Source organism: Coregonus lavaretus, assembly GCF_964263955.1.
Source record: "Coregonus lavaretus genome assembly, contig: HAP1_SCAFFOLD_405, whole genome shotgun sequence".
NCBI classification, from domain to species: domain Eukaryota; kingdom Metazoa; phylum Chordata; class Actinopteri; order Salmoniformes; family Salmonidae; genus Coregonus; species Coregonus lavaretus.
The window spans coordinates 288878-360966 of record NW_028160816.1 but is presented as its reverse complement, the minus strand read 5'-3'; the positions used below and the strand labels follow the sequence as shown (position 1 = coordinate 360966).

At 43.1% G+C, this 72089-nt stretch overlaps 1 pseudogene across 1 annotated transcript; it reads right to left on the bottom strand.

The window, feature by feature from the left end:
- Window positions 1-34544: 34544 nt before the first annotated feature.
- On the bottom strand, window positions 34545-57023 carry LOC311121420 (superoxide dismutase [Cu-Zn]-like; annotated as a pseudogene). The gene is made up of 4 exons: window positions 56952-57023; window positions 42036-42189; window positions 34835-34951; window positions 34545-34652 (listed from the first exon to the last, which is right to left on the bottom strand). The product of its transcript is annotated as a superoxide dismutase [Cu-Zn]-like (transcript).
- Between the last annotated feature and the right edge of the window lie 15066 nt (window positions 57024-72089).

The following is a 72089-nucleotide window of genomic DNA, read 5'->3' as shown; positions in this document are numbered from 1 at the left end:
TTGGCTGTGAAGAGACAGAATCATTAGATCATTTGTTTTGGTACTGTCCATTTGTAGCTTATTTCTGGACACAGGTCCAGGAATGGCTGAAGGATTGCAATATTTGCATGGAGCTGACCCTGCAGATAGCACTACTGGGTGATCTGAAAAATCATAGTCAATCGATCAATAATATAATAATACTTTTTAGCAAAAAAATATATTTTCAATTTACGATCTGTAGAAACAATGAGAATAGAAAGGTTCAGAACTTTTGTAAAACATCACAGTACAGTTGAAAAATATATGGCAAATAGAAATCCAATTTTTTTTTTTCTTTCACCTTTATTTAACCAGGTAAACCAGTTGAGAACAAGTTCTCATTTACAACTGCGACCTGGCCAAGATAAAGCAAAGCAGTGCGATAAAAACAACAACACAGAGTTACATATGGGGTAAAACAAAACAAAGTCAAAAATACAACAGAAATACATATAATATACAGTGTGCAAATTTAGCAAGTTATGGAGGTAAGGCAATAAAATAGGCTATAGTGCAAAATAATTACAATTAGTATTAACACTGGAATGATAGATGTGCAAGAGATGATGTGCAAATAGAGATACTGGGGTACAAATGAGCAAAATAAATAACAATATAGGGATGAGGTAGTTGGGCGGGCTAATTTCAGATGGGCTGTGTACAGGTGCAGTGATCGGTAAGGTGCTCTGACAACTGATGCTTAAAGTTAGTGAGGGAGATAAGTGTCTCCAGCTTCAGAGATTTTAGCAATTTGTTCCAGTCATTGGCAGCAGAGAACTGGAAGGAATTGCGGCCAAAGGAGGTGTTGGCTTTGGGGATGACCAGTGAGATATACCCGCTGGAGCGCAGACTACGGGTGGGTGTTGCTATGGTGACCAATGAGCTAAGATAAGGCGGGGATTTGCCTAGCAGTGATTTATAGATGGCCTGGAGCCAGTGGGTTTGGCGACGAATATGTAGTGAGGACCAGCCAACAAGAGCGTACAGGTCACAGTGGTGGGTATTATATGGGGCTTTGGAGACAAAACGGATGGCACTATGATAGACAACATCCAATTTGCTGAGTAGAGTGTTGGAGGCTATTTTGTAAATGACATCGCAGAAGTCAAGGATCGGTAGGATAGTCCGTTTTACGAGGGCATGTTTGGCAGCATGAGTGAAGGAGGCTTTGTTGCGAAATAGGAAACCGATTCTAGATTTAACTTTGGATTGGAGATTCTTAATGTGAGTCTGGAAGGAGAGTTTACAGTCTAACCAGACACCTAGATGTTTGTAGTTGTCCACATACTCTAGGTCAGACCCGTCGAGAGTAGTGATTCTAGTCGGGTGGGCGGGTGCAAGCAGCGTTCGGTTGAAGAGCATGCATTTAGTTTTACTAGTGTTTAAGAGCAGTTGGAGGCTACTGAAGGAATGTTGTATGGAATTGAAGCTCCTTTGGAGGTTTGTTAACACAGTGTCCAATGAAGGGCCAGATGTATACAAAATGGTGTCGTCTGCGTAGAGGTGGATCTGAGAGTCACCAGCAGCAAGAGCGACGTCATTGATATACACAGAGAAAAGAGTCGGCCCAAGAATTGAACCCTGTGGGACCCCCATAGAGACTGCCATAGGTCCAGACAACAGGCCCTCCGATTTGACACATTGAACTCTATCTGAGAAGTAGTTGGTGAACCAGGCGAGGCAGTCATTTGAGAAACCAAGGCTATTTAGTCTGCCAATAAGAATGCGGTGGTTGACAGAGTCAAAAGCCTTGGCCAGGTCAATGAAAACGGCTGCACAGTACTGTCTATTATCGATCGCGGTTATAATATCGTTTAGGACCTTGAGCGTGGCTGAAGTGCACCCATGACCAGCTCGGAAACCGGATTGCATAGCGGAGAAGGTACGGTGGGGATCTCAGACGTTACAAAAGAGAGGTTGAACAGGCTAGTAATAGGGGTTGCGACAATTTTGGCGGCTAGTTTTAGAAAGAAAGGGTCCAGATTGTCTAGCCCAGATGATTTGTAGGGGTCCAGATTTTGCAGCTCTTTTAGAACATCAGCTGTCTGGATTTGTGTGAAGGAGAAGCAGGGGGGGCATGGGCAAGTTGCAGCGGAGGGTGCAGAGCTGGTGGCCGGGGTAGTGGTAGCCAGGTGGAAAGCATGGCCAGCCGTAGCAAATGCTTGTTGAAATTCTCGATTATTGTAGATTTATCGGTGGTGATAGTGTTTCCTAGCCTCAGTGCAGTGGGCAGCTGGGAGGAAGTGCTCTTATTTTCCATGGACTTTACAGTGTCCCAAAACTTTTTGGAGTTAGTGCTACAGGATGCAAATTTCTGTTTGAAAAAGTTAGCCTTTGCTTTCCTAACTGCTTGTGTATATTGGTTCCTAACTTCTCTGAAAAGTTGCATATCGCGGGGGCTATTTGATGCTAATGCAGTACGCCACAGGATGTTTTGTGCTGGTCAAGGGCAGTCAAGTCTGAGGAGAACCAGGGGCTATATCTGTTCTTAGTTCTGTATTTTTTGAATGGGGCATGTCTATTTAAGATTGAGAGGAAATTACTTTTAAAGAACAACCAGGCATCCTCTACTGACGGAATGAGATCTATATCCATCAAGGATACCTGGGCCAGGTCAATTAGGAAGGCCTGCTCGCTGAAGTGTTTTTGGGAGCGTTTGACAGTGATGAGGGGTGGTCGTTTGACCGCGGACCCGTTACGGACGCAGGCAATAAGGCAGTGATCGCTGAGATCCTGGTTGAAGACAGCTGAGGTGTATTTAGAGGGTAAGTTAGTCAGGATGATATCTATGAGGGTACCCATGTTTACGGATTTAGGGTTGTACCTGGTAGGTTCGTTGATAATTTGTGTGAGATTGAGGGCATCTAGTTTAGATTGTAGGATGGCCGGGGTGTTAAGCATATCCCAATTTAGGTCACCAAGCAGTACGAACTCTGAGGATAGATGGGGGGCAATCAATTCACATATGGTGTCCAGGGCACAGCTGGGGGCTGAGGGGGGTCTGTAGCAAGCGGCAACAGTGAGAGATTTATTTCTGGAAAGGTGGATTTTTAGAAGTAGAAGCTCAAACTGTTTGGGCACAGACCTGGATAGTATGATGGAGCTCTGCAGGCTATCTCTACAGTAGATTGCAACTCCACCCCCTTTGGCAGTTCTATCTAGACGGAAAATGTTATAGTTGGGGATGGAAATTTCAGAATTTTTGGTGGCCTTCCTAAGCCAGGATTCAGACACTGCTAGAACATCAGGGTTGGCGGAGTGTGCTAACGCAGTGAATAACTCAAACTTAGGAAGGAGGCTTCTGATATTTATGTGCAGAAAACCAAGACTTTTACGGTTACAGAAGTCAACAAATGATAGCTCCTGGGGAGTAGGAGTGATACTGGGGGCTGCAGGGCCTGGGTTAACCTCTACATCACCAGAGGAACAGAGGAGGACTAGAATAAGGATACGACTAAAGGCTTTAAGAACTGGTCTTCTAGTGCGTTGGGTACATAGAATAAAGGGGGCAGTTCTCCGGGCGTTGTAGAAAAGATTCAGGGCATTATGTACAGAAAAGGATATGGAAGGATATGAGTACAGTTCAGGTAACCCTAAGCGTTGGGTAACAATGAAAGAGATAGCGTCATTGGAGGCATCGATTGAGCCGGTCTCGGCGTGTATGGGGGGAGGAACAAAGGAACTATAGGAGGCAGTTTGAGAGGGACTAGGGGTTCTACAGTGAAATTGTATAATAAGAACTAACCCAAACAGCAATAGGCAAGGCATAATTGACATGGGAGAGAGGCATAAAGCAGTAACAGGTGTTATTAGAGAGAGCTAAGACACAACTGGAAATAGCGATAACGTTTGGGCTAAGACTAAACAGAATAAACAGGACAGGGTACCGTGTAAAGGAACAGTCCAGCAGGCATATGGATGGTGTTTTGAGATAGATGGGAGGTGTTGAATGGAGCTGATAAGATAACTAGTCTAAGACATGCTGTGTCCATAATAAGTATATAGGTAACATATTGTGAGCTTTTGTGAAAGAGCACAGTTAGAAAGATATGGCATAAAGAAAATGATCTGCGTATATATGCGAGAAAAAAAACAAAAAATAACATGGGGGATTGGAAGTGATGCAGACAATTACATTGATGGAAGTTACAATCTATCTGCAATATTAAAGCTGATCTACCCCCTAAACATTAAAATAAAATAAACATTATAAAGGTGTCAATTCGGCTACTAGAAACATTAATTGCATACTCCAAAAAGCAGCATCAAAAGCAAATCGTACAAAACCAAACAAATGCAACAAACAAAAAACAAAACATTACTGAAAAATTGTTTGATAACGAATGTAAAACAATTAGAAAATGGTGGTGGTAGTAGTAGTACTGATGTAATACTGATGATGAGGTAGAAATGCTACTAGTGGTGATGGTAGTAGGATAGATATTACAGGTAGAAATGCTACTAGTGGTAATGGTAGTAGTATAGATATTACAGGTAGAAATGCTACTAGTGGTAATGGTAGTAGTATAGATATTACAGGTAGAAATGCTACTAGTAGTAATGGTAGTAGTAGAGATATTAGAGGTAGAAATGCTACTAGTGGTAATGGTAGTAGTAGAGATATTACAGGTAGAAATGCTACTAGTGGTAATGGTAGTAGGATAGATATTACAGGTAGAAATGCTACTAGTGGTAATGGTAGTAGTAGAGATATTACAGGTAGAAATGCTACTGGTGGTAATGGTAGTAGTAGAGATATTACAGGTAGAAATGCTACTAGTGGTAATGGTAGTAGGATAGATATTACAGGTAGAAATGCTACTAGTGGTAATGGTAGTAGTAGAGATATTATAGGTAGAAATGCTACTAGTGGTAATGGTAGTAGTAGAGATATTACAGGTAGAAATGCTACTAGTGGTAATGGTAGTAGTAGAGATATTACAGGTAGAAATGCTACTAGTGGTAATGGTAGTAGGATAGATATTACAGGTAGAAATGCTACTAGTGGTAATGGTAGTAGTAGAGATATTACAGGTAGAAATGCTACTGGTGGTAATGGTAGTAGGATAGATATTAGAGGTAGAAATGCTACTAGTGGTAATGGTAGTAGTAGAGATATTACAGGTAGAAATGCTACTAGTGGTAATGGTAGTAGTAGAGATATTACAGGTAGAAATGCTACTAGTGGTAATGGTAGTAGTAGAGATATTACAGGTAGAAATGCTACTAGTGGTAATTGTAGTAGTAGAGATATTACAGGTAGAAATGCTACTAGTGGTAATGGTAGTAGTAGAGATATTACAGGTGGAAATGCTACTAGTGGTAATGGTAGTAGGATAGATATTACAGGTAGAAATGCTACTGGTGGTAATGGTAGTAGGATAGATATTACAGGTAGAAATGCTACTAGTGGTAATGGTAGTAGTATAGATATTACAGGTAGAAATGCTACTAGTGGTAATGGTAGTAGGATAGATATTAGAGGTAGAAATGCTACTAGTGGTAATGGTAGTAGTAGAGATATTACAGGTAGAAATGCTACTAGTGGTAATGGTAGTAGGATAGATATTACAGGTAGAAATGCTACTAGTGGTAATGGTAGTAGAGATATTACAGGTAGAAATGCTACTAGTGGTAATGGTAGTAGAGATATTACAGGTAGAAATGCTACTGGTGGTAATGGTAGTAGGATAGATATTACAGGTAGAAATGCTACTAGTGGTAATGGTAGTAGTATAGATATTACAGGTAGAAATGCTACTAGTGGTAATGGTAGTAGTATAGATATTACAGGTAGAAATGCTACTAGTAGTAATGGTAGTAGTAGAGATATTAGAGGTAGAAATGCTACTAGTGGTAATGGTAGTAGTAGAGATATTACAGGTAGAAATGCTACTAGTGGTAATGGTAGTAGGATAGATATTACAGGTAGAAATGCTACTAGTGGTAATGGTAGTAGTAGAGATATTACAGGTAGAAATGCTACTGGTGGTAATGGTAGTAGTAGAGATATTACAGGTAGAAATGCTACTAGTGGTAATGGTAGTAGGATAGATATTACAGGTAGAAATGCTACTAGTGGTAATGGTAGTAGTAGAGATATTATAGGTAGAAATGCTACTAGTGGTAATGGTAGTAGTAGAGATATTACAGGTAGAAATGCTACTAGTGGTAATGGTAGTAGTAGAGATATTACAGGTAGAAATGCTACTAGTGGTAATGGTAGTAGGATAGATATTACAGGTAGAAATGCTACTAGTGGTAATGGTAGTAGTAGAGATATTACAGGTAGAAATGCTACTGGTGGTAATGGTAGTAGGATAGATATTAGAGGTAGAAATGCTACTAGTGGTAATGGTAGTAGTAGAGATATTACAGGTAGAAATGCTACTAGTGGTAATGGTAGTAGTAGAGATATTACAGGTAGAAATGCTACTAGTGGTAATGGTAGTAGTAGAGATATTACAGGTAGAAATGCTACTAGTGGTAATTGTAGTAGTAGAGATATTACAGGTAGAAATGCTACTAGTGGTAATGGTAGTAGTAGAGATATTACAGGTGGAAATGCTACTAGTGGTAATGGTAGTAGGATAGATATTACAGGTAGAAATGCTACTGGTGGTAATGGTAGTAGGATAGATATTACAGGTAGAAATGCTACTAGTGGTAATGGTAGTAGTATAGATATTACAGGTAGAAATGCTACTAGTGGTAATGGTAGTAGGATAGATATTAGAGGTAGAAATGCTACTAGTGGTAATGGTAGTAGTAGAGATATTACAGGTAGAAATGCTACTAGTGGTAATGGTAGTAGGATAGATATTACAGGTAGAAATGCTACTAGTGGTAATGGTAGTAGAGATATTACAGGTAGAAATGCTACTAGTGGTAATGGTAGTAGAGATATTACAGGTAGAAATGCTACTGGTGGTAATGGTAGTAGGATAGATATTACAGGTAGAAATGCTACTAGTGGTAATGGTAGTAGTAGAGATATTACAGGTAGAAATGCTACTAGTGGTAATGGTAGTAGGATAGATATTACAGGTAGAAATGCTACTAGTGGTAATGGTAGTAGTAGAGATATTACAGGTAGAAATGCTACTAGTGGTAATGGTAGTAGGATAGATATTACAGGTAGAAATGCTACTGGTGGTAATGGTAGTAGTAGAGATATTAGAGGTAGAGATGCTACTAGTGGTAATGGTAGTAGTAGAGATATTACAGGTAGAAATGCTACTAGTGGTAATGGTAGTAGTAGAGATATTACAGGTAGAAATGCTACTAGTGGTAATGGTAGTAGGATAGATATTACAGGTAGAAATGCTACTAGTGGTAATGGTAGTAGTAGAGATATTAGAGGTAGAAATGCTACTAGTGGTAATGGTAGTAGTATAGATATTACAGGTAGAAATGCTACTAGTGGTAATGGTAGTAGGATAGATATTACAGGTAGAAATGCTACTAGTGGTAATGGTAGTAGTATAGATATTACAGGTAGAAATGCTACTAGTGGTAATGGTAGTAGTAGAGATATTACAGGTAGAAATGCTACTAGTGGTAATGGTAGTAGTATAGATATTACAGGTAGAAATGCTACTAGTGGTAATGGTAGTAGTAGAGATATTACAGGTAGAAATGCTACTAGTGGTAATGGTAGTAGTAGAGATATTAGAGGTAGAAATGCTACTAGTGGTAATGGTAGTAGTAGAGATATTACAGGTAGAAATGCTACTAGTGGTAATGGTAGTAGTAGAGATATTAGAGGTAGAAATGCTACTAGTGGTGATGGTAGTAGGATAGATATTACAGGTAGAAATGCTACTAGTGGTAATGGTAGTAGGATAGATATTACAGGTAGAAATGCTACTGGTGGTAATGGTAGTAGGATAGATATTACAGGTAGAAATGCTACTAGTGGTAATGGTAGTAGTAGAGATAGTACAGGTAGAAATGCTACTAGTGGTAATGGTAGTAGGATAGATATTACAGGTAGAAATGCTACTAGTGGTAATGGTAGTAGTAGAGATATTACAGGTAGAAATGCTACTAGTGGTAATGGTAGTAGTAGAGATATTAGAGGTAGAAATGCTACTAGTGGTAATGGTAGTAGTAGAGATATTAGAGGTAGAAATGCTACTAGTGGTGATGGTAGTAGTAGAGATATTACAGGTAGAAATGCTACTAGTGGTAATGGTAGTAGTAGAGATATTAGAGGTAGAAATGCTACTAGTGGTAATGGTAGTAGTATAGATATTACAGGTAGAAATGCTACTAGTGGTAATGGTAGTAGTATAGATATTACAGGTAGAAATGCTACTGGTGGTAATGGTAGTAGTAGAGATATTATAGGTAGAAATGCTACTAGTGGTAATGGTAGTAGTATAGATATTAGAGGTAGAAATGTTACTAGTGGTAATGGTAGTAGTATAGATATTACAGGTAGAAATGCTACTAGTGGTAATGGTAGTAGTAGAGATATTACAGGTAGAAATGCTACTGGTGGTAATGGTAGTAGTAGAGATATTATAGGTAGAAATGCTACTAGTGGTAATGGTAGTAGTAGAGATATTAGAGGTAGAAATGCTACTAGTGGTAATGGTAGTAGTAGAGATATTAGAGGTAGAAATGCTACTAGTGGTGATGGTAGTAGGATAGATATTACAGGTAGAAATGCTACTAGTGGTAATGGTAGTAGGATAGATATTACAGGTAGAAATGCTACTGGTGGTAATGGTAGTAGGATAGATATTACAGGTAGAAATGCTATTAGTGGTAATGGTAGTAGTAGAGATATTACAGGTAGAAATGCTACTAGTGGTAATGGTAGTAGGATAGATATTACAGGTAGAAATGCTACTAGTGGTAATGGTAGTAGTAGAGATATTACAGGTAGAAATGCTACTGGTGGTAATGGTAGTAGGATAGATATTACAGGTAGAAATGCTACTAGTGGTAATGGTAGTAGTAGAGATATTACAGGTAGAAATGCTACTAGTGGTAATGGTAGTAGGATAGATATTACAGGTAGAAATGCTACTGGTGGTAATGGTAGTAGGATAGATATTACAGGTAGAAATGCTATTAGTGGTAATGGTAGTAGTAGAGATATTACAGGTAGAAATGCTACTAGTGGTAATGGTAGTAGGATAGATATTACAGGTAGAAATGCTACTAGTGGTAATGGTAGTAGGATAGATATTACAGGTAGAAATGCTACTAGTGGTAATGGTAGTAGTAGAGATATTACAGGTAGAAATGCTACTAGTGGTAATGGTAGTAGTAGAGATATTAGAGGTAGAAATGCTACTAGTGGTAATGGTAGTAGTAGAGATATTAGAGGTAGAAATGCTACTAGTGGTGATGGTAGTAGGATAGATATTACAGGTAGAAATGCTACTAGTGGTAATGGTAGTAGGATAGATATTACAGGTAGAAATGCTACTAGTGGTAATGGTAGTAGTAGAGATATTACAGGTGGAAATGCTACTAGTGGTAATGGTAGTAGGATAGATATTACAGGTAGAAATGCTACTGGTGGTAATGGTAGTAGGATAGATATTAGAGGTAGAAATGCTACTAGTGGTAATGGTAGTAGGATAGATATTACAGGTAGAAATGCTACTAGTGGTAATGGTAGTAGGATATATATTACAGGTAGAAATGCTACTAGTGGTAATGGTAGTAGTAGAGATATTACAGGTAGAAATGCTACTGGTGGTAATGGTAGTAGGATAGATATTACAGGTAGAAATGCTACTAGTGGTAATGGTAGTAGGATAGATATTACAGGTAGAAATGCTACTGGTGGTGATGGTAGTAGTAGAGATATTACAGGTAGAAATGCTACTAGTGGTAATTGTAGTAGTAGAGATATTACAGGTGGAAATGCTACTAGTGGTAATGGTAGTAGGATAGATATTACAGGTAGAAATGCTACTAGTGGTAATGGTAGTAGTAGAGATATTACAGGTAGAAATGCTACTAGTGGTAATGGTAGTAGTAGAGATATTACAGGTAGAAATGCTACTAGTGGTAATGGTAGTAGTAGAGATATTACAGGTAGAAATGCTACTAGTGGTAATGGTAGTAGTAGAGATATTACAGGTAGAAATGCTACTAGTGGTAATGGTAGTAGTAGAAATATTACAGGTGGAAATGCTACTAGTGGTAATGGTAGTAGGATATATATTAGAGGTAGAAATGCTACTAGTGGTAATGGTAGTAGTAGAGATATTACAGGTGGAAATGCTACTAGTGGTAATGGTAGTAGGATAGATATTACAGGTAGAAATGCTACTGGTGGTAATGGTAGTAGTAGAGATATTACAGGTAGAAATGCTACTAGTGGTAATGGTAGTAGGATAGATATTACAGGTAGAAATGCTACTAGTGGTAATGGTAGTAGTAGAGATATTACAGGTAGAAATGCTACTAGTGGTAATGGTAGTAGTAGAGATATTAGAGGTAAAAATGCTACTAGTGGTAATGGTAGTAGGATAGATATTACAGGTAGAAATGCTACTAGTGGTAATGGTAGTAGGATAGATATTACAGGTAGAAATGCTACTAGTGGTAATGGTAGTAGTAGAGATATTACAGGTAGAAATGCTACTGGTGGTAATGGTAGTAGGATAGATATTACAGGTAGAAATGCTACTAGTGGTAATGGTAGTAGGATAGATATTACAGGTAGAAATGCTACTAGTGGTAATGGTAGTAGGATAGATATTAGAGGTAGAAATGCTACTAGTGGTGATGGTAGTAGTAGAGATATTACAGGTAGAAAATGCTACTAGTGGTAATGTTAGCAGTAGGGATAGTTGTAATATTAGTCTTAATAATAGTGGTGGTAGCATTCATTTTAGTAGTAATAACAGTATGTTTATTTTCCATGTTTAGCCTTTTATTGACCATATTATTCATTCTAGTTTTCTATTTCTACTATTGACTGTTACCATTGTATTGATGTTATTTTTGATACACTACCATTTTATATTATTATTCTTAATTAAAATATATATTGTATACAGTGTTGCTTTGGCAATATTGATGCAATGTTTTTCATGCCAATAAAGCAGCTAGATAGATAAAACTATTAGGCAACAACAAAACGTTCCACTGTAATAGTGAAGGTGTAAACTTGGCAGTAGAAAACCTAAACAGTATATTTGACCTCTCAGCTTCCCTATCAAAGCTAAAAATGTCAAGCAGACAACCTAAGAAAATTAACAACAATGACAAATGCTTTGATGAAGAATGCAAAAACCTAAGAAAGAAATTGAGAAACCTATCCAACCAAAAACATAGAGACCCAGAAAACCTGAGCCTACGCCTTCACTATGGTGAATCACTAAAACAATACAGAAACACACTACGGAAAAAGAAGGAACAGCACGTCAGAAATCAGCTCAATGTAATTGAATAATCCATAGACTCTAACCACAACACAGTTTTGCAATGAATGTCTACATTAGCCTCAAAAGCACTCTGTAGGGTAGCACCATGGTGTAGCCGGAGGACAGCTAGTTTCCATCCTCCTCTGGGTACATTGACTTCAATACAAAACCTAGGAGGCTCTTGGTTCTCACCCCCTTCCGTAGACTTCCATAGTAATAATAACAACTTCCACAGGATGTCCTCCAGCCTATCAGAGGTCTTGCAGGACGTCCTCCAGCCTATCAGAGCTCTTGCAGGACGTCCTCCAACCTATCAGAGCTCTTGCAGCATGAACTGACATGTTGTCCACCCAATAAAAGGATCAGAGAATGAATCTGGTACTGAAAGCATGAGCTACAGCTAGCTAGCACTGCAGTGTATAACATGTGGTGAGTAGTTGACTCAGAGAAAGAAAATAGTTGAACAGGTAACAAATTCATTTATTTAAAAATGAAGACGCAAGAGAGCGCTAGCTATATTTAGTTTTGCTTTTCACTTTAACTTAGCTAGCGAATGCAGCTAGCTAGTTTAGCCTACTCAAACACCCGGCTCAAACAGAGAGGGATGCTATATTAGCTAGCTGGCTATGGCTATCCAGCACTGGAACTCTTCCAAGTCAAGGTAAAACTTTAGGTTTTACTGATAATAATAACTAAGGAGTGGGATAGCCAAAATCCAAATAATAACAAATAAATAATAATAATACCTAAGGAATGGGACTGCTCCACTACAAATAATAATAATAATAATAATAAAAATCAGCCGTTTCCAGCTACAATAGCCATTTACCACATTAACAATGTCTACAATGTATTTCTGATCAATTTGATGTTATTTTAATGCACAAAAAACACCTTTGGGATGAATTGGAACGCCGACTGCGAGCCAGGCCCAATCGCCCAACATCAGTGCCCGACCTCACTAATGCTCTTGTGGCTGAATGGAAGCAAGTCCCTGCAGCAATGTTCCAGCATCTAGTGGAAAGCCTTCCCAGAAGAGTGGAGGCTGTTATAGCCGCAAAGGGGGACCAACTCCATATTAATGCCCATGATTTCGGAATAAGATGTTCGACCAGCAGGTGTCCACATACTTTTGATCAAGTAGTGTATACTGCTCCCCACTGGAGACTTCAAGGGATGCTATAAGGTTTTACAGTAAGGAAAATAGTACTGTGAAATGTATTACAGCATCTCTGCTGTAAAGCAAAATTACAGTAGGGGAGAGTGGGGTATGTTGAGCCAAAGGGGTTAGTTCAGCCACCCTTGTTTCTAGGAAACCATAAACAACATTTATCATTTGACCAAATATTTCATGGAGTCTGTGAAGGAATAAACCACATGGGAAAAGTGGTAAGCAAATTAGATCCAAAAAACAGATTTTCACCAAGTCAAATGAATTTATTGTGTTAGAGGTTTTCGTGATGCTTGTATCTAAACAAAATTAGATAATTTAAAGATTGTTCTATACATCAGTTGGGGTCTCTATAAGCGTCAATATGAGGTCCTAAACCTAGCGATCTGCCAACCCTGTCCCATAGCTCAACTTACCCTGTCCCGTGGCTCAACTTACCCTGTCCCGTGGCTCAACCTAACCTGTCCCGTGGCTCAACTTAACCTGTCCCGTGGCTCAACTTAACCTGTCCCGTGGCTCAACTTAATCTGTCCCGTGGCTCAACCTAATCTGTCCCGTGGCTCAACTTAACCTGTCCCGTGGCTCAACTTAACCTGTCCCGTGGCTCAACTTAACCTGTCCCGTGGCTCAACTTAACCTGTCCCGTGGCTCAACTTACCCTGTCCCGTGGCTCAACCTAACCTGTCCCGTGGCTCAACCTAACCTGTCCCGTGGCTCAACTTACCCTGTCCCGTGGCTCAACTTAACCTGTCCCGTGGCTCAACTTAATCTGTCCCGTGGCTCAACCTAACCTGTCCCGTGGCTCAACTTAACCTGTCCCGTGGCTCAACTTAACCTGTCCCGTGGCTCAACTTAACCTGTCCCGTGGCTCAACTTACCCTGTCCCGTGGCTCAACTTAACCTGTCCCGTGGCTCAACCTAACCTGTCCCGTGGCTCAACTTAACGTGTCCCGTGGCTCAACTTAACCTGTCCCGTGGCTCAACTTAACCTGTCCCGTGGCTCAACCTAACCTGTCCCGTGGCTCAACCTAACCTGTCCCGTGGCTCAACTTACCCTGTCCCGTGGCTCAACTTACCCTGTCCCGTGGCTCAACTTAACCTGTCCCGTGGCTCAACTTACCCTGTCCCGTGGCTCAACTTAACCTGTCCCGTGGCTCAACCTAACCTGTCCCGTGGCTCAACTTAACCTGTCCCGTGGCTCAACTTAACCTGTCCCGTGGCTCAACTTAACCTGTCCCGTGGCTCAACCTAACCTGTCCCGTGGTTCAACCTAACCTGTCCCGTGGCTCAACTTAACCTGTCCCGTGGCTCAACTTAACCTGTCCCGTGGCTCAACTTAATCTGTCCCGTGGCTCAACCTAACCTGTCCCGTGGCTCAACTTACCCTGTCCCGTGGCTCAACTTAACCTGTCCCGTGGCTCAACTTAACCTGTCCCGTGGCTCAACTTACCCTGTCCCGTGGTTCAACTTAACCTGTCCCATGGCTCAACTTACCCTGTCCCGTGGCTCAACTTAACCTGTCCCGTGGCTCAACTTAACCTGTCCCATGGCTCAACTTAACCTGTCCCGTGGCTCAACCTAACCTGTCCCGTGGCTCAACTTACCCTGTCCCGTGGCTCAACTTAACCTGTCCCGTGGCTCAACTTAACCTGTCCCGTGGCTCAACTTACCCTGTCCCGTGGTTCAACTTAACCTGTCCCGTGGCTCAACTTAACCTGTCCCATGGCTCAACTTACCCTGTCCCGTGGCTCAACTTACCCTGTCCCGTGGTTCAACTTAACCTGTCCCGTGGCTCAACTTAACCTGTCCCGTGGCTCAACTTAACCTGTCCCGTGGCTCAACCTTACCCTGTCCCGTGGCTCAACTTACCCGATTCGTTGTTCTAAGAGGTCACTTTGTTTGGGAAAAGCTATGTTTTCAAAACTGTAATGTTTACATGGATTCTGATTATTTCCGGGGATACACAACATGCTGAAATATATGTAGATATCTTTGTTAGAAAGAATACTATATTTCCCTTGACCGAGTAATGCTGAATGTAAAACATGGCTCAATTTACCGTACTCTCCCCCATTAAACTGGATAATGCTGTAAATGTAGAGTGAAATTCTCCCTGAAATCTAAATTGGTAACAACATTAACCACAAATGAAATGAATGAACAGAATCGACAATATAAGAAAACAACAGTTAACATCCCGCTGGGCACAGACGTCAGATCAACGTCTAGTTTTGATTTGTCAAATAACGTGAAATCAAAAAATAAAATGTCACCATGTCATTGGATTTAGGCTAAAAGTTGGGTGAAAAAAAATATGAAATGCTCTTAAATTGACTCTTAAGACTCTTAAGTTGACGACTTTGTGCAAATCCAATCAGTTTTCCATGTTGATTCAACGTCTTGACATTGAAGATTTTGGTTGAAATGACGTGGAAACAAAGTTGATTCAACCAGTTTTTGCCCAGTAAGAGCATCATTACAACACTAATTTAAAAAATGACAGTATATTGTGTGCCTGTGTGTGGAGGGTGTGACAAAGAGAGAGCGAGGGAGATGGAGTTAAAATTGGGATTGGGGCAACTCTATTCTGGGTAAGGGGGTTCAAAGGAGTTGGAACATACGACGGGACAGTTTGGGCAGGAGAGCATCCAGGAGAGAGAAGTCAACAGAGAGCATCCAGGAGAGAGAAGTCAGCAGAGAGCATCCAGGAGAGAGAAGTCAGCAGAGAGCATCCAGGAGAGAGAAGTCAGCAGAGAGCATCTAGGAGAGAGAAGTCAGCAGAGAGCATCTAGGAGAGAGAAGTCAACAGAGAGCATCCAGGAGAGAGAGAAGTCAGCAGAGAGCATCTAGGAGAGAGAAGTCAGCAGAGAGCATCTAGGAGAGAGAAGTCAGCAGAGAGCATCTAGGAGAGAGAAGTCAGCAGAGAGCATCTAGAAGAGAGAAGTCAGCAGAGAGCATCTAGGAGAGAGAAGTCAGCAGAGAGCATCCAGGAGAGAGAGAAGTCAGCAGAGAGCATCTAGGAGAGAGAAGTCAGCAGAGAGCATCTAGGAGAGAGAAGTCAACAGAGAGCATCCAGGAGAGAGAAGTCAGCAGAGAGCATCTAGGAGAGAGAAGTCAACAGAGAGCATCCAGGAGAGAGAAGTCAGCAGAGAGCATCCAGGAGAGAGAAGTCAGCAGAGAGCATCTAGGAGAGAGAAGTCAGCGCAGCATCAGGTGTTCCTCACGTCACAGTCACCTGTCTGACGCTCATATCCAGTCACCTGTCTGCCGCTCATATCCAGTCACCTGTCTGCCGCTCATATCCAGTCACCTGTCTGCCGCTCATATCCAGTCACCTGTCTGCCGCTCATATCCAGTCACCTGTCTGACACGCATAGCTAGTCACAATTGCTCAGAGAAAGAGATTTTGTTTTTAAAAAATCCAAAAAAGGTAGGAGTCAAGATTATTGACACCCCTAAAAAATCTTATTAATAAAGTAGTCAAAAGTTTAGGATTTAGTCCCATATTCCTAGAACGCAATGGCTACATCAAACATTTGACTCTACAAACTTTTTGGATGCATTTATCGTTCATTTTCGTTGTGTTTCATATTATTTTGTTCCATATAGAAATTCATGTTAAATAATGTATTGTGTCATTTTGGAGTCACTTTTATTATAAATAAGAATAGAATATGTTTCTAAACACTTCCACATTAATGTCATGTTTCCAAGGTTACGGATAATCCTGAATGAATCATGAATAATGATGAGTGAGAAAATTACAGAGGGTCAAAGATCATAGCATGGTATTAGCCCCAAGACATGCTAACCTCTCACCATTACCAGCAACAGGGGAGATTAGCATGTCTTGGGGGTATGATCTTTGACCCTCTGTCAATAATTCTGAGCCTACCTTTTTGAGAGAAAAAAAGTATTGTTAAACAAAATCTCTTTCTTTGAGCAATTGTGTTAGTATAAAATAATATAATTTCCCAATTTTGTGGAGCATACAATATAGCTCAGTATTTCAATCAATCAAATGTATTTATAAAGCCCTTTTTACATCAGCAGATTGCAAAGTGCTATATCACAAAGTGCTATACAGAAACCCAGCCTAAACCCCCAAACAGCAAGCAATGCAGCAAGCACGGTGGCTAGGAACAACTCCTTAGAGAGGCAGGAACCTAGGAAGAAACCTAGAGAGAGGGAAGAGGGAGAGAGGAGAGAGGGAGAGAGGGAAGAGGGAGAGAGGGAAGAGGGAGAGAGGGAAGCGGGAGAGAGGGAAGCGGGAGAGAGGAGAGAGGGAGAGAGGGAGAGAGGGAGAGAGGGAAGCGGGAGAGAGGGAAGCGGGAGAGAGGGAGAGAGGAGAGAGGAGAGAGGGAAGAGGGAGAGAGAGAGGGGGAAGAGGGAGAGAGGGAAGAGGGAGAGAGGGAAGCGGGAGAGAGGAGAGAGGGAAGAGGGAGAGAGGGAGAGAGGGAGAGAGGGAAGAGGGAGAGAGGAGAGAGGAGAGAGGGAAGAGGGAGAGAGGGAGAGAGGGAGAGAGGGAAGAGGGAAGAGGGAAGAGGGAAGAGGGAGAGAGGGAAGAGGGAGAGAGGGAGAGGTAAATGGATACTACCGCATTACACCACCTGTTGTTCTTCACAAGCCGTGAGATTCACAAACCCAAACATTTGTTTGACTTCCGATGACCGAAAAGAGCTGCTGGACATCAGAACAGCTCTCACTAACCTCGATTTGGATGAGGACTTCTACTTCAATGAGTCGGAGGAGAAAGACATATTGATTGTCCTAGACCAGGCCCAAATCCTCGACACTCGAAGAAGGAGGAGACAGCGCTATAGAGGTCCTGCGAGTGGATAAATCACCTCTATCCTCCGTTCTATTGGCGAACGTGCAATCACTGGAGAATAAACTGGATGAGCCCCGTTCAAGACTATCCTATCAACGTGATCTGAAGTACTGTAATATCCTATGTTTCTCAGAGTCGTGGCTGACAAAGGACATGGTAAATATAAATCTAGCTGGTTTTTATATATAGTACCAGTCAAACGTTTGGACACATCTACTCATTCAAGGGTTTTTCTTAATTTTTACTATTTTCTACATTGTAGAATAATAGTGAAGACATCAAAACAATGAAATAACACATATGAATCATTTAGTAACCCAAGAAAAGTGTTAAACAAATCAAAATATATTTTATATTTGAGATTCTTCAAGTAGCCACCCTTTGCCTTGATGACAGCTTTGATAAGAGCGTCTGCTAAATGACTAAAATGTAAATGTAAATGTAGTATGAATCGACAGAACGGCCGCGTAGAGGAAGCTCAAGGTTCTGCTCGCCTGAGTTGGAATACATCATGATAAGCTGTAGACCACACTATTTACCAAGAGAGTTTTCATCTATATTTTTCGTAGCTGTCTATTTACCACCACAAACCAATGCTCACACTTAGACTGCGCTCAACCAGCTGTATAGGGCCAAAAGCAAACAAGAAAATGCTCATCCAGAAGTGGTGCTCCTAGTGGCCGGGGACTTTAATGCAGGAAAAATGAAATCCGTTTTACCCAAATTTCTACCAGCATGTCACCACAGGTGAAACAACTCTAGATCACCTTTACCCCACACACATAGACTCTCCCTCGCCCTCCATTTGGCAAATCTGACCATAACTCTATCCTCCTGATTCCTGGTTACAAGCAAAAACTCAAACAGGAAATACCAGTGCTCAATACGGAAGTGGTCCGATGAAGTGGATGCTAAGCTACAGGTCTGTTTCTCTAGCACAGACTGGAATATGTTCCGGGATTCATCCAATGGTACAGTTGAAGTCGGAAGTTTACATACACCTTAGCCAAATATATTTAAACTCAGTTTTTCACAATTCCTGACATTTAATCCTGGTAAAAATTCCCTGTCTTAGATCAGTTAGGATCACCACTTTTATTTAAGAATGTGAAATGTCAGAATAACAGTAGAGAGGATTATTTATTTAAGCTTTCATTTCTTTCATCACATTCCCAGTGGGTCAGAAGTTTACATACACTCAATTAGAATTTGGTAGCATTGCCTTTAAATTGTTTAACTTGAGTCAAACGTTTCGGGTAGCCTTCCACAAGCTTCCCACAATAAGTTGGGTAAATTTTGGCCCATTCCTCCTGACAGAGCTGGTGTAACTGAGTCAGGTTTGTAGGCCTCCTTGCTCGCACACACTTTTTCAGTTCTGCCCACACATTTTCTATAGGATTGAGGTCAGGGCTTTTTGATGGCCACTCCAATACCTTGACTTTGTTGTCCTTAAGCCATTTTGCCACAACTTTGGAAGTATGCTTGGGGTCATTGTCCATTTGGAAGACCCATTTGCGACCAAGCTTTAACTTCCTGACTGATGTCTTGAGATGTTGCTTAAATATATCCACATACTTTTCCTTCCTCATGATGCAATCTATTTTGTGAAGTGCACCAGTCCCTCCTGCAGCAAAGCACCCCCACAGCATGATGCTGCCACCCCCGTGCTTCACGGTTGGGATGGTGTTCTTCGGCTTTCAAGTCCCCCATTTTTCCTCCAAACATAACGATGGTCATTATGGCCAAACTGTTCTATTTTTGTTTCATCAGACCAGAGGAAATTTCTCCAAAAAGTACGATCTTTGTCCCCATGTGCAGTTGCAAACCGTAGTCTGTCTTTTTTATGGCGGTTTTGGAGCTGTGGCTTCTTCCTTGCTGAGCGGCCTTTCAGGTTATGTCGATATAGGACTCGTTTTACTGTGGATATAGATACTTTTGTACCTGTATCCTCCAGCATCTTCACAAGGTCCTTTGCTGTTGTTCTGGGATTGATTTGCACTTTTCGCACCAAAGTACGTTCATCTCTAGGAGACAGAACGTATCTCCTTCCTGAGCGGTATGACAACTGCGTGGTCCCATGGTGTTTATACTTGCGTACTATTGTTTGTACAGATGAACGTGGTACCTTCAGGCGTTTGGAAATTGCTCCCAAGGATGAACCAGACAGATTTTCTGAGGTCTGAGGCTGATTTATTTTGATTTCCCCATGATGTCAAGCAAAGAGGCACTGAGTTTGAAGGTAGGCCTTGAAATACATCCACAGGTACACCTCCAAATGACTCGAATTATGTCAATTAGCCTATCAGAAGCTTCTAAAGCCTTGACATCATTTTCTGGAATTTTCCAAGCTGTTTAATGGCAAAGTCAACTTAGTGTATGTAAACTTCTGACCCACTGGAATTGTGATACAGCGAATTATAAGTGAAATAATCTGTCTGTAAACAATTGTTGGAAAAATTACTTGTGTCATGTAGAAAGTAGATGTCCTAACCGACTTGCCAAAACTATAGTTTGTTAACAAGAAATGTGTGGAGTGGTTGAAAAACTAGTTTTAATGACTCCAACCTAAGTGTATGTAAACTTCCGACTTCAACTGTTTGTCCCTCTTACTGCCCTGAATGCCTCTGCAGATCCTACAGCTATTGTATGCAGTAATCATATGCCTATGAACCAGAGTAATACTGGTAGCACTGAAGTGGTGTGCCCTAGTAGGAAGTCCACTGTGTGCAGCTCACCCTGCACTAAGAAAAATAACCTGAGCATGTCTACCTCTGCACCGCTTCTTAGTAAAGCAAGAAAAACAATCAAGTAACCCAGAAAACTGTTAAAAAATAGCCCACATTAACATATGTAGCTTAAGAAACAAGGTTCATGAAATCGAGAATTTACTAGTAACAGATGACATTCATATTCTCACTATCCAGGGAAGGACATTCAACAAGCACAGCACTTACACAAATGACTGATGATTGGCTGAGAGAAATTGATGATAAAATGATTGTGGGGGCTGTCTTGTTAGACTTCAGTGCGGTATTTGACATTATCGATCATAGTCTGTTGCTGGAAAAACGTATGTGGTATGGCTTTACACCCCCTGCTATATTATGGATAAAGAGTTACCTGTCTAACAGAACACAGAGGGTGCTCTTTAAAAAATCCAGGTAGAATCAGGAATTCCCCAGGGCAGCTGTCTAGGCCCCTTACTTTTTTCAATGTTTACTAACGACATGCCACTGACTTTGAGTAAAGCCAGTGTGTCTGTGTATGCAGATAACTCAACACTATATACATCAGCTACCACTGCGACTGAAATGACAGCAACACTTAACAAAGAACTTCAGTTAGTTTCAGAATGGGTGGCAAGGAATAAGTTAGTCCTAAATATTTCAAAAACTGAAAGCATTGTATTTGGGACAAATCATTCACTAAACCTTAAACCTCAACTAAATCTTGTAATGAATAATGTGGAAATTGAGCAAGTTGAAGAGACTAAGCTGCTTGGAATAACCTTGGATTGTGAACTGTCATTGTCAAAACATATTGATACAACAGTAGCTAGGATGGGGAGAAGTCTATAAAAAAAGTTCTGCTCTGCATTCTTAACAGCACTATCTCTCTGCTACCGCACGGCAAGCGGTACCGGAGTGCCAAGTCTATGTCCAAAAGCCTTCTCAACAGCTTCTACCCCCAAGCTTCTACCCCCTGAACAGCTAATCATGGCTACCCGGACAATTTCAAATCAAATCAAATCAAATTGTATTGGCCACATGCGCCGAATACAACAGGTGCACACATTACAGTGAAATGCTTACTTACAAGCCCTTAACCAACAGTGCATTTTTTTAAAATAAAAAAGTAGAATAAAACAACAAAAAAGTTTTAAGAAAAAAAGAGCAGAAGTCAAATAAAATGACAGTAGGGAGGCTATATATACAGGGGGGTACCGGTGCAGAGTCAATGTGCAGGGGCACCGGCTAGTTGAGGTAGTTGAAGTAATATGTACATGTGGGTAGAGTTAAAGTGACTATGCATAAATAATTAACAGAGTAGCAGCAGCGTAAAAAGATGGGGTGGGGGGGGGGGGCAGTGCAAATAGTCCGGGTAGCCACGATTAGCTGTTCAGGAGTCTTATGGCTTGGGGGTAGAAGCTGTTGAGAAGTCTTTTGGACCTAGACTTGGCACTCCGGTACCGCGTGCCATGCAGTAGCAGTGAGAACAGTCTATGACAAGGGTGGCTGGAGTTTTTGACAATTTTGAGGGCCTTCCTCTGACACCGCCTGGTATAGAGGTCCTGGATGGCAGGAAGCTTGGCCCCAGTGATGTACTGGGCCGTACGCACTACCCTCTGTAGTGCCTTGCGGTCGGAGGCCAAGCAGTTGCCATACCAGGTGGTGATGCAACCAGTCAGGATGCTCTCGATGGTGCAGCTGTAGAATTTTTTGAGGATCTGAGGACCCATGCCAAATCTTTTCAGTCTCCTGAGGTGGAATAGGCTTTGTCGTGCCCTCTTCAAGACTGTCTTGGTGTGTTTGGACAATGATAGTTCGTTGGTGATGTGGACACCAAGGAACTTGAAGCTCTCAACCTGTTCCACTACAGCTCCGTCGATGAGAATGGGGGCGTGCTCAGTCCTCTTTTTTTCCTGTAGTCCACAATCATCTCCTTTGTCTTGGTCACGTTGAGGGAGAGGTTGTTATCCTGGCACCACACGGCCAGGTCTCTGACCTCCTTCCTATAGGCTGTCTCATCGTTGTCGGTAATCAGGCCTACCACTGTTGTGTCGTCGGCAAACTTAATGATGGTGTTGGAGTCATGCCTGGCCATGCAGTCATGGGTGAACAGGGAGTACAGGAGGGGACTGAGCACGCACCCCTGAGGGACCCCCGTGTTGAGGATCAGTGTGGCAGATGTGTTGTTACCTACCCTTACCACCTGGGGGCGGCCTGTAAGGAAGTCTAGGATCCAGTTGCAGAGGGAGGTGTTTAGTCCCAGGATCCTTAGCTTAGTGATGAGCTTTGAGGGCACTATGGTGTTGAATGCTGAGCTGTAGTCAATGAATAGCATTCTCACGTAGGTGTTCCTCTTGTCCAGGTGGGAAAGGGCAGTGTGGAGTGCAATAGAGATTGCATCATCTGTTGATCTGTTGGGGCGGTATGCAAATTGGAGTGGGTCTAGGGTTTCTGGGATAATGGTGTTGATGTGAGCCATGACCAGCCTTTCAAAGCACTTCATGGCTACAGACGTCAGTGCTACGGGTCGGTAGTCATTTAGGCAGGTTATCTTAGTGTCCTTGGGCACGGGGACTATGGTGGTCTGCTTGAAACATGGTATTACCGACTCAGTCAGGGACATGTTGAAAATGTCATTGAAGACACTTGCCAGTTGGTCAGCACATGCTCGGAGTACACGTCCTGGTAATCCGTCTGGCCCTGCGGCCTTGTGAATGTTGACCTGCTTAAAAGTCTTACTCACATCGGCTACGGAGAGCGTGATCACATAGTCATCCGGAACAGCTGGTGCTCTCATGCATGCTTCAGTGTTGCTTGCCTCGAAGCGAGCATAGAAGTGGTTTAGCTCGTCTGGAAGTCTTGTGTCACTGGGCAGCTCGTGGCTGTGCTTCCCTTTGTAGTCTGTAATAGTTTTCAAGTCCTGCCACATCCGACGAGCGTCAGATCCGGTGTAGTACGATTCAATCTTAGTCCTGTATTGACTCTTTGCCTGTTTGATAGTTCGTCGGAGGGCATAGCGGGATTTCTTATAAGCGTCCGGGTTAGAGTCCCGCTCCTTGAAAGCGGCAGCTCTACCCTTTAGCTCAGTGCGGATGTTGCCTGTAATCCATGGCTTCTGGTTGGGGTATGTACGTACGGTCACTGTGGGGACGACATCATCGATGCACTTATTGATGAAGCCAGTGACTGATGTGGTGTACTCCTCAATGCCATCAGAAGAATCCCGGAACATGTTCCAGTCTGTGCTAGCAAAACAGTCCTGTAGCTTAGCATCTGTGTCATCTGACCACTTTTTTATTAACCGAGTAACTGGTGCTTCCTGCTTTAGTTTTTGCTTATAAGCAGGAATCAGGAGGATAGAGTTATGGTCAGATTTGCCAAATGGAGGGCGAGGGAGAGCTTTGTATGCGTCTCTGTGTGTGGAGCAAAGGTGGTCTTGAGTTTTATTTTCCTCTGGTTACACATTTAACATGCTGGTAGAAATTAGGTAGAACAGATTTAAGTTTCCCTGCATTAAAGTCACCGGCCACTAGGAGTGCTGCCCCTGGATGAGCGTTTTCCTGTTGATGTATGGCCTTGTACAACTCATTCAGTGCAATCTTAATGCCAGCATTGGTTTGTGGTGGTAAATAGACAGCTATGAAAAATATAGATGAAAACTCTCTTGGTAAATAGTGTGGTCTACAGCTTATCATAAGATACTCTAACTCAGGCGAGCAAAACCTAGAGACTTCCTTAGTATTTGATTTTGTGCACCAGCTGTTGTTTACAAATATACACAGACCACCACCCCTTGTCTTACCGGAGTCAGCCGTTCTATCCTGCCGATGTAGCGTATAGCCCGCTAGCTGTATGTTGTCCATGTCGTCGTTCAGCCACGACTCGGTGAAACATAATATATTACAGTTTTTAATGTCCCGTTGGTAGGATAACCGTAATCTTAGGTCATCCAATTTAATCTCAAATGATTGAAGATTGGCTAATAGGATTGATGGGAGAGGCAGTTTACTCGCTCGCCGTTGGATCCTTACAAGGCACCCCGACCTACGTCCACGATATCTCTGTCTCTTTCTCATGCGAATGACGGGGATTTGGGCCTTGTAGGGTGTCTGTTGGATATCCCGACACTGTATCTAGTTTAGAATCAATAATGGCATTCACGTCAGTTCCAATAATTAGCGTATAATCCGATAAATTGAGCAGCTTCTGGTTACGGAAGGGAGAAAATCTTTGTCATATGAGTTAGGAGCATAAATAGATACAAATGCTGTTTTCCATTCCATACAGAGTGAATCAATCTGCCCTGTTGATCATTTCCACTTTTTTTCAGTTGTAAGAGGTAGATTGTGTTCATGTAGAATAAGCACCCCTTTAGATTTAGCTGTAAAGCAGGAAGCAGCTCCCAGTTTGTAGTATTTGTTTTGAGGTCTACGGGCATCATCCTCTATAAGATGTGTCTCTTGCAATAGAGCAATGTCAACCGTATTCCTATGTAATAGAACCCCTCAGATTCCAGGAAATGACCACTAAATTAGCCAGGGTCCATCTGTGGTGATGTGAACACCAGTTTGATGGATATAAGGGGAGAAGAGTAACTTATGATAGCTATAAAATGACTATTCAGTTGCCAACTAAATCATTGTAAACCAGATATTCCAGAAATAGCAATAATAAACAATTTTTGTTTATAGAAGCTAGATAAACTTTCAACAACATGTCGGTTATACTGAACACTACTGAAGAGATAATCAGTTAGCTAGCTAACAGTTATGATGACTTAGCTGCATCGTTACTGTCCCAATCACCCAGCTAGCTGGAAAGCTAGTTCACTAGCTGGCTAGCTTGCTGGTGCTCCATTGTCGAAGTGCATAATGATCACAAGTAATTTGATCAAATGTTCCTCAAAACTCCCTGGAGTTGTGGATAAATCATCTTGACCAGTTAAATTATTTGATAGGTTCCAAGATCGTTAAAATGCAAATCAATTTATAACATTTTTGACATGCGCTATTCTGGATTTTTATGTTGTTATTCTGTCTCTCACTGTTCAAATAAACCTACCATTAAAATTATAGACTGATCATTTTTTTGACGGTGGGCAAACATACAAAATCAGCAGGGGATCAAATACTTTTTTCCCTCACTGTAAGAACAGATATAGCCCCTGGTTCTCCTCAGACTTGACTGCCCTTGACCAGCACAAAAACATCCTGTGGCGTACTGCATTAGCATCGAACAACCCCCGCGAAATGCAACTTTTCAGGGAAGTCAGGAACCAATATACACAATCAGTTAGGAAAGCAAAGGCTAGCTTTTTCAAACAGAAATGTGCATCCTGTAGCACTAACTCCAAAAAGTTTTGGGACACTGTAAAGTCCATGGAGAATAAGAGCTCCTCCTCCCAGCTGCCCACTGCACTGAGGCTAGGAAACACTATCACCACCGATAAATCTACAATAATCGAGAATTTCAACAAGCATTTTGCTACGGCTGGCCATGCTTTCCACCTGGCTACCCCTACCCCGGCCACCAGCTCTGCACCCTCCGCTGCAACTTGCCCATGCCCCCCCGCTTCTCCTTCACACAAATCCTGACAGCTGATGTTCTGAAAGAGCTGCAAAATCTGAACCTCTACGAATCAGCTGGGCTAGACAATCTGGACCCTTTCTTTCTAAAATTAGCCGCCGAATTTGTCGCAACCCCTATTGCTAGCCTGTTCAACCTCTCTTTCAAATCGTCTGAGATCCCCAGAGATTGGAAAGCTGCAGCGGTCATCCCTCTTCAAAGGGGGTGACACTCTAGATCCAAACTGTTACAGACCTATATCCATCCTGCCCTGCCTTTCGAAAGTATTTGAAAGCCAAGTTAACAGACAGATAACCGACCATTTCGAATCCCACCGTACCTTCTCGGCTATGCAATCTGGTTTCTGAGCTGGTCATGGGTGCACCTCAGTCATGCTCAAGGTCTTAAATGATATTATAACCGCGATCGATAAAAGACAGTACTCTGCAGCCGTCTTCATTGACCTGGCCAAGGCTTTTGACTCGGTCAATCACCGCATTCTTATTGGTAGACTAAATAGCCTTGGTTTCTCAAATAACTGCCTCGCCTGGTTCACCAACTACTTCTCAGATAGAGTTCAATGTGTCAAATCGGAGGGCCTGTTGTCTGGACCTCTGGCAGTCTCTATGGGGGTGCCACAGGGTTCAATTCTTGGTCCGACTCTATTCTCTGTGTATATCAATGATGTCGCTCTTGCGGCTGGTGACTCTCAGATCCACCTCTACGCAGACAACACCATTTTGTATACATCTGGCCCTTCATTGGACACTGTGTTAACAAACCTCCAAACGAGCTTCAATGCCATACAACACTCCTTCCGTGGCCTCCAACTGCTCGTAAACACTAGTAAAACTAAATGCATGCTCTTCAATCGAACGCTGCTTGCACCCGCCTGCCCGACTAGAATCACTACTCTCGGCGGGTCTGACTTAGAATATGTGGACAACTACAAATACCTAGGTGTCTGGTTAGACCGTAAACTCTCCTTCCAGACTCACATTAAGCATCTCCAATCAAAAGTTAGATCTAGAATCGGCTTCCTATTTCGCAACAAAGGCTTCTTCACTCATGCTGCTAAACATGCCCTCGTAAAACTGACTATCCTACCGATCCTTGACTTCGGCGATGTCATTTACAAAATAGCTTCCAACACTCAACTCAGCAAATTGGATGTAGTCTAACACAGTGCCATCCGTTTTGTCACCAAAGCCCCATATACTACCCACCATTGTGACCTGTACGCTCTCGTTGGCTGGCCCTCACTACATATTTGTCGCCAAACCCACTGGCTCCAGGTCATCTATAAATCACTTCTAGGCAAATCCCCGCCTTATCTTAGCTCATTGGTCACCATAGCAACACCCACCCGTAGTATGCGTTTCAGCAGGTATATCTCACTGGTCATCCCCAAAGCCAACACCTCCTTTGGTCGCCATTCCTTCCAGTTCTCTGCTGCAAATGACTGGAACAAACTGCAAAAATCTCTGAAGCTGGAGACACTTATCTCCCTCACTATCTTTAAGCATCAGTTGCAACTACCTCATCCCCATATTGTTATTTACATTGTTATTTATTTTGCTCATTTGCACCCCAGTATCTCTATTTGCACATCATCTTCTGCACATCTATCACTCCAGTGTTAATACTAAATTATAAATGTAATTATTTTGCACTATGGCCTATTTATTGCCTTACCTCCATAACTTACTACATTTGCACACACTGTATATATATTTTCTATTGTGTTATTGACTGTATGTTTTGTTTTACCCCATATGTAACTCTGTGTTGTTGTTTTTATCACACTGCTTTGCTTTATCTTGGCCAGGTCGCAGTTGTAAATGAGAACTTGTTCTCAACTGGCTTACCTGGTTAAATAAAGGTGAAATAAACAATAAAAAACAACAACAGGACCAGCGGTGTGGTCACTGCGGTACTCGTGGCTGTCCTCTCCCAGTGACGCCACCAACTCCTCGGATTCTTGTGCTGTGCTGAATGACAGTCGCTCTCCCCTGTGTGTGGCCCGGAGCGTTGCTGGATAGACGAGGATGACTGGATGCCCCTCAGTCTGAGTTTGTTCCGGACCTCGTTGAAGACTTCGCAGCATTGGGAGGTGTGCGTGCTGCAGTCAGGGAAAAACCGCAGCACCTTACCGGCGTGGTGAATGAGCTCTGCTGCTCTGGCTCCTTGTAGAATGGCTTGGTGGTCGTCGTACGGGAGGACCTTGAAGATCAGCGTCCTCGGTCTGTCTGATGCATTACTAGTCCCAGGTCCCGAGTAGACGTGATGGGCTCTTTCTGTCTCAACCTTGTGAGATATGGATGGGATCCATTTAGGGATAATTCTCTGTAGGAATTCGACTGAATCGTCAGTCTCATCTCCTTCTTTTAAAGAAATTAATCTTACATTTGTGCAACGTGAAAGGTCCTCAATTTCAGCCATCTTGAGCTGCATCTTAGTAGACAGATTGTCAATCACTTTCATCCTTCTCTCAATTGTCGATTGTAAGAGCTTCAACAGCCGCTAAAGTCTGTTGTTGTTTTCTATTGAGTGGTTCCACCGCCTCAGCTAACACCCGTTCTAGCATATCCTTGAGAGAGTTCTGTTGCCTCAGAAATCACGCCAGATATGAAGGCCTCAGTTTCAGTGCTGAGGGCTGTCTTCTGACGCTTAACTATAGGGGAAGAAGTCGGAGAAGCGCCGTTTTCTTGCCTCCTTGGGTAGTGGCATTGTTAATCAGTCTTGGGTTTGTTTCTTTAAGAGTTCCTTATCGAAATAATGTAATAAAATATGAAAAAGAGGTATTGGGTTTGCAGCGCTCTAGTGACTAGCAACCATAACACCCGTTGGTCACGTGACCTTTTCCCAAGAGGTAGGATTTCTGAGGGATTTCTGGAGGATAGTTCAGGGAGAGGAAGGGTTTCTGGAGGATAGTAGTTCAGGCCTTGATAGGAAGAGGAAGGGTTTCTGGAGGATAGTTCAGGACTTGATAGGAAGAGGAAGGGTTTCTGGAGGATAGTTCAGGCCTTGATAGGGAGAGGAAGGGTTTCTGGAGGATAGTTCAGGCCTTGATAGGAAGAGGAAGGGTTTCTGGAGGATAGTTCAGGCCTTGATAGGGAGAGGAAGGGTTTCTGGAGGATAGTTCAGGCCTTGATAGGGAAAAAAGCATTCAGATGAAACAAACAAGCAAAAGAGCACTTGGAAGGGAGGTGGGAACATCCTGAACATTGAGAGAATCTTAATTTATGTTGTTTGTGTTGTTTCATTGAAAAACACATTTAATATCTTTATTTATACAATGGATTGGTCTAATCCAGGATGCTGATACTTTACTATTTATATTTTTGACAACTTATACTTTTACTTCACTACATTCCTACGGAAAATCATGTACTTTTTACTCCATACATTTTCCCTGACAACTAAAAGTACTCGTTACATTTTGAATGCTTTGCAGGACTGGAAAATGGTCCAATTCACACACTTCTAAAGAGAACATCCCTGGTCATCCCTACTGCCTCTGATCTGGCGGACTCACTAAACGCATATGCTTCGTTTGTAAATTATGTCTGAGTGTTGGAGTGTGCCACTGGCTATCCGTAATTTTAAAAAAAAAACAAGAAAATTGTGCCATCTGGTTTGCTTAATGTAAGGAATTTGAAACGATTTATACTTTTACTTTTGATACTGAAGTATATTTTTGCAATTACAATTGCTATCGATACTTAAGTATATTTAAAAACAAATACTTTTAGACTTACTCAAGTAGTAATTTACTGGGTGACTTTCACTTGAGTCATTTTCTATTAAGGTATCTTTACTTTTACTCAGGTATGACAACTGGATACTTTTCCCACCAGCTAGGTCTGGACAGCTAGGTCTGGAGGGGGTTCCATTATACAGTATTATATAGCACTGTCAGCGCCATCTAGTGGATTGCATTGACAGTGTTACAGTATCTATGTCATGTTATACAATGGGTGGCAGGCAGGCAGGCAGGCAGGCAGGCAGGCAGGCAGGCAGGCAGGCAGGCAGGCAGGCAGGCAGGCAGGCAGGCAGGCAGGCAGGCAGGCAGGCAGGCAGGCAGACAGACAGACAACTTTTCTCAGACAGTTGAAATCATGAATCAGCTGGCATCATTTTTATGGCTATATACAAAGAAATGCCAATAGAAAACAGGTAAAACAAAATGAAGTGCAACTAGTTTACAGTTTTTCCAGCTTCAGTTTGAAGTGATTGTGTAGCTGTGTTGTTGGCTAGCTCCTCTGAACAACAGTGTCCTGACGAGAGAGCACATTTTCTATGCCGGGCGAAATCGCGCATCATTAGCTCATTGTTTTGTATGTATCCAAATAAATGTCACTAGAAAACAGCTTAAACAAATACAAATGCAGCTACTTTGCTGTTAATCTGGCTGCACTGTTTGACGTGACTGTAAATTAGCCGTAGCTGGCTAGCTAGCCAGCAAGGGATAAGAACGTTGTCAGCCGGTATGGCAATGGAAACATTTAGAACGAACGACTGGGTCTCGTCCATAGATACAGAACAAAAAGCTGTTCCTGAAGACATATACGAAACACTCCAGTCTGGTTTTCGACCCCATCATAGACTGCACTTGTCCGGTTTTGCGCCCCCTCGGGCTCGTGCGGTGGAGATCTTCGTGGGCTATACTCAGCCTTGTCTCAGGGTAGTAGGTTGGTGGTCTGTTGATATCCCTCTGGTGGCGTGGGGGCTGTGCTTTGTCAAAGTGGGTGGGGTTATATCCTGCCTGGTTGGCCCTGTCCGGGGTTATGATCAGACAGGGCCACATTGTCCCCCAACCCCCCCTGTCTCAGCCTCCAGTATCTATGCTACAATAGTCTATGTGCCGGGGGGCTAGGGTCAGTCTGTCCTATTTGGTGAAATTCTCGTCTTACCTGGTGACCTGTGTGAACTTAAGCTCTCTCCCGACCTGAGCCCTAGGACCATTCTTCAAGATTACCTGGTCTGATGACTCCTGTCTGTCCCCGTCCCCAGTCCACCTGGCCTGATGACTCCTGTCTGTCCCCGTCCCCAGTCCACCTGGCCTGATGACTCCTGTCTGTCCCTGTCCCCAGTCCACCTGGCCTGATGACTCCTGTCTGTCCCCGTCCCCAGTCCACCTGGCCTGATGACTCCTGTCTGTCCCCGTCCCCAGTCCACCTGGCCTGATGACTCCTGTCTGTCCCCGTCCCCAGTCCACCTGGCCTGATGACTCCTGTCTGTCCCTGTCCCCAGTCCACCTGGCCTGATGACTCCTGTCTGTCCCTGTCCCCAGTCCACCTGGTCGTGATGCCGATCCAGTTTCTGCTGTTCTGCCTGTAGCTATGGAACCCTGACCTGTTCACCGGACGTGCTACCTTGTCCCAGACCTGCTGTTTTCGACCCTCTCTCTCTCTCTCTACCACACCTGCTGTCTCGACCTCTGAATGCTCGGCTATGAAAAGCCAACTGACATTTACTCCTGAGGTGCTGACCTGTTGCACCCTCTACAACCACTGTGATTATTATTTGACCCTGCTGGTCATCTATGAACATCTTGAAGAACGATCTGGCCTTAATGGCCATGTACTCGTTTAATCTCCACCCGGCACAGCCAGAAGAGGATTGGTCACCCCTCAGAGCCTGGTTCCTCTCTAGGTTTCTGCCTTTCTAAGGAGTTTTTCCTAGCCACTTGTGCTTCTACATCTGCATTTCTTGATGTTTGGGGTTTTAAGCTGGGTTTCTGTAGAAGCACTTTGTGACATCTGCGGATGTAAAAAGGCCTTTATAAATATATTTGATTTGACCTACCAGCTACCAGTCAACGCCTGTAGATTCAGACACTACCGAGTAGGGTCTATCTGCAGACCGGTGGGTGTGGCTTGTAGTGACGATCAACCACACACCTCGCCCACTAAATAGTGCCACGGGAGAGTTGGGTTCAATAGGGTCTGACTCTAGCAGATATTGTGCTAGCTAGCCAGTTAGTGTTGTATTAGCTAGCCAGTTAGTGTTGTATTAGCTAGCTAGTTAGTGTTGTATTAGCTAGCCAGTTAGTGTTGTATTAGCTAGCCAGTTAGTGTTGTATTAGCTAGCCAGTTAGTGTTGTATTAGCCAGCCAGTTAGTGTTGCATTAGCTAGCTATTTAGTGTTGTTTTAGCTAGCCAGTTAGTGTTGTTTTAGCTAGCCAGTTAGTGTTGTATTAGCTAGCCAGTTAGTGTTGTATTAGCTAGCGTTGTATTAGCTAGCTAGTGTTGTATTAGCTAGTGTTAAGTTGCGTCAATTCAAATCTGGTATTTGAGACAAAAGAGGTCATTACACAGTATCCAAGTTAGTCTAGTAATTATTAATGCAAATGCTTAAATGGTAAATATGAGAGTTCGTATACGGGCTCACTGTAATACCACGCAGGGCAGACAGAGAACTGATCCATTGTTACAGGCTGTTCTTTAAATACCCTGACAGTGATAGTTCCCGCTCTCTGCTGGGCCTATCAGGGTAGAGACTGAGCGTGGTTCAGACTTACTCAGCCAATCGTTGGCGCACAGGCTGGTCCCAGTCCCTTGGCGCTCCACCGTTGCACACTGTTGCCAGGCATAAGTTGTTATCACACCCGTCTCGAGTCAGCACCCATAGACACCGTTCCCCTGTACTCTATGTACCTACGTCCTTGGACGGTTCACAGATCACAAAGAGGCAGTGTTCGTGTATTGTGAGACACAAGTTCTTATCTCCCCCTACTCCCTAAAACAGCTCCTCACATTAATCACAGCTTGTTAGGTTAAACAATTTATATCAGTACAGTACAAACCTTATGTTTAATCATTAATGCATTCTTTCTAAGCTAGGCATCACATCCAATTACAAGAAAATAGATCCCCACACTAGCTAGTGTTGTATTAGCTAGCCAGTTAGTGTTTTATTAGCTAGCGTTGTATTAGCTAGCTAGTGTTGTATTAGCTAGCTAGTAATGCTTATATTGACTTAATGCTAGTGGGTGCGGCATGCAGTGACGTTATTAATGCTAATGGGCCTCGTGTTGTTACAAGTACCCTCGATGGCAGTGGGTGCAGGCGTGTAGTTACTACAGTCCGCTGATATTATTGATTACCGCCTACCAGTCAAAGCACAACATCGCCCTCTAGGATCAGAAATCAGTCACTATCCATCCTTTCACTGTGAGTGTCTAGCTAGTGTTTTATTAGATATTATTGATTACCGTCTACCAGTCAAAGCTCAACATCGCCCTCTAGGATCAGAAATCACTGTGAGTGTCTAAAAATATGTTGTCCTCTCCAAGCCTCCTCTCCTTCACTGTACTGATTAGAAATAACAGACCAGGTGAAAGCTAACCCAGCCTAATGATGAGCTTCCTTCCACCATATTCTTTTAAATTGTCAAGTCTCTTCCCATCGAATTTGCCATTGCACTCTTTTATAAACTGTCATGGCCCAGTTCCAACTTATCCAAATCATGCAGCAAATGAGGGTGTTTTTGTTACCATGCAAGGTGAATGGAGGGTGTTTTTGTTACCATAAAATACACCAGGATTTTATGAGCATTACACACAGTTGATGAGGCCCCAGGAGAGGATGGATTTTTAAGCAATTGAGAGACAGATTTAGCCTGTGACTGGACAGTGGAGTGGCGCCATCTAGAGGCACCAAACAATGCTACCACTTGACAAGAACAATCTACTGTACTGACGAGTCTTACAGTCAGACGTTTTCAGCAGAGAAAGCAGCAACACCACGATCAACAACCCTGGGCCTGCAGCGATACAGTTGGCACTTGATTCAACTAATTATGAGACTATTTCGCTGGGTCGTGTATTTGAGCGAAGGCTTACTCAGAAGTCTACAGCAACAGATAATGTATATACACAATAGTTACTTTTCAATCTGTGGAATACCAACCTGCCAGGCACACCTCTCCTACGACGGTCCTTAGTCTCACGTGACCATCCTTCCAAATCTCCTTCACTGGACGTGAGAAGCCTGAGATGGAGGCTAAAATAAAAATGACCCCAAAATAAACAGCAACCTAAAACCACCAAGGATATATAGTGTATTTATTTCTTTATTGGGCAGCTTTGCACAGTGAACATCAAAAGGCACCCTATACAGTGCACTACTTTTGACCGGATCCCTACGGGCCCTAGCTGAAGGTAGCGCACTATATAGGGTTTAGGGCGCCATTTCAGACACACCTAATGTATAATATATGTTTACTGCTTCCATACTAACTTTGGACAGCGTAGAAGAATAATCCCACACTTTCACAAAACAGAGGCAACAGTGCTTAGGACCGATGGGTGTACAGACGATAGTCTATAGTCTAAATGTTTATTCCCTAATCTACCCCCTAGCCGCTAACCCCTACCCCCTAGCCGCTAACCCCTAGCCGCTAACCCCTAGCCGCTAACCCCTAGCCCCTACCCCCTAGCCCCTACCCCCTAGCCCCTACCCCCTAGCCCCTACCCCCTAGCCCCTAGCCGCTAACCCCTAGAGCACTTTATTAGATCCGTCCTCAACTTCAACGTCCCAGATGTGTCCCTGAGTTAAAGCCCTTCAGAGCCCTGGACACCTTCAGGGGTGAGTTTCCCAAAAACATCAAGTTCATCTTTAGCACTAAAGTCCACGAAGAATGACCTTAAGGCTGCAGACAATCTTTGTTTTTTTTGGGAAACTCACCCTCTTTCTGTCAGATCTACATGAGGTGCCTCACAGGTCTAGGTAGGGTTAGACTTTACAGAGCCTCCAAATGTGGTCGGGGTGGTCTTCAAGCGGTGGCTAGTGGTTCCTGTGCTACCCAGTAGGGGCGAGTGTTCACTGGGTAATTCCAATTACACCACAGGCCTGGCGACCCCCGGCGTTGCCCGTCTTCACACTCTCCTCGTTGCCTCCTTTCCCCAGGTCATCAGCCTTCTCATGGATCTAATGGTACAGAGGCAGGGAGGAGACGGAGAGATGGGAAAAGGTAGTAAAAACAGAGTGAAAGGGGGAGATGGGGCGAGAACAGGGTTGTGTTTACTTGGAGAACTTTCTGAGCATTTCCTTCCATTTCCTGTCTAGTGGATACAACATGCAGCTATAGGTCAGGCAATGTCTGTTCTTACCACCATGGTCCTGCCGATGATAGAGTTGGGTCCAGTGAGAGTCAGTATCTTGTCCTGGATGTTGATCTTAGCCACATTGTCAGCTCCTGCAGTCACGTTGCCAAGGTCCCGACGTGCCTAGCAACACAGAGACAGAACAGCTGGTCAGAGAGAGGTCGGCAACACAGAGACAGAACAGCTGGTCAGAGAGAGGTCGGCAACACAGAGACAGAACAGCTCAGAGAGAGGTCGGCAATACAGAGACAGAACAGCTCAGAGAGAGGTCGGCAATACAGAGACAGAACAGCTCAGAGAGAGGTCGGCAACACAGAGACAGAACAGCTCAAAGAGAAGTCGGCAACACAGAGACAGAACAGCTCAGAGAGAGGTCGGCAACACAGAGACAGAACAGCTCAAAGAGAAGTCGGCAACACAGAGACAGAACAGCTCAGAGAGAGGTCGGCAACACAGAGAGAACAGCTCAGAGAGAGGTCGGCAACACAGAGAGAACAGCTCAGAGAGAGGTCGGCAACACAGAGAGAACAGCTCAGAAAGAGGTCGGCAACACAGAGAGAACAGCTCAGAGAGAGGTCGGCAACACAGAGAGAACAGCTGGTCAGAGAGAGGTCGGCAACACAGAGAGAACAGCTCAGAGAGAGGTTGGCTTTACAGTAGTTTAACTCCTACGTGCACAACAACATAGCAAAACAAAAAGGTAAGACTGGGTGACTGACATTTCTAAACCCCTTTTCCCACTTGTGTAGATCTAGTCAAAGGAAATCTTTGAGATTATAAAAGCATATTGGTTTGACACTAGAACTGTTTTGCACATTGAGTGCATACTATGCTTCCATTCACAGGAGAAACTTGAAATGTCTCCATTAGTAGCTGAATTGGTAGCTTTTCGTGGCACAGCTGGCTAAGACATTGTCAACAGGGTAAGCATATGTGTTTGGTTGAAGCCTTTGTTCCCAGATAAGAAAGGAAGCAAAGCTCGTAGTCTCAGGATAGGAATTTCCATGACAAAATACAGCTCAAGACCAGAATCCAATCTCATTGCCTCCCAGGACAGACAGACTATGCGGATTAAGCCATAGAGCCAATCGAGGTTCAACCATGTTCTCTCCACCATGACGGTTCTGCTGGGACAACATAGTTGTTGAAGAACATGAGATGAGACAGACAGACAGACGCTTTAAACAGAAGGAACAGGAGCAGATCATTGACATGCTAGACAGTGATCTCTCAAACAAGCCCCGACTGTTGTGCAAACATGAAACTCCGTGATAGTGGGGTTAGCTTATAACACTAGCCAGCCTGATCGGTTTTAAATGCTATAGTTCATTACCTTTACACAAGTAGAACTGTTGAGCTCAGAATTCTATATGCTTGATTCTAAGCATTCTATAAAAACACTGGTGGGTTTTTTTGTCTAACCATCTGGATAACCGCAGCAACAGGTCATTTCTAGCGGCCATCTAGCAGGGCCTAAATCAGAGTTAGAAAGAGAGAAAGGATGGATAGAACCTGTTTTAGCACGGACACGGAGGGCCTCCAACATTTGAAAGTAGTGAACTGGGGTGGGACTTCCTACGGGTTGAGGAAGGCATTACATTATCCCATCCAGGTCAACAGGAGGGATCAGCCAATGAATTATACTGCTGAGAATACATTCCAGATCTGCAGGTGGGAGTAAAATCACCAACCTTGGCTTTTATACCTGTTCAAACAACAACAGTCTGCGTAGCTTTCAGTTTGTTTACCAAGAGAGTTTCTATATTTTATATATTTTTCATAGCTGTCCATTTAGCCCCACAAACCGATGCTGGCACTAAGACCACACTCAACAAGCTGTAGAAGCAAACAAGAAAATGCTCATCCAGAGGCAGCGCTTCTAGTGGACAGTGATTTAATGCAGGGAAACTGAAATCCCTTTTACCAGCATGTCACCTATGCAACTACAGACCACAAAACTGTAGATCACTTTTATTCCACACACAGAAACGCATACAAGGCCCTGCCATTTGGAAATCAGACCATAACTCGATCCTCCTGATTCCCGTTTACAAGCAAAAACTCAAAATCAGGAAGCACCAGTACCACGCTCTCCGTTTGGCTGGAATATGTTTGGGGATTCATCCGATAACAGAGTTTACCAGTCAACAGCTTCATTAATACAGTGGATTTAGAACATATTTACACCCCTGGACTTTTTTCCACTTTGTGTTACAGCTGGAATTTAAATGATTAAATTGAGACTGTCACTGGCCTACACACAATACCCCATAATGTCAAAGTGGAATTGTGATTTAAAAAAATATATATTAATAAAAAAATGAAAATGTCTCGAGTCAATAAATATTCAGCCCCTTTGTTAGGGCCTATATAAGTTCAAGACACATAATAAGTTGCATGGACTCACTCTGTGTGCAATAATAGTGTTTAACATTATTTTTTTAATGACTACCTCATCTCTGTACCCCACACATACAGTTATCTGTAATGTCCCCCAGTCGAGCAGTGAATATCAACCACAATGACCAGGGAGGTTTCCCGAATGCCTCACAAAGAAGGGCACCTATTGGTAGATCGTACATTTCAAACTCCGATTCAACCAAAGACCAGGGAGGTTTTTCAATGTGTTTTTACAGGCAGTAGAAACAGCACGACTTTAGATAATTAGAACGCATTTCGCCAAAAAAATACACTTGAATGTATTTCTGCAAATATATAAATACAATGGGAGTCCTCTTACATTTGGGAACTTTACAGTCCTCTTGATCAAACAACTATGAAAAGGTAGTCTCTCTCTCCCTCAGTTATGCACATCAACAAGATGATCAACAACTAATGCTAGCCAGAGCGAGAAGAGCTAAAATCTAACGAAGGTTTAAGCTTGTTGGTCGTCAAAATTGCACTGATAAATGATGGGGAATAGTAGCCTGCTCGTCCTTCTGCAGCTTGCCTGCCAATGCATGCTGTTCCCAACCCACATTTTGACAACTGAATGGGAACTTGCCTGCCTGCCCATTTGATCGATCACCTCCAATGATACGACATCCTCCCAGCAGCCAGCCAGCTAGCTAGCTAATGTTAGGCTCTGTGTTTTTAGCTTGCTAAATAAACAGATATGCTTGCTCAGGGGTGTCAAACTCAATTAGTGCCATAATGAAGAAACCTACGAATTCACGGACCAGCACAACTCAAGTTGAAGTCACCGATACATCAGGCTGTAATTTCATAAAGTAAATGACTCAACTGTTGACTAATTTAGACTCGCTTGTGTCCTAGTCTTGTTTGACACGTGCGCTAGCATATTAGCCATGTTATGACTGACTTCTGATCATTGCCCTTGTTAGTTTGATTGTATTTAATTAATGTAGTTCTGTCCTTGAGCTGTTCTTGTCTATTAATGTTCTGTATTATGTCATGTTTCATGTTTTGTTTGAACCCCAGGAAGAGTAGCTGCTGCTTTTGCAACAGCTAATGGGGATCCTAATAAAATACCAATTGACTATTTATTTTTGTATTATTTAACCTTTATTTTACCAGGTATGTGACGCTGGAGAAGTGTGGGCTAGTAGTTCTGGGCAGGTGTGATGTAGTTGAAAAAGATCAATACTGAAATTGAAAAACCAAGATTATTTTTCTAAAGCCGAAACAGACCCATGAGGCGGCGCACAATTGGCCCAGAGTCGTCCGGGTTAGGGGAGGGTTTGGCCGGCTGGGCTTTCCTTGTCCCATCGCGCTCTAGCAACTCGTTGTGGCGGGCAGGGCGCCTGCAAGCTGACGTCGGTCGCCATTTGTACAGTGTTTACTTCAACACATTGGTGCGGCTGGCTTCCGGGTTAAGCGAGCAGTGTGTCAAGAAGCAGTGCGGCTTGGCAGGGTTGTGTTTCGGAGGACGCATGGCTCTCGACTTACATTTACGTCATTTAGCAGACGCTCTTATTCAGAGCGACTTACAGTTAGTGAGTCCATACATTTTTTTTTTTTTCTTACTGGCCCCCAGTGGGAATCGAACCCACAACCCTGGCGTTGCAAACGCCATGCTCTACCAACTGAGCTACATCCCTGCCGGCCATTCCCTCCCCTACCCTGGATGACGCTGGGCCAATTGTGCGCCGCCCCATGGGTCTCCCGGTCGCGGCCGGCTACGACAGAGCCTGGATTCGAACCAGGATCTCTAGTGGCACAGCTAGCACTGCGATGCAGTGCCTTAGACCACTGCGCCACTCGGGAGCTCAACTCGGGACTTACACCTCTCCAGAGTCCTCACGGGAGTTGCAGCGATGGGACAAGACTAACTACCAATTGGATATCACAAAACTGGGGAGAAAAAGGGGTAAAAGTACAAACTTTTAAATAAAAAATCTGGGGAAGGGTACCAAAAAACATCTGCAGCATTGAAGGTCCCCAAGAACACAGTGGCCTCCATCATTCTTAAATGGAAGAAGAAGTTTGGAACCATCATGCCAAACTGAGCAATCGGGGGAGAAGGGCCTTGGTCAGGGAGGTGACCAAGTACCCGATGGAGAAACTTCCATAAGGACAACCATCTCTGCAGCACTCCACCAATCAGGCCTTAATGGTAGAGTGGCCAGACGGAAGCCATTCCTCAGTAAAAGGCACATGACATCCCGCTTGGAGTTTGCCAAAAGGTCCCTAAAGGACTCTCAGAACATGAGAAACAAGATTATCTGGTCTGATGAAACCAAGATTGAACTCTTTGGCCTCAATGCCAAGCGTCACGTCTGGAGGAAATCTGGCACCATCCCTACGGTGAAGCATGGTGGTGGCAGCATCATGCCGTGGGGATGTTTTTCAGCGGCAGGGACTGGGAAACTAGTCAGGATCGAGGGAAAGATGAACGGAGCAAAGTACAGAGAGATCCTTGATGAAAACCTGCTCCAGAGCGCTCAGGACCTCAGACTGGGGCAAAGGTTCACCTTCCAACAGGACAACGACCCTAAGCACACAGCCAAGACAACGCAGGAGTGGCTTCGGGACAAGTCTCTGAATGTCCTTGAGAGGCCCAGCCAGAGCCCGGACTTGAACCCGATCGAACATCTCTGGAGAGACCTGAAAATAGCTGTCCAGCGACGCTCCCCATTCAACCTGACAGAGCTTGAGAGGATCTGCAGAGAAGAATGGGAGAATCTCCCAAAATACAGGTGTGCCAAGCTTGTAGCGTCATACCCAAGAAGACTCGAGGCTGTAGTCGCTGCCAAAGGTGCTTCAACAAAGTACTGAGTAAAGGGTCTGAATATTTATGTAAATGTGGTATTTCAATTATATTTTATTACATTTTTACAAGTTTCTACAAACCTGTTTTTTCTTTGTCATTATGGGGTGTTGCGTGTAGATTGATGAGGGGAAAAAACTAATCAATTTTAGAATAAGGCTGTAAAGTAACAAAATGTGGGAAAGGTCAAGGGGTCTGAATATTTTACGAATGCACTGTATGTCAATCTACTATCCCCCGTAGTAGAACATTTTACCTATTCTATTGGTCAGCTTGTTGGCCAATAGAATAGCACAGGGACAGTTGTGGGATGATCGATCCCAAATTCATACAACGAGTAGGCCTGGGTTACAATTTAATTCCACTAAATTATGGAAATTAACCTATAGACAGATAAGCATGACCAGTGAAATGTATTTACATCGACTGGTATTTACATCAATGATTTAAAAAACATTCCACAATGGAATTTCTTCTCCCGGACAATTGGCCGGCGCAAATTTTATTTATCGGCTTCTAAAAATGTTTCGGGGTCAAAAGCCGGCTATTACCGGCTAACGGAAACCCTGCGCATCGACTCTGTACTGGTATTTCCTGTTTATAGCCATGTTATTACCTGGTACCCCTGCGCATCGACTCGGTACTGGTACTTCCTGTTTATAGCCATGTTATTACCTGGTACCCCTGCACATCGACTCGGTACTGGTACTTCCTGTTTATAGCCATGTTATTACCTGGTACCCCTGGCATCGACTCGGTACTGGTACTTCCTGTTTATAGCCATGTTATTACCTGGTACCCCTGCACATCCACTCAGTACTGGTACTCCCTGTATACAGCCATGTTATTACCTGGTACCCCTGCACATCGACTCGGTACTGGTACTTCCTGTTTATAGCCATGTTATTACCTGGTACCCCTGGCATCGACTCGGTACTGGTACTTCCTGTTTATAGCCATGTTATTACCTGGTACCCCTGCACATCCACTCAGTACTGGTACTCCCTGTATACAGCCATGTTATTACCTGGTACCCCTGGCATCGACTCGGTACTGGTATTTCCTGTTTATAGCCATGTTATTACCTGGTACCCCTGCACATCGTCTCGGTACTGGTACTTCCTGTTTATAGCCATGTTATTACCTGGTACCCCTGCACATCCACTCAGTACTGGTACTTCCTGTATATAGCCATGTTATTTTTTACTTGTTATTCACTGTGTATTTATTCCTCGTGTCACGATTTGAATTTAAAAAACAATTTTACCTTTAACTCTGTTGTTGGAAAAGGACCAATAAGCAAGCACTTCACTGTTAGTCTACACCTGTTAACAAACATTTTATTTGACTCGGAAGGACAAGACATTGACCAAATAAAAATAGAGATATCCCTCAATGGCTCTGCCCATTAAAATAGAGATATCCCTCAATGGCTCTGCCCATTAAAATAGAGATATCCCTCAATGGCTCTGCCCATTAAAATAGAGATATCCCTCAATGGCTCTGCCCATTAAAATAGAGATATCCCTCAATGGCTCTGCCCATTAAAATAGAGATATCCCTCAATGGCTCTGCCCATTAAAATAGAGATATCCCTCAATGGCTCTGCCCATTAAAATAGAGATATCCCTCAATGGCTCTGTCCATTAAAATAGAGATATCCCTCAATGGCTCTGCCCATTAAAATAGAGATATCCCTCAATGGCTCTGCCCATTAAAATAGAGATATCCCTCAATGGCTCTGTCCATTAAAATAGAGATATCCCTTAATGGCTCTGTCCATTAAAATAGAGATATCCCTCAATGGCTCTGCCCATTAAAATAGAGATATCCCTCAATGGCTCTGCCCATTAAAATAGAGATATCCCTCAATGGCGCTGCGCATGCTGTCACAGTAGCCATTATGGCACAGATACAAAGATGAGTTCCCTTTTTACCTCAAATGGTCCAACTCCACTAGTGAGGAGCCAGACTCACCTGACGTCATCGGTGGGTCCTCCTGGGGGTTGAAGTGGGGTCCTGCACTCACGCAGCCGTTGGTGTTGTCTCCGAAGGCATGGACGTGGAAGCCATGTTCCCCCGGGGCCAGACCTGAGATCTCCCCTGTCAGTTTCACTGGGGCTTTGTCACCCTGATAACAGAGAGACAAACGTCGGTTGACACAAACACAGGGTGTAACACAGGGGGGAACACAGGGGGGAACACAGAGGAACACAGGGCGGAACACAGGGGAACACAGGGCGAAACACAGAGGAACACAGGGCGGAACACAGGGCGGAACACAGGGCGGAACACAGGGGAACACAGGGCGAAACACAGGGGAACACAGGGCGAAACACAGAGGAACACAGGGCGGAACACAGGGCGAAACACAGGGGAACACAGGGCGAAACACAGAGGAACACAGGGCGGAACACAGGGGAACACAGGGCGAAACACAGAGGAACACAGGGCGGAACACAGGGCGAAACACAGGGGAACACAGGGCGAAACACAGAGGAACACAGGGCGGAACACAGGGCGAAACACAGAGGAACACAGGGTGAAACACAGAGGAACACAGGGTGAAACACAGGGGAACACAGGGCGAAATACAGGGGAACACAGGGCGAAATACAGGGGAACACAGGGCGAAATACAGGGGAACACAGGGCGAAATACAGAGGAACACAGGGCGAAATACAGAGGAACACAGGGCGAAATACAGGGGAACACAGGGCGAAATACAGGGGAACACAGGGCGAAATACAGGGGAACACAGGGCGAAATACAGGGGAACACAGGGCGAAATACAGAGGAACACAGGGCGAAATACAGGGGAACACAGGGCGAAATACAGGGGAACACAGGGCGAAATACAGGGGAACACAGGGCGAAATACAGAGGAACACAGGGCGAAATACAGAGGAACACAGGGTGAAACACAGAGGAACACAGGGTGAAACACAGGGTGAAACACAGAGGAACACAGGGCGAAATACAGAGGAACACAGGGTGAAACACAGGGTGAAACACAGAGGAACACAGGGCGAAATACAGGGGAACACAGGGTGAAACACAGAGGAACACAGGGCGAAATACAGAGGAACACAGGGTGAAACACAGGGTGAAACACAGAGGAACACAGGGCGAAATACAGGGGAACACAGGGTGAAACACAGAGGAACACAGGGTGAAACACAGAGGAACACAGGGCGAAATACAGAGGAACACAGGGCGAAATACAGAGGAACACAGGGCGAAATACAGAGGAACACAGGGTGAAACACAAAGGAACACAGGGCGAAATACAGAGGAACACAGGGCGAAACACAGAGGAACACAGGGCGAAATACAGGGGAACACAGGGTGAAACACAGAGGAACACAGGGTGAAACACAGAGGAACACAGGGCGAAATACAGAGGAACACAGGGTTAAACACAGAGGAACACAGGGCGAAATACAGAGGAACACAGGGCGAAATACAGAGGAACACAGGGCGAAACACAGAGGAACACAGGGCGAAATACAGAGGAACACAGGGTGAAACACAGAGGAACACAGGGCGAAATACAGAGGAACACAGGGTGAAACACAGAGGAACACAGGGCGAAATACAGAGGAACACAGGGTGAAACACAGAGGAACACAGGGCGAAACACAGAGGAACACAGGGCGAAATACAGAGGAACACAGGGCGAAATACAGAGGAACACAGGGTGAAACACAGAGGAACACAGGGCGAAATACAGAGGAACACAGGGTGAAACACAGAGGAACACAGGGCGAAATACAGAGGAACACAGGTTGAAACACAGGGTGAAACACAGAGGAACACAGGGCGAAATACAGAGGAACACAGGGTGAAACACAGAGGAACACAGGGCGAAATACAGAGGAACACAGGGCGAAATACAGAGGAACACAGGGTGAAACACAGAGGAACACAGGGCGAAATACAGAGGAACACAGGGCGAAATACAGGGGAACACAGGGCGAAATACAGGGGAACACAGGGCGAAATACAGGGGAACACAGGGCGAAATACAGAGGAACACAGGGCGAAATACAGAGGAACACAGGGTGAAACACAGGGTGAAACACAGAGGAACACAGGGCGAAATACAGGGGTACACAGGGTGAAACACAGAGGAACACAGGGCGAAATACAGAGGAACACAGGGCGAAATACAGAGGAACACAGGGCGAAATACAGAGGAACACAGGGTGAAACACAGAGGAACACAGGGCGAAATACAGGGGAACACAGGGTGAAACACAGAGGAACACAGGGTGAAACACAGAGGAACACAGGGCGAAATACAGAGGAACACAGGGTGAAACACAGAGGAACACAGGGCGAAATACAGAGGAACACAGGGCGAAATACAGAGGAACACAGGGCGAAATACAGAGGAACACAGGGTGAAACACAGAGGAACACAGGGTGAAACACAGAGGAACACAGGGCGAAATACAGAGGAACACAGGGTGAAACACAGAGGAACACAGGGCGAAATACAGAGGAACACAGGGCGAAATACAGAGGAACACAGGGTGAAACACAGAGGAACACAGGGCGAAATACAGAGGAACACAGGGTGAAACACAGAGGAACACAGGGCGAAATACAGAGGAACACAGGGTGAAACACAGGGTGAAACACAGAGGAACACAGGGTGAAACACATTGCGAAACACAGAGGAACACAGGGCGAAATACAGAGGAACACAGGGTGAAACACAGAGGAACACAGGGCGAAATACAGAGGAACACAGGGCGAAATACAGAGGAACACAGGGTGAAACACAGGGGAACACAGGGCGAAATACAGAGGAACACAGGGTGAAATACAGAGGAACACAGGGCGAAATACAGAGGAACACAGGGCGAAATACAGAGGAACACAGGGCGAAACACAGAGGAACACAGGGCGAAATACAGAGGAACACAGGGTGAAACACAGAGGAACACAGGGCGAAATACAGAGGAACACAGGGTGAAATACAGAGGAACACAGGGTGAAACACAGAGGAACACAGGGCGAAATACAGAGGAACACAGGGTGAAACACAGGGTGAAACACAGGGCGAAATACAGAGGAACACAGGGTGAAACACAGGGGAACACAGGGTGAAACACAGGGCGAAACACAGAGGAACACAGGGTGAAACACAGGGGAACACAGGGTGAAACACAGGGCGAAACACAGAGGAACACAGGGTGAAAGAGAGAGGAAGAGATGCAGTGGAACCACAAGGAAAACACGCACACATTGAAGTCACAGATGGACAGTCAAACACTCAGGGGGTACCATTAGACTATAGAATGGGGTTTGAAATGAGGTGTCAAAATCTTGTGTCAGGATTGGGAAGACCGTTTCAATTAGCATCTCAATGAGCCATGTGTTAGCACCTAAACCAAGAACTGTAGCTAGCTAGCTGTTAGGCTACTTTTGACATTTTGAGGAAGCAACTGTCAACCACACAGTCAGTTGGCCACACTACTTTTTATGCAAACTTTTCTTAGTTTTTTGACACCAGACTAGGTTCAAGGGGAAATTTTAAAAAATGGGGGACGAGGCAGAATGACTCTAGCCTGGTCCCATATCTGTTGCTGTTATTGTCAAGCCAATGTTGCATGACAATTCCATAAGGAGTGGGCAAGAGTGCAGAAAAAGACTGGCACTCTGCAGAAGATGTTGCCTCTATATGCCATATCTTTCTAACTGTGGTCTTTCACAAAAGCTCTCAACCTATATACACTTAGTATGAAAAATGTATGCACTCACTAACCGTAAGTCACTCTGGATAAGAGCGTCTGCTAAATGACTCAAATGTTTTTAAAAATGGACACAGTATGCTTTACATTAGTTATCTTGTTGTTATTAGTCCCATCCTTCAACTCCATTCAACACCTCCCATCTATCTCTTAACACCATCCATATTGGATTTCTATTTGCCATATATATTTTTCAACTGTGCTGTGATGTTTTACAAAAGTTCTGAACCCTTCTATTCTCATAGTTTCTACAGATTGTACATTGAAAATAAAAATTTTTGCTAAAAGTGTTATTATTAGGGGTGTAACGATCCATCTACTACATCGATGTATCGATTTATATTCCTATGATCCAACTACATCGATCTGTGCTCGGCGAGTTGGCCTTTTGGACAACATATATCAATCTAACATAGTTTTAAAATGTAATAAATCGATTGTATCGATACTAGGAAATAACCCATTGGATTTAAGCACGTCAGACTTTATATGGATGTTTTTTCTTAGCACTTTTAATGATAAAGGCTTTAAACATTACTCGATTCAGTCTGCCTATCCGTGACGTCATCGCCCCGCGCCAGCAGCAGCGCAAAGGCGCCAAGACAACAAAACATAGCATGGCGGACGACAGAGGAGAAGCCGACGAGCGAGAAATTATCAAGCCACCATTGCGGTCCTTACAAGAAACAGGAATCTAGGAAACTTCACCTGCACTGCCCAGTATCCAGGTATTTATTTCAGTCACACTGGTTGAATTTTTGGCTAAAAGGTTACTGAATCGATTTCAAGTCACTGAATCGTTTCGGATCGTATCGTTCTAAATGAACCAATATCGTCCTTGAATCGTATCGACAACCACGAATCGTGATACAAATCGAATCGTTGTTAAAACGAATCGTTACACCCCTAGTTATTATATTATTGATCGATTGACTATGACTTTTCAGATCACCCAGTAGTGCTATCTGCAGGGTTAGCTCCAGGTAAATATTGCAATCCTTCAGCAATTCCTGGACCTGTGTCCAAAAACAGGCTACAAATGGACAGAACCAAAACAAATGATCTAATGATTGTCTCCTCACAGCAAAATCTGCAGAGCTGGGAAGATTGAATCCCCCATATAAATAACATTCTATTGGTAGCAAGAATTTTCTATAATAATTTAAATTGAACAATTATATGTTTTGAATCCGGCGTCGTTTTGCGTATCAGTTCTTAAACACTATGCCATGGAATCGGTACGTAGAAAATCTCTTCCCAACTATTTTGCAATCTATATGGGACGGCTGTCAATCCTTTGGTCCTTAAATGAAACTGGTATACTTTTTTATTTATCACAATTTTCTTTAACCAATTATGTTCTTTAATGCAAGGCTGACAGACAAGTTCCTTACTTTCTCCTCCTTCCACTTTCCTCTTCCATTTTTGCAGTAATGCTGCAATTATTTTTTTGTAATTTTGGGTAGAGCAGACATTTCCATATGTTTTTGTTAGCTGCATGTGTGACATAACTCCACCAGTCCTACAGATGATATCATTTACGAAGATTATACCTTTTTTAAATAATGGTTTTTTATCAATTAGTATATTTGAGTTTAACCACAATATTTGTTGCATTATTTGTTCTGTTGTTTCTGGAGGATTAAATTGAAATTGCAACCAACTTTCAATGGCTTGTTTTAGAAATAGTGATATTAGGGAGATGATTTCCTTTTCAAATAACTGAAAGTGAGAGGTTGTAATCTGAATAAAGGGAAAAAGGCCTTTCTTGAACATTGGGTGAGACAATATTACTAATTTGCAAGAGAACCAGTTTGGATTTAAGTATAACTTTTGTATGACTGAAGCTTTTAGTGATAGGTGTAATGCTTTAATATTTAATAATTGATGTCCTCCGAATTCATATTCATTATATAATTAGGCCCGTTTACATTTTATTTGGAACAGCAAGCCAGACAAAATTAATCTTTTTTTGTCATATATATTTTTTTAAACTGTTCGCTAGGTGTAGGCAAGACCATACGCAAATAGACAGGCATTTACCTTTCCATGGTAGCAAGATCTTATCTATTTTAGCTAACTTTCTATAAAAATGTATTGGAGTGAGATCATTTATTTCCTTTGGGATATGTATTCCGAGTATATCCACATCACCATCAGACCATTTTATTGGTAAACTACATGGTAATGTAAAAATTATATTTTTTTGTGATCCAATACGTAATATAGTACATTTGTCATAATTTGGTTGTAATCCAGAGAGGTTAGAAAATGTATCTAGATCCTCTATGAGGCTGTGGAGGGATTCAAGTTGTGGATTTAAAAGAAAACATGAATCATCAGCGTACAAGGACACCTTTGTTTTTAAACCCTGGATTTCTAATGCCTTGATATTATTGTTGGATCTGATTTTAATTGCTAACATTTCGATGGCCACAATAAATAGATATGCCAATATTGGACAACCTTGTTTCACTCCTCTTGACAGTTTAAAACTTTCTGAGAAATAGCCATTATTTACTATTTTACACCTAGGGTTACTATACATGATTTTAATCCATTTTATAAAGAGATTCTCCAAAATGGAAATGCTCCAGGCATTTATACTCTTCTCAAAAAAATTAAGGGAACACTTAAACAACACAATGTAACTCCAAGTCAATCACACTTCTGTGAAATCAAACTGTCCACTTAGGAAGCAACACTGATTGACAATACATTTCACATGCTGTTGTGCAAATGGAATAGACAACAGGTGGAAATTATAGGCAATTAGCAAGACACCCCCAATAAAGGAGTGGTTCTGCAGGTGGTGACCACAGACCACTTCTCAGTTCCTATGCTTCCTGGCTGATGTTTGTCACTTTTGAATGCTGGCGGTGCTTTCACTCTAGTGGTAGCATGAGACAGAGTCTACAACCCACACAAGTGGCTCAGGTAGTGCAGCTCATCCAGGATGGCACATCAATGCGAGCTGTGGCAAGAAGGTTTGCTGTGTCTGTCAGCGTAGTGTCCAGAGCATGGAGGCGCTACCAGGAGACAGGCTAGTACATCAGGAGACGTGGAGGAGGCCGTAGGAGGGCAACAACCCAGCAGCAGGACCGCTACCTCCGCCTTTGTGCAAGGAGGAGCAGGAGGAGCACTGCCAGAGCCCTGCAAGCAGGCCACAAATGTGCATGTGTCTGCTCAAACGGTCAGAAACAGACGCCATGAGGGTGGTATGAGGGCCTGACGTCCACAGGTGGGGGTTGTGCTTACAGCCCAACACCATGCAGGACGTTTGGCATTTGCCAGAGAACACCAAGATTGGCAAATTCGCCATTGGCGCCCTGTGCTCTTCACAGATGAAAGCAGGTTCACACTGAACAAATGTGACAGACGTGACAGAGTCTGGAGACGCCGTGGAGAACGTTCTGCTGCCTGCAACATCCTCCAGCATGACCGGTTTGGCGGTGGGTCAGTCATGGTGTGGGGTGGCATTTCTTTGGGCCTCCATGTGCTCGCCAGAGGTAGCCTGACTGCCATTAGGTACCGAGATGAGATCCTCAGACCCCTTGTGAGACCATATACTGGTGCGGTTGGCCCTGGGTTCCTCATAATGCAAGACAATGCTAGACGTCATGTGGCTGGAGTGTCAGCAGTTCCTGCAAGAGGAAGGCATTGATGCTATGGACTGGCCCGCCCGTTCCCCAGACCTGAATCCAATTGAGCACATCTGGGACATCATGTCTCGCTTCATCCACCAACGCCACGTTGCACCACAGACTGTCCAGGAGTTGGCGGATGCTTTAGTCCAGGTCCAGACCATCCGCCACCTCATCAGGAGCATGCCCAGGCGTTGTAGGGAGGTCATACAGGCACGTGGAGGCCACACACACTACTGAGCCTCATTTTGACTTGTTTTAAGGACATTACATCAAAGTTGGATCAGCCTGTAGTGTGGTTTTCCACTTTAATTTTGAGTGTGACTCCAAATCCAGACCTCCAAGGGTTGATACATTTGATTTCCATTGATAATTTGTGTGATTTTGTTCTCAGCACATTCAACTATGTAAAGAAAAAAGTATTTAATAAGATTATTTCATTCATTCAGATCTAGGATGTGTTATTTTAGTGTTCCCTTTCTTTTTTTGAGCAGTGTATATAAACTCCAGTCGTACTTTATCAAATGCCTTTTCAAAGTCTGCTATGAATAGCAGGCCTGGTTTCCCAGATTTTTCATAGTGTTCTATTGTTTCCAATACTTGCCTTATATTATCTCCAATGTATCTTCCATGTAAAAAACCTGTCTGATTAGAATTATTAATGTACGACATTACCTTTTTAATTCTATGCGCTATACATTTTGCTAGAATTTTCTTTAGTCATGTCCCAGTTGACCTATTTACTTATGGACCTGCCTACGCCAAACGATTTGTCTTTGAAATTATTTGAGCAAAACAAATTTCACTTTATTTGGAATGGCAAACCAGACAAAATAAAACATGCTTATTTATATAATGAATAAAATGGCCTGTTTCCCTTTATCCAGATTACAACTGAACCTCTCAAAATAAATCACCCTTAAAACAATTCTAGTTTCATCCTCCAAATATGGTTAAGTGCATATATATTTATTGATAAAAAAATAAATATATTATGGATTACATTTTTGGGGAATTCTTTGTTAATTATATTATGAATAGGAAATGTGGAGTTATGTCACATGTGCAGTTAAACATATGGAAACGTTTTCTCTATCCAAACTTATAACATTACCGCAAAAATGGAGGCAAGTGTAAGGAGGAGAAGGTAGCCCGTTATTAAAGACCAAAATTGGCAACAAACAAAATGTCACAAATGAAAAAAAAAGATCTGTTTTACTTGAGGACCAAAATGTTGACCGCGGCGGCGCTTTACAGGTTGATAAATAGTTGGTAAGAGATTTGCGATGTGCCGATTCTGTGGCACATGGTTTATGAACTGATACGCAAAACAACGCTGAATTCAAAACGTAGTTTTCCTAATTTAAATTATTATACAAAATTCTTGCCACAAACAGAATGTTATGTATATGGGCATACAACCATCTCAGCGGTGCAGATTTTGAAGAGACAGAATCATTAGAAAACGTATTTTCATATTGCCCTATTGTAGCTTGTTTCTGGTCACAGGTTCAGGAATAGCTGGAGGGAAAAAAATCACAAAATTTATCTAAAATTAACCCTACAAATAGCACTGTCGGGTGATTTGGAAAACAATAGTCAATCAAAAAAAAAATAGTATACTTTTAGTAAAAAAATATTTATCTGTAGACACTACGCAATTAGACAGGTTCAGAATGTATGTGAAACATCACAGCACAGTTGAAAAATACATTATATGGAAATCATAAGAGGGAGATCGGTGAAATAGACAAGAGTAGCTGAGGGAGGGGTTTAAAATCTCATGGTGTATAATAGTTAGTGTTTTCAGTCATATCTATCTAGATGTAACATATACAGTGGGGGAAAAAAGTATTTAGTCAGCCACCAATTGTGCAAGTTCTCCCACTTAAAAAGATGAGAGAGGCCTGTAATTTCCATCATAGGTACACGTCAACTATGACAGACAAAATGAGAAAAAAAATCCAGAAAATCACATTGTAGGATTTTTTATGAATTTATTTGCAAATTATGGTGGAAAATAAGTATTTGGTCAAAAACAAAAGTTTCTCAATACTTTGTTATATACCCTTTGTTGGCAATGACACAGGTCAAACGTTTTCTGAAAGTCTTCACAAGGTTTTCACACACTGTTGCTGGTATTTTGGCCCATTCCTCCATGCAGATCTCCTCTAGAGCAGTGATGTTTTGGGGCTGTCGCTGGGCAACACGGACTTTCAACTCCCTCCAAAGATTTTCTATGGGGTTGAGATCTGGAGACTGGCTAGGCCACTCCAGGACCTTGAAATGCTTCTTACGAAGCCACTCCTTCATTGCCCGGGCGGTGTGTTTGGGATCATTGTCATGCTGAAAGACCCAGCCACGTTTCATCTTCAATGCCCTTGCTGATGGAAGGAAGTTTTCACTCAAAATCTCACGATACATGGCCCCATTCATTCTTTCCTTTACACGGATCAGTCGTCCTAGTCCCTTTGCAGAAAAACAGCCCCAAAGCATGATGTTTCCACCCCCATGCTTCACAGTAGGTATGGAGTTCTTTGGATGCAACTCAGCATTCTTTGTCCTCCAAACACGACGAGTTGAGTTTTTACCAAAAAGTTATATTTTGGTTTCATCTGACCATATGACATTCTCCCAATCCTCTTCTGGATCATCCAAATGCACTCAAGCAAACTTCAGACGGGCCTGGACATGTACTGGCTTAAGCAGGGGGACACGTCTGCACTGCAGGATTTGAGTCCCTGGCGGCGTAGTGTGTTACTGATGGTAGGCTTTGTTACTTTGGTCCCAGCTCTCTGCAGGTCATTCACTAGGTCCCCCTGTGTGGTTCTGGGATTTTTGCTCACCATTCTTGTGATCATTTTGACCCCACAGGGTGAGATCTTGCGTGGAGCCCCAGATCGAGGGAGATTATCAGTGGTCTTGTATGTCTTCCATTTCCTAATAATTGCTCCCACAGTTGATTTCTTCAAACCAAGCTGCTTACCTATTGCAGATTCAGTCTTCCCAGCCTGGTGCAGGTCTACAATTTTGTTTCTGGTGTCCTTTGACAGCTCTTTGGTCTTGGCCATAGTGGAGTTTGGAGTGTGACTGTTTGAGGTTGTGGACAGGTGTCTTTTATACTGATAACAAGTTCAAACAGGTGCCATTAATACAGGTAACGAGTGGAGGACAGAGGAGCCTCTTAAAGAAGACGTTACAGGTCTGTGAGAGCCAGAAATCTTGCTTGTTTGTAGGTGACCAAATACTTATTTTCCACCATAATTTGCAAATAAATTCATAAAAAATCCTACAATGTGATTTTCTGGATTTTTTTTCCTCAATTTGTCTGTCATAGTTGACGTGTACCTATGATGAAAATTACAGGCCTCTCTCATCTTTTTAAGTGGGAGAACTTGCACAATTGGTGGCTGACTAAATACTTTTTTTCCCCACTGTATCAAAATATGAAATTAATTTATTCTTGCTATGTAACTACTGTAAAAACATTAAAAAAATAAGTGCCATGTATATAAAATGTGTTTAGAATGTACAATGCTGTAAAAACAAAGTTTACCTTTGTCCTCCAAAAAGTAGGGTTCTGGGTGGGCCAAAGAATAGAAGTCTTAAAAAAGCATTTGCTCCCTTTCTGATTCTCTATTTTTGATACTGAATGTTATCAGATCTTCAACCAAAACCTAATATTAGATAAAGAGAACCTGAGTATACAAATAAATAAAATACTTATTTTATTAACAAAGTTATGCAACACCCAATTTCCCTGTGTGAAAAAGTAATTGCCCCCTTACACTCAACTAGTTATACCACCTTTAGCTGCAATGACTCCAACAAAATGCTTCCTGTAGTTGTTGATCAGTCTCTAACATCGCTGTGGAGGAATATTGGCCCACTCTTCCATGCAGAACTGCTTTAACTCAGCGACATTTGTGGCTTTTCAAGCATGAACTGCTCGTTTCAAGTCACGCCACAACATCTTAATTGGGATTAGGTCTGGACTTCGACTAGGCCATTACAAAAAAATCTAATTTGTTGATTTTTAACCATTTTCATGTAGACTTGATTGTGTGTTTTGGATAATTGTCTTGCTACATGATCCTGATGCGCTTCAGCTCACAGACGGATGGCCTGACATTCTCCTGTAAAATTCTCTGATACAGAGCAGAATTCATGGTTCCTTCTATTAAGGCAAGTCATCCAGGTCCTGAGACAGCAAAGCATCCCCAAACCATCACACCACCACCACCACCACCACGCTTGACAGTTGGTAGGAGTTGTTTTTTATTTATTTTATTTTAGAGGGTAGATCAGCTTTAATATTGCAGATAGATTGTAGTTTCCATCAATGAAATTGTCTGCATAATTTCCAATCCGCCATATATATATATATATATATATATATATATAAATATACAGTGCATTCGGAAAGTATTCAGACCCCTTGACTTTCCACATTTTGTTAGGTTACAGCCTTATTCTAAAATGGATTAAATTGTTTCTTTCCCATCAATCTACCCACAATACCCCATAATGACAAAGCAAAAACAGGTTTAGAAATGTTTGCTAAATTATTAAAAATAAAAGTATTCAGACCCTTTACTCAGTACTTTGTTGAGGCACCTTTGAGATGGGTGAACCTTCCAAAAGGACAACCATCTCTGCAGCACTCCACCAATCAGGCCTATATGGTAGAGTGGCCAGACGGAAGCCACTCCTCAGTAAAAGGCACATGACAGCCCGCTTGGAGTTTGCCAAAAGGCACCTAAAGGACTCTCAGACCATGAGAAACAAGATTCTTTGGTCTGATAAAACCAAGGTTGAACTCTTTGGCCTGAATGCCAAGCGTCACGTCTGGAGGACACCTGGCACCATCGCTACGGTGAAGCATGGTGGTGGCAGCATCATGCTATGGGGATGCTTTTCAGTGGCAGGGACTGGGAGACTAGTCAGGATAGAGGGAAAGATGAATGGAGTAAAGTACAGAGAGATCCCTGATGAAAACCTGCTCCAGAGCGCTTAGGACCTCAGACTGGGGTTGTAATCGCTGCCAAAAGGTGCTTCAACAAAGTACTGAGTAAAGGGTCTGAATACGGTTAACGCGACATCAGTTCTTTTTTATTTCTTTTTTTTAAGTCAAGGGGTCTGAATACTTTCCGAATGCACTGTAGACAAACTACTAGATCACCTCTCAACCAGTTGACTATAACTAATTTTTTATGAGATGTAGATTCAGGGCTCTGCACCAGAAGATGGTAGACAAGGATAGTAGCAGTAGTAGCTAGTGGTAGTAGCTAGCAAAACAGTGACGTGTGTTGCTTGTAGCTTGCATTGGTTTTACATTTGCTAGCTAAGGTTCGTTGCATAGTTTAGCTAGAACCCCACCCAACTTGCTAGCTAAAATTGTACAACAGGCAGAACTAGCAATTAGCCTGCATTCATCTCATAGCCATTTACCCTGCTTACAAAATACTATGGCTATCTAAATTGATGATTTACATAGAGGGCTTAAGGGAAACTGCAGATTATGAGTGGACTGGTATCAAAGGTTGTCACATGCTTGTCACGGCTAGTTGTAGCTAGCGACCGTTAGTAGCTAGCCAAATTGTGCTTGCCTGGCTACCCAAACTCCTTGCGCTGGCCAAACGCTACGCCACGCACAAGGACGTTTGTTTCTTCTCTGCAATGAGTCTGTATAGGAGTAGCTACCTCCCGACGATTTCTAGAATGGAAATCCATTCTAGACCGTCTGATTGGTCCCAGAAACTGATGGGTTGGGCCAGAGCCGGAACATGTGGGTAAAGCGGCATTTGATACTCTGATTGGTTAGAGATGATCCAATCGCTAGTGACTGTTTCGTACAACACTCTTCATTTTGACATAAGTCAGTGCTATCCAGAATCCTTTGGACGTCCCTAACCTAAACCTTAACCAAAGATTTGTATAACTAAACTAAGACAGCCCACAGCCTGTCATTTCCAATGGGAACAAATGAGTCAGTGGGCAGAGCCAAGCACGAGCTAGCAAGATCCCACTGGCCCGTTCTAGCATGCATCTGCATATTTACGATAGGGAACTGTGCGTGTGCAATAACTCAATTCACCTTTACACTCCTAAATAAGGTGATTTTTTAAAACTTTGGCAAAGGGTAAAGTCTACAAAAAAAAAAAACGTAGTCCACTCTATTCATAACAGATTCTAGTTTTGGGAAAAGAACTGTCTTGAGCTCAAATGTTTCATCCTTAAGAAAATGTGGAAAATGTCCGCCGAAATCCATCTCCTCCCACTGCTGGCCACTGGGCTTCCTCTCACTACCAAGAGTGGACACGCCAAGCGGATGTTTCACATGTATACATCCGGTGAAATACCTGTCTCATTGTTCTACCTGTGCCTTAACCCCTACACTTAATCATTTTAAAATGAAACTTAAAAACGGTAGTGATGTCCCAAGGAACCAGGATGGCACGGACCTTTTGACGGTCACCACAAACGACTTCAATGATTGCAGTCTCATGCCCTATTCAAAACAACATTTCGCATATCAGCCATACACTACACGAGTTTGACGACGTCCCAGACGAATTTTCATGATGGAAATCCTATGAACTTGGGCTAAGATCAGTAAAATCAGGACTCGCGTCGTTTGATGGTTGCTCCTTCTGAAGTCCGCTGTCGGATGTCCTGATAACTTTCGATCCGTTTGGTCGCGCATGTTGTAGTATGAGCAGTGCTACAACGCGATTGGGCAATGACTGCTGCCAATAGCCAATAAGCATTCAGCAGGTGAGACCAAAACAATGACGTCTTAGAGGAAAGCAACAACATGCACCGTGTGGACGGAGCTGTGGAGAGGACGCCACTGCCTTTTCACTGGGAGAGTTCGTTTTACATATCCCGGTGCCCCGGTTAGGCCGAGTTTCATATTTTAGATCACTCCATTGGTCCTTATCTGAAATCTCCACCCACCCGTGGCACTGGGCCATGCAAAACGAACTTCCCCAATATTACATCTGCGTCCAGCCATGACAGAAATACAAATATTGTATTAAATTAAGTACTACATATTCTGCGCCTCAGTCTTTTAAAAAATGTTTCTGCACATAAGCAGCTCACGGTTTACGTGTCGGCATGTTTTGCCCTATGACAACCGCAGGGCAGGACCAACAAGGGAATCATCATGAAGCACCCACGTCCTGGGGGTTGAGGATGGCCACAATGAACGATGTAGGTCAAGGAAATCGCGAAATGTGAGCACGTCCAAGTTGTAACGTAAGTTAGCTAAAACGTCGTTGCATAAATTCGCTGGAAGGGTTTTGACAAAAACTAGCTAGCTACCCGTCCTACCTAGCCTTGCTAAATTAGTTGTCATGTTAAACGGCTGTGTGAATGAACGCTAGCTAGCCAAGTTGCTAGTTGTGGATAAGGCCAGCAGCAGACAGTCAGAAGTGTGCCAAATGCAGGCTTCCATTTTCCCGATTAACGACATACTTTACCTCCTGCTCAAAGAACACGGTACCGGTAACTTCTCCGGTTCCTTTCAGCACGCAAACAGCCTTCAGCACCATCTCTGCAAATTCACAAGTCCGCGTCTCACTGAAAGACCTCAAGTGGGAATGCAGTGCTACATTTCTATTAGCGAGGAGTTTATTTTGTCCAATCAGCGGCCAGGGGATGGGTGAGCAGAGATCTGATTGGCAGGCGGAAGACACTACCGGCACTGCGTGGCCGCAGATTCGACCGAGATTAACTCAGATACATTTTTATAATCACACCGAATTCCTACCGCACATGGAAATCAAAGATTGATCTAGTGGCGCTTGTGAAAATGAATTAATCTGTAAAAATGTGTGCAGAAAGATGTTATAAAGTGTCCAAATAGGTTAGAAATCATGTGGTTGAAAAATGTTCATCCAACCTACAACTGATCTCAAGGTGAAATTATTGCAGCTCAGACAGTTGTCACTGGTCAAAAGTGACATAATTTCAGAGGCTTTTATCCCAAGGCTCTGCTATAGACTAGCGTCCTGTCCAGGGGGTGTCCAGGGGGCAGCAGGTAGCTTAGTGGTTAAGAGCGTTGTGCCTAGTAACCGAAAGGTTACTGTCGATGTGCCCTTGAGCAAGGCACTTAACCCTACTTGCTCCTGTAAATCGCTCTGGATAAAAGCGTCTGCTAAATGACTAAAATGTAAATGTACTTGTACATCAAGCTGCCTATGAGCTGGTCTGGCTCAGACTAGGCTACTTTATCACACCTTACTTTACAGTTCTACACAGAATGAATGGGGCATGGCCCAGACATACAGGTATCAAACCCACAACCCCAGTGTTGTAACACAGGGTCAGGAATAAGGTATTTATAGTGTGTGGATTAGGAAATTCTCTGTCGATATATTCTTTCTGTATTGTTTGTCTATATTCTGTCTTGATTTGATGGATCAACATACAAGCCTACAGTATTATCTGACATATGGGCCCTGGTCGAATTTACTTAGAGGAAGTTAGAAAGGAAGGAAGCATTTCTGAAGTATTCAAACAGGGCCTTAGACTTCTCTACATAAGATCACAGAGGTCTAAAAACATTAACAAACTTTGATTTTGCAGTGAAACATCACTTTTAGGTTGATAACTTAGAATATTAAATTGAGCAAAGGGGAGACTACGAAAATAGTTTATTTAAAACAATTGCCTTTAGGCGAAATAGTGGACGAGATTTCATTCCATGTGTTAAGTTTCCTTTTAACTTAAAAATGATAGAAACATCTTGTATCCACAAGCCTAGCTGTAAACAGAGTTCAGAAAGGCCCTAAAAATTGTCAAAAGACTCCAGCCACCCAAGTTATAGACTTATCTCTTCGACTGCCAAGTCTGGGACCAAAAGGCTCCTGAACAGCTTCTAACCCCAAGCCATCAGACTGCTAAACAGATAATCAAATGGCTACCCGGACTATTTGCATTGACCCCCTTTTTATTTAGACTGACTCTCTTGCTCTATACACACTCACTGCACTCCACCCACTCACTGGACCCACATGCATACTACATTTTTACCCCTACATACATGTACATATTATGCCAAACGTCAGCCTCGAAACCTTAATGACTTGGAGAAGATCTGCAAAGAGGAGTGGGACAAAATCCCTCCTGAGATGTGTGCAAACCTGGTGGCCAACTACAAGAAACGTCTGACCTCTGTGATTGCCAACAAGGGTTTTGCCACCAAGTACTAAGTCATGTTTTCCTCATTAAAATGCAAATAAATGTATAACATTTTTGACATGCGTTTTTCTGGATTTTTTTGTTGTTATTCTGTCTCTCACTGTTCAAATAAACCTACCATTAAAATCATAGACTGATCATTTCTTTGTCAGTGGGCAAACGTACAAAATCAGCAGGGGATCAAAGGGGAGAGAGAGAGGGGAGAGAGAAAGGGAGGAAGAGAGAGAGGGGAGAGAGAGACATCTGTTAGGCGAAATATTTGTGGCCCGTTGTCATAAGAAAATGGCAACCAGTGAAGAACAAACATTGTAAATACCACCAATATGTACCTGTTTATTTATCTTCCCCACTATTAGTACTACCACTATTTACACACTACTAAAACACTGTACATAACTGATAATAGAACACTTGAAATGTCTATATGTTTTTAACCAACGTTTACTGTTAATTTCTAAACGTTTTTTGTTGATGTTAAATTTGTTTCTTCTCACTTTTGTTCACCAGCGAACAGCTAAAGACAGTGCATATCAGTGGACCAATGAACAGGGCTGTTGTGGTGACCGTATTACCGCCACACCGGCGGTCACGAGTCGTGAAGGCAGTCAAATTCCACATGACCGTTTAGTCACGGTAATTAGGCTTCTCCAAGCTCTGATGCTGCTGATGGTCATTAGTATCCTACCAAACTTGCTAACTGCCTGGTACTCAGCACTCTATTGTCCCTCTAATCACTCTGACGTCAATGCAAATGTATTCAAACACTTAATGAGAGCCAATGAGCTCATGTTGCGAAACATTTCCATAGGCTATGCAATTGATAAAACAGAGTGATGGCCTCTATTAAAAAGAGGAGGATCCCATCAGCTTTCTATAGGCTAGGCCTACTATATTTATTTCTCAACCTTCCTAATATTAAGCACATTGTTTCTCTTTACAACAGGAGTATAGCCTACCTGGCTGGCATGAAAATAAAAAAGTGTCCTCCATTCGATATTTAAGTGCAAAGATGACAATTATTTCTTCCCCTGCCCCTGTGTCACGCCCTGACTCAGGGGACTCGTATATGTTGAGTCAGGGTGTGGTTTTCTATGTGGTGTATATCTATGTGTATGTTCTAGTATGTGTAGATCTATGTTGGCCGGGTGTGGTTCCCAATCAGAGGCAGCTGTCGCTCGTTGTCTCTGATTGGGGATCATACTTAGGCAGCCTTTTGGCACTCGTTAGTTGTGGGATCTTGTTCCGTGAGTAGGCTTGTTTTGTGTGTAGCCTGAGGACTTCACGTTTCGGTTGTTTGTTGTTTTGTTTAGTGTGTTTATCATTTAAAATAAACATGTACGCATTTCACGCTGCGCCTTGGTCTGACCCGTCCTTAAACGAACGTGACACCCTGTTTCGAGACAGGTGCATGATAATGGTCCATTCTAAATCGAAACTAATTTCACACATATGTTATTTAGTATATGTTATGTAAAGACATGATTAAGTCAATAATAGTCTGATGGGTGACAATATTAGCCTATCACTTGTGAATTATATATTATCACTTGTGAATGATGCCCAGTATAAGGCAAGAAACAATGCTTTTTTTTGTGTGACTTCTTCGAATCATAGTCGCACACCTCATGTAGCCTAGCCATAGGCCTATATGTTTTAAAAAGGTTTGTATCACAACTAAAGTGGCCAAATAACTTCTTTAAATTAAGCACATTAATCCACTGGCATACACAGTACCAGTAAAAAGTTTGGACACACCTACTACTTTCTTTATTTTTACTATTTTCTACATTGTAGAATAATAGTGAAGACATCAACACTATGAAATAACACATATGGAATCATGTAGTAACCAAAAAAGTGTTAAACAAATCAAATATATTTTAGATTCTTCATAGCCACCCTTTGCCTTGATGACAGATTTGCACACTCTTGGCATTCTCTCAACCAGCTTCATGAGGTAGTCACCTGGAATGCATTTCAATTAACAGGTGTGCCTTCTTAAAAGTTACGTTTTGGAATTTATTTCCTTCTTAATGCGTTTGAGCTAATAAGTTGTGTTGTGCCAAGGTAGGGGTGGTATACAGAAGATAGCCCTATTTGGTAAAAGACCAAGTCCATATTATGGCAAGAACAGCTCAAATATGCAAAGAGAAACAACAGTTCATCATTACTCTAAGATATGAAGGTCAGTCAATACGGAACATTTCAAGACCATTTAAATTTTCTTCAAGTGCAGTCGCAAAAACCATCTAGCGCTATGATGAAACTGGCTCTCATGAGGACCGCCACATGAATGGAAGACCCAGAGTTACCTCTGCTGCAGAGGATAAGTTCATTAGAGTTACCAGCCTCAGAAATTGCAGCCCAAATAAATGCTTCACAGAGATGCATCTGTGACTTGAAACAGATGCATCTCAACATCAACTGTTCAGAGGAGACTGTGTGAATCAGGCCTTCATGGTCGAATTGCTGCAAAGACAGTTCTTCCAATATCTTCAATATGCACCTCGGAATTGGATAAGGACGCGCGCAGTTGCGTCCCCGATGTGTATGTCTTAACTTGTAGCCTGTGAGAAAGACCCGATCACGTGACGGAGAGCCATGTGAGTGAGAGACACTTTGGATTGCGCAGCACACTCGGGGAGAAGGGCACAATGCAGCACTCCGGGCCGCAAAAGGCATGGATTGGTTTAGGGTGCATTACGGCCACACAAAGGGAATGCCGCCCGGAAATTCGAGGCATTATAAAGTGCTTGTCAAATTGTGAATGAGAGACTGATGAAGTGTGTACAGCCTGCGCTTAAAACAAAGCAGAGCTCATGCCTTTCAAGCGACTTTTTTCAAATCATCATTAGAGTCTCATCATACAGCCTTACAATGTTTTAAAAATCTAAACATATAGCCCAACGTTTGTAGAACAACTAAAGTTACATTAATAACTCTAAATGAAGCATAAAGGAGGACCTGTTTCTTTGTTAACCGCTCAACACAGAATAGCCGCATGTGGCCACTTCCTCAAATCGTTTGGAGAAAATATCCTTTCTATTTTATTCAGCTTTGTTCAATTGTATTCTTCATACTATAAAATAATGCCATGGAATTCTAACCATATCTTGTCTGCTAAATGAACTAGTGTAGCCCACAGCCACATGGCATAGCCAGATCAGGACCTAACATAAGGACAACTCAGAGTATGCTATTCTTTTTTTCTGAAATAGACTACATTTTCTAAAATAAATAATGGATTTTGTATTACAAGGATTCATTAGACTTTTTAAATGGCTTGTAGGCTATGTGGCGTACCGCGGACAAGCCACCAGGGGGAGACTCATCGAGGCCTGGTGACAGACGGAGCCAACATCACGCAGCGGTGCCTCCCTCTGCTGGACGTGCCAGGTCTCGACGGGTCCTCCGACCAGGACTAATTGGGGCTGATTGAAGCTGGTGAGTAAACGAGGGTCTGATTGCTCACCAGCCGTACAGGGTCCATACAGCTGCCAGGAGGGAAGCACGGGGGAGAGGTGGGAGGTAGTTAGAGGTTGATACCGGACAGACGTCCTCACGGTCTGATAGAACCGAGGGGCTCTGGGTTCTACCCCAGAGGAGGGGCTCTGTGTTCTACCCCAGAGGAGGGGCTCTGGGTTCTACCCCAGAGGAGGGGCTCGGTGTTCTACCCCAGAGGAGGGGCTCGGTGTTCTACCCCAGAGGAGGGGCTCTGTGTTCTACCCCAGAGGAGGGGCTCTGTGTTCTACCCCAGAGGAGGGGCTCGGTGTTCTACCCCAGAGGAGGGGCTCGGGGTTCTACCCCAGAGGAGACAGCATTCCCCGGAGCGTGTCAGCTTTGGGCTGTGGAAGTCCTTCCAGCTGTCTGTCTGTCTCACCGCTCAGTGTGTCAGCTTTGGGCTGTGGCAGTCCTTCCAGCTGTCTGTCTGTCTGTCTCACCGCTCAGTGTGTCAGCTTTGGGCTCTGGCAGTCCTTCCAGCTGTCTGTCTGTCTGTCTCACCGCTCAGTGTGTCAGCTTTGGGCTCTGGCAGTCCTTCCAGCTGTCTGTCCCTCTCTCTTTCTCCCTCGCTCTTTGTTCATTGGAGCGGCATCGTGGGGAGTGTCGGCGGCGGTCTCGTGACCGTGAGTCTGTGTCGGGACCGCCGTGTTTTAGAGTTGGACCGCCTCTTCTTAGGAGACCTACAGAGAGACCGACAGACATCATTACATCTTAGGAGACCTACAGAGAGACAGACCCATTCACTAGAAGTTTCATCAGCTATTCACAAAGGTTGATTTAAAAGGCTAAACTAATCCTAAATCAGCACATTCTTTCTGAGACACTTTCTGAATATGGGCGTTAATGTATTTCCTGGAGATTCTTTATCTATGACATCACAGTCTCATCCTGGTTCATATCATTATAATCTAGACTGACATGTTGAGTTCCCAGTTATCTCTGGCCTAACTTATTATTGTTGACTAACCAATCAGATCCTCACCTGGATCCAACTAAACAATCAGATCCTCACCTGGATCCAACTAAACCTTGAATAACCAATCAGATCCTCACCTGGATCCAACTAAACAATCAGATCCTCACCTGGATCCAACTAAACAATCAGATCCTCACCTGGATCAAACTAACCAATCAGATCCTCACCTGGATCCAACTAAACAATCAGATCCTCACCTGGATCCAACTAAACAATCAGATCCTCACCTGGATCAAACTAACCAATCAGATCCTCACCTGGATCCAACCTAACCTTGACTAACCAATCAGATCCTCACCTGGATCCAACTAAACAATCAGATCCTCACCTGGATCCTGAGCGTGACCTCTTGCCGTCTGGTCGGTGTCTTCCATCCTTCATAGGGGGGGGTTAAGGTCCATGTTCATATCCTGACGAGCCATAACCTTTAGAACATCAATAAGTCAGTAAATATGTTAATACAATTATTTGTTGCATGTAGAACGTTTGCAATGCATGATGGGTTCTGAGAAGTGATAAACGTTAGCTGAGTATCTATGCTGCTATAGTCTATGTGCTGGGGGGCTAGGGTCATTCTGTCCTGTCTGGTGTAATTCTCCTGTCTTATCTGGGGGGGGTGAATAGTTATGCACACTCAAGTTTTCTGTTTTTTTGTCTTATTTCTTGTTTGTTTCACAATAAAAAATATTTTGTATCTTCAAAGTGGCATGTCATGTAAATCGAATGATACAAACCCCCAAAATAGGAAAAATGCCAAGGGGGGTGAATACTTTCGCAAGCCACTGCATATAGTGCAAACTAATGGGGCAAACTCAGAAGTTCAATCACTTGCGTCTCTGTGCGGCCTGGTATTTCTTCTGCGCAGCAGTCCTGGAGGAGGTGCACGGCTGCACAGTGCAACAGGGAACATTGGTCATAGAGCCTCGCGGGGCAAACGTTAGGAGAAATTTAATCGATGGAATTAAAATGAGGGAATTAAAAGTTAAAGGAGAAGGAAAGACTACAACGACCAAGAGCCAACAGGTAGCTAGCTACATCAAACCAGCTGCATCAAACCAGGAGAAGCTAGTTAACTAGCTAGCTAGGCTAATTGAGGCTGCTACTTTATATTCTGAATGGAGTTGCAGCCTCAATTAGCCTAGCTAGCTAGTTAACTAGCTTCTCCTGGTTTGATGCAGTCAAGACAGGTACTACGTAATCATATTGGATGATAAATAAGCTAGCTACGGTACCTATTAGTCGACTATAGCGTGAATTGGCTTGGTTGGTTGCCGTCTCTCTCTCCTCCCTGTTCCGGTGTCACTCGCTCACAGTACGGCCCCTCCCACTTTATCAGCTCTGGTTAATAAAGTAGCTTTAAAAATTACTTTTCTGCTACTTCCCTCACCCGGATCGGACCGGGTCTGGATCTGACCAGGTCTATACGGAGCGGGTAGAGTCGTCTCCGGGTCCGTTCAGAAGGGGTCTCTATATTTTTAAAATGTACAGTATTTATGCATATCGGGTCGAGGTGGGAAAGCCAACTTTTTGGACCCGTGAAGATATCTACCATGGACTCACCAGCTCCCACTTTCTCCTGTTGTGCTATTTCCAAACTAACAATTACATGACTGGCTCAACTATTCTGGGGAACTACGGTAAGCTTCATAATGTAAAATAATGTGACAGGTGAAATGAAGAACACAATCTGCTTTACCTCCTAACGTATTGCACAAGTTGACTGCAGGTATTAACTTTAAAAAGTATCTACAAATATAAAAATGTATTGAAAAACTTCAAATAAATAGTTTTGACGGTATTGAAAAACCATCCTGTGGCTTTTTCCAAATACCCCAGTATAGGGTATATACAGTATACCTCCCAAACCTAACCCTGACCTGTTCAATGGACGTATTACCTTGTCCCGGACAATTCTTTCTAATGTGTCAAGTAATTATATTTTTGTTTACTCATGATTTGGTTGGGTCTAATTGTGTTGTTGTCCTGGGGTTCTGTGGGGTCTGTGTGTTTGTGAACAGAGCCCCAGGACCAGCTTGCTTAGGGGACTCTTCTCCAGGTTCATCTCTCTGTAGGTGATGGCTTTGTTATGGAAGGTTTGGGAATCGCTTCCTTTTAAGTGGTTGTAGAATTTAACGGCTCTTTTCTGGATTTTGATAACTAGTGGGTATCGTCCTCATTCTGCTCTGCATGCATTATTTGGTGTTTTACGTTGTACACTGAGGATATTTTTGCAGAATTCTACATGCAGAGTCTCAATTTGGGGTTTGTCCCTTTTTGTGAATTCTTGGTTGGTGAGCGGACCCCAGACCTCACAACCATAAAGGGCAATGGGTTCTATAACTGATTCAAGTATTTTTAGCCAGATCCTAATTGGGATGTCGAATTTTATGTTCCTTTTGATGGCGTAGAAGGCCCTTCTTGCCTTGTCTCTTCGTTCAGATCGTTCACAGCCTTGTGGAAGTTACCTGTGGTGCTGATGTTTAGGCCGAGGTATGTATCGTTTTCTGTGTGATCTAGAGCAAGGTTTGGCAATATATATTTACATAAGTATTCACACCCCTGAGTCAATACATGTTAGAGTAAACTAGGGCAGCGATTACAGCTGATAGTCTTACTGGGTAAGTCTCTAAGAGCTTTGCACACCTGGATTGAACAATATTTGCAATTTTTTATTTTTTATTTTTTAATTCTTCAAGCTCTGTCAAGTTGGTGTTAGTCATTGCTAGACAGCCATTTTCAGGTCTTGCCATAGATAGGCCCCCTGTAGCTCAGTTGGTAGAGCATGGCGCTTGCAACGTCAGGGTTGTGGGTTCGATTCCCACGGGGGGCCAGTATGGATTTTTTTTTAATGAAAAATGTATGCACTCACTAACTGTAAGTCGCTCTGGATAAGAGTGTCTGCTAAATGACTAAAATGTAAAAAATGTTCAAGCCGATTTCAGTCAAAACTGTAACTAGGCCATTCAGGAACATTCAATGTCGTCTTGGTAAGCAGCTCCAGTGTTGGCCTTGTGTTGTAGGTTATTGTCCTGCTGAAAGGTGAATTTGTCTCCCAGTGTCTGTTGGAAAGCAGACTGAACCAGGTTTTTCTCTAGGATTTTGCCTGTGGTTAGCTCTATTCCATTAATTTTTATCCTAAAAAACTCCCTAGTCCTTGCCGATGACAAGCATACCCATAACATGATGCAGCCACCACCATGCTTGAAAATAGGAAGAGTGGTACTCAGTGATGTGTTGTGTAGGATTTGCCCCAAACATAACGCTTTGTATTCAGGACATGAAATTAATTTCTTTGCCACACTGTTTTGTAGTTTTACTTTAGTGCCTTATTGCAAACAGGATGCATGTTTTGGAATATTATTTAGGTTAGTATGCGGAGTAACTACAATGTTGTTGATCCGTCTTCAGTTCTCTGTAACTGTTTTAAAGTCACCATTGACCTCATGGTGAAATCCCTGAGCTGTTTCCTTCCTCTCCAGCAACTGAGTTAGGAAGGACGCCTGTATCTTTGTAGTGACTGGGTGTATTGATACACCATACAAAGTGTAGTTAATAACTTCGCCAAAATCGAATCTATGAATGTATTCATATCACCTGTTGTTGCTGTGCCATGTTTTGGCTGAAGGCTTTGTTGTGTGGAGGGTATCCCACAGGGAAGCCTGGAGGCCCCGTACCACGGAGGGGCTGGCCTGGGTGGGCATGCCCAAGAGGAGGCACCATTCCTGCGTAGGCCTGGCAGGCAACAAGACAGACAGAGACAGAGCGAGAGAGAGAAATAACAGTATATTACCTGGTGGGTGGGGTCAGTATATTACCTGGTGGGTGGGGTCAGTGTATTACCTGGTGGGTGGGGTCAGTGTATTACCTGGTGGGTGGGGTCAGTGTATTACCTGGTGGGTGGGGTCAGTATATTACCTGGTGGGTGGGGTCAGTGTATAACCTGGTGGGTGGGGTCAGTGTATTACCTGGTGGGTGGGGTCAGTGTATTACCTGGTGGGTGGGGTCTTGAGTCATGCCCATCATGTGCTGATGAAAGTGCTGGGGGAAGCCTGGAGGATGCTGGGTACTGTCAGAATGAAACACACTCACACACACACACAGAGTTAACACTCACACACACCGTTCACACACACAGAGTTAACACTCACACACACAGTTCACACACACAAAGTTAACACTCACACACACAGTTCACACACACAAAGTTAACACTCACACACACAGTTCACACACACAGAGTTAACACTCACACACACACCGTTCACACACACAGAGTTAACACTCACACACACAGTTCACACACACAGAGTTAACACTCACACACACAGTTCACACACACAGAGTTAACACTCACACACACAGTTCACACACACACACACCGTTCACACACACAGAGTTAACACTCACACACACAGTTCACACACACAGAGTTAACACTCACACACACAGTTCACACACACAAAGTTAACACTCACACACACAGTTCACACACACAAAGTTAACACTCACACACACAGTTCACACACACAGAGTTAACACTCACACACACAGTTCACACACACAGAGTTAACACTCACACACACAGTTCACACACACACACACCGTTCACACACACAGAGTTAACACTCACACACACAGTTCACACACACAGAGTTAACACTCACACACACAGTTCACACACACAAAGTTAACACTCACACACACAGTTCACACACACAGAGTTAACACTCACACACACAGTTCACACTCACACACACCGTTCACACACACAGAGTTAACACTCACACACACAGTTCACACACACAGAGTTAACACTCACACACACAGTTCACACACACAGAGTTAACACTCACACTCACACACACAGAGTTAACACTCACACACACAGTTCACACACACAAAGTTAACACTCACACACACACACACACACACAGAGTTAACACTCACACACACACACACAGAGTTAACACTCACACACACAGTTCACGGCCTTACAAAGGGGGCGGGGCTGTTGAGGTCTCGTCCTTCTTCGATTCGTTGGCTACCTCAGGCTCGTCATCATAGTCGAAACGGTCCAATAGCGTCTAGACAAGAGAGAAGAGAGGAGGTTCAGCACACAACTCACACACATTTGTTCATTTAGAACCGTAACCCATGTTTTAAATATTGTCTGCTTCCTGCTACCATGTGGTAAATACACACTATATATATTCAAATTCTAGATTTGGCTACTTCAGCCACACCTGTTGCTGACAGGTGTATAACATCAAGCACACAGCCATACAATCTCCATAGACAAACATTGGCAGTAGAATGGCCTGTAGTGAAGAGCTCAGTAACTTTCAAAGTGGCACCATCATAGGATGCCACCTTTCCAACAAGTCAGTTTGTCAAATTTTTGCCCTGCTAGAGCTGCCCCGTTCAACTGTAAGTGCTGTTATTGTGAAGTGGAAACGTCTAGGAGCAACAACGGCTCAGATGCAAAGTGGTAGACCACACAAGCTCACAGAACGGGACCACCGAGTGCTGAAGTGCGTAGAATGTAAAAATCCTCTGTCCTCGGTTGCAACACTCACTACTGAGTTCCAAACTGCCTCTGGAAGCAACATCAGCACAAGAACTGTTCGTCGGGAGCTTCATGAAATGGGTTTCGTTTTAACTATAAAATTCCACGTCAATTTACAGAATAATGGTCCTATTACTTATGACCTCTAGAACCAGGATGAAGTTCTATCTACCACAACCCTTTATACATACAGAGAATTTGGAAAGTACTGTTGGAAGGTTGTACTGTTGGAAGGTGAACCTTCGCCCCAGTCTGAGGTCCTGAGCGCTCTGGAGCAGGTTTTCATCAAGGATCTCTCTGTACTTTGCTCCGTTCATCTTTCCCTCGATCTTGACTAGTCTCCCAGTCCCTGCTGCTGAAAAACATCCCCACAGGATGATGCTGCCACCACCATGCTTCACCGTAGGGATGGTGCCAGATTTCCTCCAGACGTGACGCTTGGCATTCAGGCCAAAGAGTTCAATCTTGGTTTCATCAGAATCTTGTTTCTCATGGTCTGAGAGTCTTTAGGTGCTATTTGGCAAACTCCAAGCGGACTGTCATGTGCCTTTTACTGAGGAGTGGCTTCCGTCTGGCCACTCTACCATAAAGGCCTGATTGGTGGAGTGCTGCAGAGATGGTTGTCCTTCTGGAAGATTCTCCCATCTCCACAGAGGAACTCTGGAGCGCTGTCAGTGTGACCATCAGGTTCTTGGTCACCTCCCTGACAAAGGACCTTTTCCTCCGATTGCTCAGTTTGGCCAGGCGGCCAGCTCTAGGAAGAGTCTTGGTGGTTCCAAACTTCTTCCATTTAAGAATGATGGAGGCCACAGTGTTCTTGGAGACCTTCAATGCTGCAGAAATGTTTTGGTACCCTTCCCCAGATCTGTGCCTCAACACAATCCTGTCTCGGAGCTCTACAGACAATTCCTTCGACCTCATGGCTTGGTTTTTGCTCTGACATGCACTGTCAGCTGTGGGACCTTATACAGACAGGTGTGTGCCTTTCCAAATCATGTCCAATCAATTGAATTTACCACAGGTGGACTCCAATCAAGTTGTAGAAACATCTCAAGGATGATCAATGGAAACAGGATGCACCTGAGCTCAATTTCGAGTCTCATAGCAAAGGGTCTGAATACTTATGGAAATGTGATATTTAAGTTATTTATATTTTATAAATTAGCAAAAATGTCAAAAAAAACTGTTTTCGCTTTGTCATTATTGTGTGTAGATTGATGAGGGGAAAAAATATTTAATCAATTTTAGAATAAGGCTGTAACGTAATAAATTGTGGAAAAAGTCAAGGGGTCTAAATAGTTTCCTAATGCACTGTATAGTTTGTATACGCTTTAAATAGAAGCCTAAGTATTGCTGTCCATTAGTTTACTCCAATTAGGGGAGGGGTGGTAGGGTTAGGGGAAAATAATAAAGGAAAATATATTTAATAAAAAATATAGATGTTTAAAATAATAATAAATAATAGTAATGCTAACCAGTAGCAGGATAAATAGATAGATACTAACCAGTAGCAGGATAAATAGATAGATACTAACCAGTAGCAGGATAAATAGATACTAACCAGTAGCAGGATAAATAGATAGATACTAACCAGTAGCAGGATAAATAGATAGATACTAACCAGTAGCAGGATAAATAGATAGATACTAACCAGTAGCAGGGTAAATAGATACTAACCAGTAGCAGGATAAATAGATAGATACTAACCAGTAGCAGGATAAATAGATAGATACTAACCAGTAGCAGGATAAATAGATAGATACTAACCAGTAGCAGGATAAATAGATAGATACTAACCAGCAGCAGGATAAATAGATAGATACTAACCAGTAGCAGGATAAATAGATAGATACTAACCAGTAGCAGGATAAATAGATACTAACCAGTAGCAGGATAAATAGATAGATACTAATGGTAATGGCAATCAATAATCAATGAACAGAAGCGTAGATGACGGTAGTAATAAATCTAATCAATAATCATTTTAGCATCAGTGTAGGTGTGAGGGGCAGCCATTTAACAGTATATGCAACTCATATCACACTATGTCGGCTATTATGGTCCAAAGTAACTTTGTAAATGCTATTACAATATAATAGCCTAGTAATATCAGTCATATTGAAGAAATGGCGGACACACATAGCATACCTGGCTGGCTCATTCATCACTACGGTACAACTTCGGGGTATGGAAGAAATCATTGTATTGGTTGTAATACATGATACTACCAATAGATGGCGCCACATTATCGTTTTAGCTCCATATTTCCTGTGTCTGATGTCGTCAGTGTCTGTCTAGACCGCATGGTCCAGGAGACAAAGCAAGGTGGAGGCACTATGAGTCAATGTGCTGAGCTGACACTTTGCAGCGGACAGAAAAATGAAATTGTCAATTTTCTAGGCTATCAATGACAAGAACAATTAAATGGTTGAGTGTTTTGCAAAACATGAACAAATAAAAAAAGCTAAATATTGTTTTATTTATTTTTTACTCCATATTGTGTTCCTTAACAACCTACCGCCCAAAATATGGTATTTTGTGGATTGATTGATTATGATTTGCACCATGGCAACGCCTCATCTTAAGACCCCTTTCCTGCAGTCAATGACCAAAAGCTGTGTTTTTGGCCTCATGGGTGGAACTTTATATTTATATTCATATTTTTCATAATTAATAAATAATATTTTTTTAAATGACAAAAAATCTGGTGTTTCTATGTTAAACAGTTTTGTTTATCAAGTGTAATATTCGGATGTAAACTCAAAATTGAATAGATTTCAACTCTATATCTGACATGGTACATGAGTGTTAGGTGTATACTTTTGTTTCAAAGGAGATTTAAGACTACCAATAATCAATCTACGTGACCCTGATTTAGCCCACTGCAGTAAATTAAGTGTAAATCATAGTCCACAGACGCTGCGACTCGATAGTCCCGCCTCCCATTGTGACATACAGTAGGTACTATCCCCAACCAACACGTCTCCGGTACCGGAGTGGGCTAAATCAATCACCCTCTATTCATTTGAATGTGTTGACAGTTGGATAAATAGTTTGAGCTGCTCTGACAATTAGAAAAGTATGAAAAGTCAATGGTCCAATATTCTAAAACACTGCTGTGCGTATGTGTACACGTTGGGGCGGCAGGTAGCTTAGTGGGTAAAAGTGTTGTGCCAGTAACCGAAAGGTCGCTGGTTCTAATCCCAGAGCCAACCAAGTGAAAAATCTGGCGATGTGCCCTTGAGCAAGGCACTTAACTCTAATTGCTCCTGTAAGTCGCTCTGGATAAGAGCTTCTGCTAAATGACGTAAATGTGGACTATGATCAATCTTCAAACGTAAATCATAGTCCAGAGACTATGATCAACCCTTT